Here is a 72,089-nt window from a genome sequence, read left to right on the forward strand (position 1 = left end):
CTGTGGTAGTCAGTGAGCACAATATCCCAGTGCTGTGGTAGTCACTGAGCACAATATCCCAGTGCTGTGGTAGTCACTGTGCACAATATCCCAGTGCTGTGTTAGTCACTGAGCACAATATCCCAGTGCTGTGTTAGTCACTGAGCACAATATCCCAGTGCTGTGGTAGTCACTGAGCACAATATCCGGTGCTGTAGTAGTCACTGAGCACAATATCCTAGTACTGTGGTAGTCACTGAGCACAATATCCTGGTGCTGTGTTAGTCACTGAGCACAATATCCGAATGCTGTGGTAGTCACTGAGCACAATATCCCAGTGCTGTGGTAGTCACTGAGCACAACATCCCAGTGCTGTGGTAGTCACTGAGCACAATATCCTAGTGCTGTGGTAGTCACTGAGCACAATATCCTAGTGCTGTGGTAGTCACTGAGCATAATATCCCAGTGCTGTTGTAGTCACTGAGCACAATATCCTAGTGCTGTGGTAGTCACTGAGCACAATATCCTAGTGCTGTGGTAGTCACTGAGCACAATATCCCAGTGCTGTGGTAGTCACTGAGCACAATATCCTAGTGCTGTGGTAGTCACTGAGCATAATATCCTAGTGCTCTGGTAGTCAGTGAGCACAATATCCCAGTGCTGTGGTAGTCAGTGAGCAGAATATCCCAGTGCTGTGGTAGTCACTGAGCACAATATCCCAGTGCTGTTGTAGTCACTGAGCACAATATCCAGTGCTGTGGTACTCACTGAGCACAATATCCTAGTGCTCTGATAGTCACTGAGCACAATATCCTAGTGTGTGATAGTCACTGAGCACAATATCCCAGTGCTGTGGTAGTCACTGAGCACAATGTCCCAGTGCTGTGGTAGTCACTGAGCACAATATCCCAGTGCTTTGGTAGTCAATGAGAAGAATTTCCCAGTGCTGTGGTAGTCATTGAGCACAATATCCCAGTGCTGTGGTAGTCACTGAGCACAATATCCTAGTGCTGTGGCAGACACTGAGCACAATATCCTAGTGCTGTGGTAGTCACTGAACACAATATCCTAGAGCTGTGGTAGTCACTGAGCACAATATCGTAGTGCTGTGGTAGTTACTGAGCATAATATCCTAGTGCTCTGGTAGTCAGTGAGCACAATATCCCATTGCTGTGGTAGTCAGTGAGCAGAATATCCCAGTGCTGTGGTAGTCACTCAGCACAATATCCCATTGCTGTGGTAGTCACTGACCACAATATCCGAATGCTGTGGTAGCCATTGAGCACAACATTCCAGTGCTGTGGTAGTCACTGAGCACAATATCCCAGTGCTGTGGTAGTCACTGAGCACAATATCCTAGTGCTGTGGTAGTCACTGAGCACAATATCCTAGTGCTGTCGTAGTCACTGAACACAATATCCCAGTGCTCTGGTAGTCACTGATAACAATATCGCAGTGCTGTGGTAGTCACTGAGCACAATACCCAGTGTTGTGGTAGTCACTGACCACAATATCTCAATGCACTGGGAGTCACTGAGCACAATATCCCTGTGCTGTGGTAGTCACTGAGCACAATATCCCAGTGCTGTGGTAGTCACTGAGCACAATATCCCAGTGCTGTGGTAGTCACTGAGCACAATATCCCAGTGCTGTGGTAGTCACTGAGCAGCTTCTCACCAGTTCCATTCATTAGCTGCCGTCCAGCAGAGAGATTGAGATGGGCTTGAGCAGAGATTTAGTGGCAAAAGCACAGGAATTCCATCAGCAAACACACACAAAATGCTGGAGGAACTCAGCAAGTCTGGCAGCATCTATGGAAATGAATAAACTGTCAACGTTTCAGAACGGGTCTCTTCTTAAGGACTGTAAGGATGGGGGACGACACCAGAGTAAAAAAGTGTTGGTGGGGGAAGGAGGACCAGCTAAAAGGAGATAGGTGAAGACAGGTAGTTAGGAAAGGTAAAGGGCTGGAAAAGAAGGAATCTGATAGGAGAGGACTGTGGATCATGGGAGAAAGGGACAAAGGAGGGGATCCAGGGGATGTGATAAGTAGGTGAGGAGAAGAAGTAAGAGGCCAGATTATGGAATAAAAGAAGAGAGAAGGGGAGGGAATTTTCTTACTGGAAGGATAAAGTGATTGGAGGCTACCTTGACGGAATATGAGGAGCTGCTTCCCCACCCTCATCAGTTATAAGGTTATATATGGCAGAAGAGGAGGCCATGGATCAGCAAGTTGGAACGAAAATGGAGATATGAATTAAAATGTTAGGCCACCAGGAAATTCTGCTGTTGGTGGATGAAGGGGAAGTGCTCATCAAAGCGATCCCCTAATTGACGTTGATCTCACCAGTGTAGAGCAGGCCACGTCAGGAGCACCAAATGCAATAGAAGACTCCAATAGATTTGCAGGAGAAGTGTTGCCTCACCTGGAAGGACTATTTAGGGCCCTGAATGGAGGTGAGGAAGGAGGTAAATGGGCAAATGTAGCACATCGGTTGCTTGCAGGGATATGTTCCCGGAAAGAGATTAGTGAGGATGGACAAATGGACAAGGGAATCACAGAGGGAGCGATCCCTGTGGAAAATGAGGTGTTTTGGGTGAGGAGGTAAAGATGTGTTTGCTGGTAGGTTCCTGTTAAAGGTGGTGGAAGATGTGCAGAATATGTGTGAGATGTGGGGTAGTAGGTGAGGACGAGAGGAACTCTATCCCTGTTAAGGTGGTGGGAAGATGGGGAGAGTGTGGATGTCGAGAAATGGAGGAGATATGGGTGAGGACAGCATCAATGATGAAGAAAGAAAAACTCTTGTTCTTAAATGAAGGAAGACATCTCTGTTGTCCTAGAAGGAAAAGCCTCATCCTGGGAATAGTTGCAGTCCAGACAAAGGAACTGTGAAAAAGGAATAGCATTTACACAGGCCACAGTATGGGAAGGGGTATAATCAAGATGCCTGTGGCAATCGGTAGGTTTATGAAAAATGTCAGTAGACAATTTGTCTCCAGACACAGAAACAGTGAGATTGAGAAAGGGCAGGAAGGTGCCTGAAACGGACCGAGTGAATGTAAAGGCAGGGTGGAAGGGGGAGGCAGGGTTGATGAAATCAAAGAGCTCAGCATGGGTGCATGAAGCAGCACCAATGCAGTTATCAGTGTAACACAGGAAGATCTCCGAGCATTTCCAGGGATGGCTTGGAACATGGGCTGCTCTACGTAGGCGACAGAAAGGTAGCCATGCAGGAGCCTCAAGAAAATGGTAGGAGCCAAAGGAGAAATTGTTGTGGTGAGGATGTGTTCTGTCAGACAGAAGAAGGGGAACTGATGGGTCTTTTGTTGAGAAAGAAGCAGAGAGCTTTCAGGTCTTATTAATGGTGGATAGAAAAATAAAAAGACTGGATGTCCAAGGTGAAAATGAGGGGCCAGGGGCATGGAATTGAAAGTTGGCAAGGAGTGTCATGGATGTAGGAGGGAAGGGAGCAAACCAAGGGAGATAGAATGGAGTTGAGGTATGAGGACTCAAGTTCAGTGGGCAGGAGAAGGCAGAGACAATGGGCCTACCCAGACAGTCAGGTTTGTGGATCTTGGGTAGGAGGTAGAAAATGCAGTGCAGGGTAAGGGAGCTATGAGTTTGGTGGCAGTGGATGGGAGATCTCCAGAGTTGATGAGGTAAGTGATGGTGTTGGAAACAATTTTCTGATGGTCCAGAATGGGGTCCTTTTCAAGGTATAGGTAAGAGGAGATGTCTGAGAGTTGCTGGCTGGCCTCAGCTAGGTAGAGGTCAGTCTGCCACACTGCATCAACACCCCCTCTGTCTGAAGGTTTGAAAGTAAGGTTAGGATTAGTGTGCAGAGAGTGTAGGGCAGTGCATTCATAGGGGACAGTGTCTGAGGAGAAGCGAGGAATGCTGAAGTCAAAATGGTTGATGTTTCGTCAGCAATGAGAGACAAAAAGACTCAGAGCAGGCAGTGAACAAGAGTGGGGTGTCCAAGGAGAGGAGGAGGGTTGGAGATGGGAGAAGGGGTCTTCAGTCCCAGAAGGGGAAACGTTGCCAAAGAAATGGGCTCACAGATGGAGGCGATGGAAGAAGAGTTCTGTATTGTGAGGAGTGTGGAACTCACTGAGGTGTGGGCAAAGGGGAACAAAGTAAGGACCTTGCTGAAGACAGAACTTTTGCTTCATAGAGGGGAAGGTCAGAGGAATGGTGAATGTACGACAGGGATTAGAGCTGGGATCAGTTTGGGGAGGAGATTTGTTGGCATCAGAGGAAGGGAGAGGGCTAAGGTGTTCAGGGAAGATAGAATGGGAGGAAGATTGAGGATCTGAGGGCCTAAGAGATGATTGAAGAGCCTAATAGACACAGGGTTAGAGAGTGGTGATGGGGGAAAACCCTACAGATATTTAGATCCTTCCACACTAACCCTGACCCTTCCACACAGCCAAGACTATACACATCTCTATGGAGTCACCCTGCTGAAAGCCAGAAATGTATGTGAACTCATTAAGGGCAGAGAGCAGAAAAGGACACTTTGAAGAATTCCTTAGCCAAGCTTGTGTCCCGAAAGCAAATGCCCTTGTGTTAGTTCCACAACGAACTACCAAGGCCAGCCTCACTATCGCCTCTGAGCAGCAAGAAGCTGAAAAGAAAACATGTCAACTACAGATGAACTGGACCTCAGGAACAGACAGAATCTCTGCTAAATTTCTAAACATTGTTAGAGAGGAATTTTAGCCACAAATTCACAACCTTGTCTTCCCCAATCCCCATGAGGGAAAAGGAGATAATAAAATGGAAGCATTACCATATGAGGAATGTCAGGCAGCTCTTGGGCTGTATTCCCTGTATCAGGGGGGATCTCATAGAATGTTAAAAGGACTGAGTAGATTAGATATGGCAAAGTTATTTCCCATGGTAGGGAACCCTGGGACAAGAGGGCACAGCTTCAGGACTGAGGGACATCCTTTCCGAACTGAGATGCGGAGAAGTTACTTCAGTCAGAGGGTGGTAAATCTGTGGAATTTGTTGCCACAAGTGGCTGTGGAGGCCAAGTCATTGGGTGTATTTAAGACAGAGATAGATAGGTTCTTGATTAGCCAGGGCATCAAAGGGTATGGGGTGAAAGCAGGGGAGTGGGGATGATTGGAAGAATTGGATCAGCCCATGATTGAATGGCAGAGCAGACTTGATGGGCTGAATGGCCTATTTATGCTCCTATTTGTTATGGTCTTATGGTCTTATAATCTAGGGATCCAATCAGATACCACAGTATCTCTTTCAATGAAAGAGACAGGTCTGACTATGATAACAGAGTGGACTCTCTGTTGTTCAATGCAGGGAAGATCATTGCCGGAGTTCTCAGCACCCACCTCCTTCCAGTGCACTGAAACACCATGTGGGATTTGCCCATCCAGAGGTCTAGTGGACAAGATCTTCTCACTGCCTGTCATCTTAAGTTGCACGCTTAATCCAATGCTGTACTGTCTCTACACTCAGGACTGTAAGGCTAAGCACAGCTCAATTTATCAATCTGCAGATGACACCACTGTGTTGGTAAAATCTCATATGGTGACAAGGAGGCATACAGAACTGAGATAGAGCAGATGGTTGAGTGGTTGAATGGTATTGCAGCAACAACCTTGCACTCTGCACTGGCAAGATTGAGGAATTGATAATGGACTTCAGGAAGGGGAGGACAGGTGAATATGCACAGTCAGCATTGAGAAGTCAATGGTGGAGAGGGTGAATAGATTTAAGTTCCCCAGTGACAACATCCATATAAATCTGTCCTGGGCCCAACACATTGATGGAGTCCCAACAAAGACATGCCAGTGTGGTTCTACTTCATTAGGAGTCTGAGCAGGTTCAGTACGTCACCGAACACTGCTGTAAATTTCTATAGATATACATGCGTACCATCCTGACTGGTTGCATCACAGCTGGTATGAAGGCTCCAATGCACAGGATCACAAGAGGCTACGGAGGGTTGTAGAATCAGCCCTCCCCACATCTTCAAGGAGATAGCATTCATCATTGAGGACCTTCACCATCCCAGGCATACCCTCTTCTTGTCAGGGAAGAGGTACAGGAAAGTGAAGATCTACACTTAGTGATACTGAAACAGCAACTTACACTCCATCGTCAGATTTCTGAATGATCCATGAACCCGTGCACTCTACCGCATTATTCAGTTTTTCATTTATTTATTGATATTGTAATTTATATTAATTTTATCTCTTTGCACTGTGCTTCTGTTGCAAAACAACAAATTTTATATCATACAAGACAGTGATATTAAACCTGATTCTGATAAAGAGAAATGCAGTGAGCAGCTTTAATTATAGCACCTGGCCTTTCTGGCCTTTTTAAAGATTTTACTCCATCATTTGAGGAGACTGGGGAGCATTACTCTTGTGTTTGGCTGCCCATGACAATTTATCTCAGACTTAATCATGCTTCATGATACCATGCAAACTGGGATGTTAACAATAAAACCACAACTGAGTCACTCACAGTGCAGCCTCATATCACCAACCAAAGTATCAAACTACATATATGTCACCATATACAACCCTGAGATTCATTTTCTTGTGAGCATACACATAAAACCAAAATAGAATCATAATAATCCATAATAAAAACCATAATAGAATCAATAAAAGACTGTAACCAATGGAACAAACAAACAACTAAACAGCAAATACAAAAGAAAATACAAGAAATAATAATAATAAATAAACAAGCAATGAGAACATGAGGTGAAGCGTCCTTGAAAGTGAGTCCATAGGTTGCGGAAACAGTGCAGTGATGGGTGAGTGAAATTATCCCCACTGGTTCAAGAGTCTGATGGTTTAGGGGAAATAACTGTTCCTGAAACTGGTGGTGTGAGTTCTGAGGCTCCTGTACCTTCTTTCTGAGGGTAGCAGAGAAGGGAGCATAGCCCAGGTGGCCAGGATCCTTGATGATAGATGCTGCTTTTCTGTGACAGTGCTCTGTGTAGATGTGCTCAATGGTGGGGAGGGCTTTACCTGTGATGGACTGGGCCATATCCACTACCTTTCATAGAATATTTTTTGTTCTAGGGCATAAGTGTGTCCATCCCAGGCTGTGATGCAACCAGACAATATACTCCCCACCCCACATCTATAGAAGTTTGTCAAAATTTTAGATGTCATGCCAATCTTCGCAAATTTCTAAAGAAATAGAGATGCTACCATTCTTCCTTTGTAATTGCACTTACATGTTGGGCCCAGAACAGATTATTTGAAATGATAACACCCTGGAATTTAAAGTTGCTGATCTTCTCTGATGTCCCCCAGTGAGGACCAGCTGACGGACCTATGGTTTCCTCCTCCTGAAGTCAATAATCAGCTCCTTAGTCTTGCTGTCATTGAGTGAGAGATTGTTGGTGTGGCACCACTCAGCCAGATTGTCAATCTCTTCCTATGTGCTAAGTCATCACCATTTTTGATTAGGTCTATGCCAATGGTGTCGTCAGCAAACTTAAATATGGCATTGAAGATGTGGTTAGCCTCACAGTCATAAAAGGTTGCAGACCTGAAATGTTACCTGTTTCTCTTTCTACAGATGCTACCTGACCTGTTGAGTTTTTCCAGCATTCTGTGTATTAATTGTCATCGATCTTCAGTTTAAGACCATGACATGGTGAGACATGCTCCAATCTGTCAGTCACTGATGCAGAAGTTTGATCTTCCAGTTTGGGTAATAGTTTTTCAGTAGCTATCCCAGCAAGACCTCAAAGAACATTTTACCTTTTCCCTGATACTTCTAAATGACAGGTAGATCTGGACACTTTCTGTTCAAGTCATGCCCTTCCAGAACTCTTTCCAGTAATGGTACTGAGACATATCATTTCATTTTACATCAGGATAATGACTTGTCCCACAGTAACTTCTGATTCATTAGACCAAGCCTCCTCCAAAATGCCCCATCACTTCGTTTTAGACACAGCAGACATGTATTATGTTGGAAAACTATAAGTGGATTCAAAATGTGTTCTCCTATTTATAATCTGACTTAAGCAGAGAAAGTTCAAACTTTGTTACGATATAAGAGGAAGCTATTCAGACTACCAAGGCCAAAGTGACTTCAGAATAATCCCAGTGTATTTCTCTGTAAATTATTCTGTGTCAGATGGCCATCAACTCTCTCCCACCAGAATTTCCATTTTCCCTTCTGATATACGAGGCTATTTGGTCCATTGATTCTAGCTTACAGGGGAATCACATCCTCCCACTTTAAACTCACCTACACAAGTGGCAATTTACAGTGGCCAATTACCCTATCAAGTCACATATCTTAGGAGCACCAGGAGAAAACCCAGGTAGTCACCGGGAGAGCAGAGAAATTCCACACAGACAGTGTCAGATTATCAGGATCGAACCTAGGTGTTGCAAGCTCTGAGGCAGCATCTCCACCTGTTACCTTCAGTTCACTAAATGTTTTAGATTATAACTGTATTGAATGAAGTTACTTACCAATTTTTCCACTGGAGTTACTTGGTTAAAAAAATTTATGCTGGGAAAACGAAGGAACATATTTATGCGAATAGGAAAATAGTCACAGGGCCAGGAACAAAGGGAGGTTTACTGCCTTAGAATTGAAGTTTTAGGGTTACTTCACCAAATACCTAGGTCCACATTAGGTCTTCCTTCAGCAGTCCATTGCAAAATGTAAGCTTGTACAGACCCATCAAAACTGGCTAATAGACCAAGTGCTGTCTTAGGACTGGCTCTTCCAAACCAAAGGCATTTGGATGTGATGCACTTTGCACAGAGAAGTTTGTTTTCTGTTGGAGATTGGAACACTGGTTTTGAAATGGCAGTGTTCTAGAACCTGGCGAGAACTGAAAAAATTGAGTTCAGGCCTCCCAGATGTTCAGGGAAGTGAATGCATTTTCCTCTGCATTAGATGATGGCATACAGTAACAACTTGGAACACATTGTTCAACACACCATTTGCTGGAAGATCTCAGTCTGTTGAACAGCATCTGAGGGCGGGGGGAGGAATTATCGATGTTTTGGGTTGAAACTCTGCAGCAGAACCACTGGATGTTGTCTCCCAAATTCATGCTTACCCCTACCCCCCACACACACTCAAAACTTCTTGTCTCAAGTCCACAACAGCTGTCTACCTCAGATACAGACATGGGTAACCTATCCATGTCCTTGCCTTATATATGTCCTCGTACAGAAGGGGCCTATTGTGTCCATACTAGTTCACAAGAGAGAAGTCTCATTGCACCCTCCTCATTCCCCTGTAACACTAGACTTATTCTCCCTCACACTTGCCCATCAGCTCCCCTTTTGGTTGGTTTCACTATTAATCTACATTAATGACCAAGTCAATAATTAGCACGGGGCAGGGACCACTGAACTCATCAGCACATGCTATGCGATGTGGAAAGAAGTCCACACAGTGACTGTGGACTCCACATTGTCAGCATCCAAGGTCAGGATTGAACCAGAGTGCCTGGAGGTCTGAGGCACAAGCTTCTACATCACTGTTAACAGACTGTGAACTGGTTATTCAAGATAATGCAATGTGTGACCTTGGGAGGAACAGTCCACACTTGAAGCCACTCAGACGTGTGATCTGTTGCACTTCGGAAAGTTAAATCAGGGCAAGACTTACACAGTGAATGGTGGAGCCCTTGGGAGAATTGTAGAATAGAGAGGCATAGGGGTACAGGTATATAGTCAAGAAAAGCTGGTGAAGAGGCAATTTGGCATGCTTGCCTTCTTTGGTCAAATTACTGAGTACAGGAGTTGAGACGCCATGACATAATTCTATAAGACCATACATGGAATTCTGGTTGCTCACCTATAGGAAGGATGTCAGGGGTTCAAAGTTCAAAGTAAATTTATTATCATAGTTCATATTTGTCACTATATGCTACCCTGAGATTCATTTTCTTGTGGGCATTCACAGTAGAGCAAACAAATACAGTGCAGTAAAGATGGAGAATGTAACGAGGCCTGGATAGTGTGAGTCATAGGGAGAGACTGGAAAGGATATATTATTTTTCCCTGGGGTGTAGGAGGCTGACAAGTGACCTCATAGAGATTTATAAAATCAAGAATGGGGTGGATACAGTAAGATAGATGTTCCCAGGTTAAAGGGAGTCTAAAATTACAGGACATGGATTTAAGGTGAATGGGAAAAATTTAAAAAGAGGGCCAGGGGGGCAAGTTTTTCACACAATGGTGGGTACATGGAACAAGCTGCTAGAGGAAGATATGGAAGTGGGTAAAAGACAGTGATTCTGTGATTAGTGTAGGTTCACGCCTGCCCTCTCCACTTCTACTGCTCTCAGTTTCATAGTTGCTTTGTTCTGCCTCCTCTTTAAGTTATCACACTTAATAACTTCTCCTTTGGCTCTTCCCACTTTCTTCAGACTAAGGGTGTAGCTATGGGAACTCGCATGGGCCCCAGCTTTGCCTGCCTCTTCACTGGTTATGTGGAACAGTCTATGCTCCAAACCTATACTGATACTGCTCCCCAACTTTTCTTTCGGTACATTGATGACTACATTGGTGCTGCTTCCTGCACCCATGCTGAGCTCGTCAATTTCATCGACATTACTTCAAACTTCCACCCAGCCCTCAAATTCACTTGGTCCATCTCGGACACTTCTCTCCCCTTTCTCGATCTCTCAGTCTCCATCTCTGGGGACAGACTGTCCACTGACATCTTCTACAAGCCCACTGACTCTCATAACTACCTCGACTATACCTCTTCCCACCCTGCAACATGCAAAAGTGCCATTCCCTATTCCCAGTTCCTCCGTCTCTGCCGCATCTGCTCCAAGGATGAAGCTTTCTGTTCCAGGACATCTCAAATGTCCTTTTTCTTTAAAGATCGTGGTTTCCCTTCTGCCGTCATCAATGATTCAATGATGCCCTCACCCGCATCTCCTCCATTTCCCGCACTTCGGCCCTCACCTCATCCTCCTGCAACCACAACAGGGACAGAGTTCCCCTTGTCCTCACCTACCACCCCACCAGCCTCCGGATCCAGCACATTATCCTCGGCAACTTCTGCCACCTTCAACAGGACCCCACCACTAGGCACATCTTTCCCTCTCCGCTTTCTGCAGAGATCGTTCCCTCCGCGACTCCCTGGTCCACATGTCCCTCCCCACGGATTGCCCACCCGGAACTTATCCCTGTAAGCGTAAGTGCTACACCTGTCCCTACACCTCCTCTCTTGCCACCATTCAGGGCCCCAAGCAGTCCTTCCAGGTGAGGCAACACTTCATTGTGAGTCTGTTGGGGTCATCTATTGCATCCGGTGCTCCCGGTGTGGCCTCCTCTACATCGGTGAAACCCGACGCAGATTGGGGGACCACTTCATTGAGCACCTCCACTCCGTCCACCACAACAGACAGGATCTCCTGGTTGCCACCCACTTCAACTCTGCTTCACATTCCCATTCGGTTATGTCTATTCATGGCCTCCTCTACTGCCATGATGAGGCTAAACTCAGTTGGAAGAGCAACACCTCATATACCGTCTGGGTAGTCTCCAGCCCCTTGGTATGAACGTTGAATTCTCCAACTTCCAGTAATTCCCTCCCCCTCCCTTCCCCCATCCCAGTTTCACTCTGCCCCCTCCCCCAGCTGCCTATCTCCTCCCTCATCGTTCTACCTCCTTCTACTACCCACCGTGTTTTCCTCTATTCCTTCTTCACCTTTTCCCCTATCACCTCCCTGCTTCCCCTCCCCCACCACTTTGTCTTTCCCCTACTGGTTTTTCACCTGGAACCTACCAGCCTCCTCCTTCCCACCTTCCACCACCTCCTTCATAGGGCCTCTGCCCCTTCCCTCTTCAGTCCTGACAAAGGGTTCCGGCCTGAAACTTTGACTGATCGTTTCCACGGATGCTGCCCGACCTGCTGAGCTCCTCCAGCGTGTTGTGAGTGGGGTTTTCAAGTGGGCACCCTCCTTCCTCAATGTTTCATCGATTAGCCCACTACATCTCCGGAGGGCTGGATGATGACATCTGCCATCCCAGAGTTATTCCCCCATCATGTCCTTCCACTCTCCTGATGCTATCTTGGAGCCCAGGAGAGGTCTTTTCACTTGATCTAAAGCCAATAACAGTAGGAACAAGGCCATCAGCAAGTAGAAAGGTTTCTGTGATGCTTCACCACCTCTAACCCTTCTAACATGGAAAAAGTATTGGCTCTGGGCAGAACCATCCCATAGTCTACACTTCTCCTCTATCAAGTGTACGCCACCTTTTGAAATTCTTCATGGCTACTAAGCCCCATGGCTCCCCACAGAGGAGCCTACGGTGGAGGCCTCATCCAGCACAGCCCTGATTTGCCACTGTCAGGATGCTTGGAAGAGAGTATAGAGTGGCCATCCTAGCTGCCAACTGCACCCACTGCTGCCAGGATAGACATGGTCAGTGCCCAGCCAGATGACTCCAGCCTGTGGACCAAGTCTGGCTGTCCACCCAAGATCTGCTCCTGCTCCGATTCTTGCAAGCTCTCACTCCAGTTCGTTGGTTCACTCATGCTTACCCATCACATCAATCCAACTGTCTCCAACTGCACCATCCACGAGGGTCACACCAACCTTCCTCAATGTCCTGCCTCAAGCCTGTTGTCCAGGGACTACTCAATCCACCTGAGCCTGCAACTCCAGATCCTAGGATGGTGGGAGATGGTCCGACGTCCATGGTTCACCAGCTGATGAGTTCACCTCATTGAGGACATGCTCTGTCGTAGCTGGTTGACTGGGCAGGGTATGGCCTAGAGGAGAGATCTTTGGTGATGTTTAGTTACATTTTGGGTTCATCGCTCATTGAGGAGTTCCACCTGTCCCATTCGCACCATTCTGGGCTGATTATAAGGAGGGGGTGATGCTCCTGCCAAGCCTGCACATGCCGGGTCCCCCATTCTCCAGGCAACTAAAAGGAATCACCAGCCACTCATTGCCAACTCATCATCTGCAGCCCAGCTCTCAATAACAACCTCACATAAATCAGCCATTCTCAACCATTTACTCCTAACCTACAGTTATCTTGTGGCCTTGTCATATAAAATATCTGTTCTCTCTTGTTTTGTGGCTTGTTATTTTACATTTTATTAGATAACTGTCATTTACTGCTAAACTATCTCTGCAGCTCTGCTTTTGGATCAAGCTTCCTCTATATTCCCTGAGATCAAGTTCAACCAATCTAAGGTTGATCAGAAGATCATAAGGCATAGGAGCAGAATTAGGCCATTCAGCCCATCAAGTCTGCTCTGCCATTCCATCATGGCTGATCCCGGATCCCACTCAACCCCATACACCTGCCTTCTCATCATATCCTTTGATGCCCTGACCAATCAGGAAACAATTAACTTCCGCCTTAAATATACCCACGGACTTGGCCTCCACCACAAGCTGTGACAGGACACTCCACTGATTCACTACTCTCTGGCTTAAAAAATTCCTCCTTACCTCTGTACTAACAGGTCGCCCCTCCATTCTGAGGCTGTGCCCTCTAGTTCTGGATACCACTACCACAGGAAACACCCTCACCACATCCATCCTATCTAGTCCTTTCAACATTCGGTTGGTTTCAATGAGATCCCCTGAATTCCTCTAATTCCAGTAAGATAGGTCCATAGGGGTTAATTTTACAAGGCGACTGAACTTATGGCTAAAGTAGACCGAGTAACATGGTGGACAGGAAGCCATGTTGCCAGGACAAATAAAATGGGCTCAAACTAGTAAAAAATTTGGAATAAAAATAGTACCTGCTGGAAACACTCAGCAGGTCAGTTGAGTCTGTGCGAAGAGTCAATTTTCAGGTTGCTCTGCCTGTTATTCGTTTCCTGGTTGACTCTCTGCTCAATGGCTTGCAGCTAGTGGGCATAGATCTGCCCTACCTCCTTTCATGGTGCTTCCTGAGCTACTAACCACGTTCATTTGACAGGCCATATTGAGGGATTTTGTGTTCAGTTTCCATGGCAACAGAAGCAGGGCACCAGGACTCCTGTACTCGTATCTTAACAGACGTAAGGTACCATCCAACAGTCTGAAGATAATGCCAGTGTCGATCAAGCAAAAGTCTCATCCGTGACCAGACAATGTACAGCCTCAGATGGAGATGTCCAGGCCAGGTTCCTTGCAAGCACCTAAACCTGCTCATTTTACATTGCTCCAACACCTTTGACCTGCTTATACCTGAAATTAGACATGGGGGCTACCTGGGCAATCTTTTCAAACCAGGCTGAGAAACCACATCACAGAAAACCAGAGGTGGTGCAATGCGAAGCATAGCAAAACAGGTATATGTCACCAAAGAGACTGGTAAGTTTCTGCCCTACGTTGGACGTTGCCTGCTATGGAGGCTCCAATGCACAGGGCTGAAAGAGGCTGCAATGGATAGTAGACTCAGCCACCTTCATTATGGGCATAAGCATCCCTGACTTAGAGGGCATCTTTCAAAGGCATCATCCAGCATGAAGGAGCCTCTCCATCCAGACATGCCCTCTTCTCATTACTATCATCAGAAATACAAGAGTCTGAAGACACATCAACATCTTAGGAACAGCTTCTTCCCCTCTGCTATCAGAGTTATGAACGGCCCATGAGCACTACCTCATTATTCCTCTTTTACACATTTATCATATATATGGTTTACAGGTGCAGCAGGCTGTCAAGAAGGCAAATGTGATGTTGGCCTTCATTGCTGGAGGGATTGAATTTAAGAGCAGGGAGGTTATGCTGCAACTGTACAGGGTAATAGTGAGGCTTCATCTGGAGTACTGTGTGCACTTCTGGTCTCCTTACTTGAAGAAGGATATACTGGCTTTGGAGGTGGTACAGCGGAGGTTCACCAGGTTGATTCCAGAGATGAGGGGGTTAGACTATGAGCAGAGAGTAGGTCGCTCGGGACTGTACTCGCTGAAAATCAGAAGAATGAGAGGAGATCTTACAGAAACATATGAAATTTAGAATGGAGATGAGGAGAAACTGCTTTTCCCAGAGAGTGGTGAATCTGGTGGAATTCTCTGCCCAATAAAGCAGTGGAGGCTTTCTCAGTAAATATACCTAAGACAAGGTTGGATAGGTTTTTGCATAGTAGGGGAATTAAGGGATATGGGGAAAAGGCAGGTAGGTGGAGTAGCTAGATCAGTATGATCTTATTGAAATGTCGGAGCAGGCTCGATGGGCCAGATGGTCGACTCCTACTCCTATTTCTGATGTTCTTATTTATTTTATGTTATTGGAACTTATATTAATTTTGTTGTCTTTTGCACCATAGTGCTGCCACAAAAGCAACAAATTTCACGACATATTGTCAGTGTAAGAAATCTGATACGTGTCACACCAAGCGCAAGGGCTTTTTGTCAAACTTAGTAACAGACAAAGCTGAAAATACTCTGCAAGTCAGGCAGTGTGTGTGGAAGAAGAAGAAGAAACAGAGTTAGCGTTTGAGGGCAAAGACTCCGTTACAACTGGGAAGGAAGGAAAACTGGTTTGATTTAAGTTGCCGAGCGGGTGGAGGATGAGGTGATGCAAGGGCTGTGGCCACTCACCTCGCAGTTACTGGCCCTCCGCCCTAAGCGAGGCTCTCTCCTCTGTCGCGATGGAGGCCAGCCCATACATTCGGAGTGCAGTGCAGACTTGTTGAGTTGTCTGAGTTGTCTCCAGTGGATCTGTGGAGCGAGTGCTTGCACTCACGGGCTCGACCGCCAGATTCCCCGGTGACCCGAGTCAAATCAGAGATCAGGATGCAATCAGCTCTCGTCACACTTTCACTCCCCTTCTCTTTAGCCTCAGAGAACAAATTCAGATGTGGTACCCTTCCCAACGGTGACCACACACACACACACACTCACATATACACTCACACACACACACCCACACACCCTCATTACAGGTGCACGAAGACAGGTGATGGAGTACGTCCTGACAGAGGAGTCATTGTGGCTGGAAGAGGGGAAGGCACCTATAGGTGCGGATGAACAACCTCCCCATCCTGTTAGACTACCAGTGGCTCAGCTGGAGAGTTGCTGCCTCACAGCACAATAGTTTAATAGTTCCATTTAACATCAGAGAATTGTACGCAATATACAGCCACGAAAACAGAAGAGTGCCCCAAAGAATGAGTGACAGTAAAAACGTTGGAACCACAAAGCCCCACACACAAGCAGCAGCAAAGCAACGACACTCCCCCACCCCCACTTATTTCCGGAAAAAAAGCAACAGCCCCTCCACCCACCAGCAAGCAACAGCAAAGCCCTCAAGAGAGACCATGATCTGCAGGACAACAAAAACTAATCATACATCTGACAATTTGACATTCCACAGTCTCTCTCTCCCCCTAATAAAAGGAAAAAGAAATGCCCCCCCTTTACATGGAGAGGCAAGACATAACAAAACAATTTACTGATTAAAAGGCTGTCACACTGCTTTTTTCCCAGATTCTCTGACCGGAGAATCAGCAACAAACTCTCCTGAGGGGGAAGGAGAGGGGACAGGGAGGGGGAGAGGGAGGGGGAGGGGAAAGAGGTAGGGGGAGAGGGAGGGGGAGGGGGGGGGAGGGGAGAGCGAGAGGGAGAGGGAGGAGTAGAGGGAGAAGGAGGAGAGGAAGAAGGAGAGAGATAGATATTTGCTGAGTACAGAGCTCCGATAGCTGGTCCACTGCTCCCGATGTTCTGTTCTCCCCTGCAACGCTTCAGTCAGCAACACCAGCCTAGAATCAGCCTGTCCATGGGGTCACGAAACCTCCGAACCCCGAAGGCGTGCTCGTCTTCTAGGATGTGTCCTTGGGATACCAAAATCGTCTTGTTGTGAGGCCCTGGGAGTGGGTCCCACCAGCACAAAGAACCGAAGACTGAGTGTAACTCCAGGTCAGGGTCTTCAACAGAACCCCATCCACCTGGAAAAGGAAAAGAAGAGACATTAAGCTGTCTCCGCGGATGAACATGAAGGAGTCGCCCCTGAGTGCCATTGTAATTCCACCTCGCCTATGTCACTGCAGAGTCCTGGGTTTGAACCTGACCTTGGGTGCTCTCCCTTTGGAGTTAGCAAGCTTCGCATGGATTTCCCCGGGTGCTCCTTCCACATCCCAAAGATGTGAGGACTGACAGGTTAAGTGGCTGCTGTAAAATGAAAGGTACTGGGGGCAACTGGTGAAAATATGGGGAGATTATTTTAAAAATTGCATTAGTGTAAATAGATGGATGATAGTTTAACCTCATTGGGCCAAAGCCCCTCCCTGCTGGAAATATAGAGCAAGCGTGTCAAAGACCCCTCTTCAGAACTGAGACTGACAGAGAATAAAATTGAGGTTGCAGATGAGGAGGAGGAAGGGGGAGGATAAGCCTGTGATAGGCTGGTGGTGGGGAAGAAATATTTTCAATCATCAGTCTAGTAAATTAATAAATTGGTTGATCAGATATCGAGGTACAGTGAAAAAAATGGTTTTGCAAACCATTCATACAGATCCATTCAATTCAACAATGCAATGAGGCAGTACAAGGAGAAACAAAATCAGGGTGCAGAATAACATGCTACAGTTACAAGAATGTGCAGTGCAGGTAGACAATAAGGACAGAGGTCAAAATGAGGTAAATTTCCCTGTCAAGAGCCAATTCTTATGCACCAGTGAACCACTTGATAGCCTTTTTACAGTGGGACAGAAACTGTTCTTCAGACCTGTGCTATATTCCTTCAGACTTTTGTATCTTCTGCCAGTTGGAAGGAGGGAAAGGAGAGAATGTATGGGGCGGGTGGGCTTTGGTTAAGTTGGCTGCTTGACCAATGCAGTGAAAAGTGTAGACAGAGTCCATGCAAGGGAGGCTGGTTTGACTGATGTGCTGAGTGTGTCCACAACTCTCTGCAGTTTATTGAGGTCATGGGCAGAGCAATTCTCATGCCAAGCCGTGATGCAATTGAATAGGATCCTTTCAATGGTGTCTTGATAAAAACTGGTGAAGAGACTGCCAAATTTCTGTAGCCTCCTAGGGAAGTAGAGATTCTGGTGAGCTTTCTAGGCCATGGTGGCTATGTGGTCCGACCTGGACAGGCTATTGGTGATGTCCACTGCTATGAACTTGAAGCTCTTCATCCTTTCAGTCTCAGCACCATTGATGTAAACAGGAGCATATGCAGCAGCACAACCACACTACCTTTCCTTCCTGAAGTCAATGACCAACCCTTCAGTTTTGTTCACATTGGAGGAAAGATTATTGTCAGAACACCATGTCACTAGGCTCTCTATCTCCTTCCTCTCAACATTATTTTGAGATTCAGCCATCCACTGTGGCATCATCTACAATCTTGTAGGTGGAGTTAGGGCTGAATCTAGCCACACAGTTGTAAGTGTGCAGGGAGCTGAGAACACAGCCTTGTAGGGCACCAGTGGTGAAAATAATCGTAGCAGAGTGGTTGCTGCCTATTGTTACGGATTGCAGTCTGTTGGTCAGGAAATCAAATATCCTGTTGCAAAGAGAGGAGCTGGTTCCCAGGACTAGGAATCTGGGGATGAGTTTGCTGAAGTATCACAATACTCTGGGAAATAGACTGTGACTATTCACCCTCCCTATACCCCTCATGATTTTATAAACTTCTACATGGTCACTCCTCAGCTTCCTTCACTCCAGGAAAACAGCCTACCCAGAATCTACATAACAACCTAAAAGTGCCCAGCCCTCCAGTTAAGGCAACGCCCTTGTGAACTTTATCCACACCTTTTCAAGTGTAATGACAACACCGCTGTCGCTAGGTGATAAATGTGATCTCAGCAGTGACATAACATGACGTGACAATTCCTATCTCCTTCCCCAGTGACACAGACTCACACTCACCCAATATCCTTGGAGAGGACCACTCCCTGTATGAATGTTCTCCAGCACGGATCCTGCACAGACATCACCCACCTGAAGAAATTCCTTCTCTGTCCTTGAGGACATTCAGTAAGCAACGTTTAAAAATCTATCAATAATCCAAAGCAGTGGTTTCAGACTGCAGACTCAGCTTGCAAGTGCATTTTCCTTCGAATGAAAAGCAAGTTTGGGCACCGCACTGGGTTAAAAGTAACTGAAAATGCAGGAGCCTGAGGCCCCTACTCCAAAGAAGGAGCAACTCGAGGATGTGTGCTCAGCCTGCCGTTCTAACCCATGGCACTTCAACGACCATCTATAAATTCATCGGTGACACAACTGTCATTGGCAGAATGTCAGGTGGTTGGGCGGTGTCACAACGATCACTCATCGTCATTTAGATAAACTATCTGATAGTGAACTTCAGGAAGGGTCAGGCTGGAGAGCACACACGAGTCCTCATTGATTGGGCAGCAGTGGACAGGTGAACTGGCGAAGTTCCTGGGTCTCAGAAGAGCTATTGTGGGATGCAGTTAGATGACAGTAGCTATATTTCATTCAGAATTTGGCGAGATTTGGTATGTCACCAAAGGCTCTACATATGTACCGTCAAGAGCATTCTGAGTGGTTGTATCACCGTCTGTTAGGAACGGACACCACGCAGGATTTATAAGAAGCTGTAGAGGGTTGCCGACTCTGCCAGCTCCTTCATGGGCACTAGCCTCCCACGTGCCTCATAAAGGTGGCATCCATTCATTAAGGACCCCCACAACCCAGGTATACTTGTCTGTGGAATGGAGATTACGGAGTGAGTTGGAGACTCTTCCTTGTGGACTTTACACACTAGTCTTCCTACGTGAATAGGACTTGTCTATGGAGCAGGAGATTGCTTAGGTAATAGCAACTTAACAAGGGTCAATAAAAATAAGTTAGGTTTAAGCAGAGTGGACACATGGGAGCGGCCTTTGTTAGAGTGGACCAGGGTTAGAGTGGGAGGCTTTAGCTCAACAGGCTTCGGCGAGAGCAGGCGGAAGGAAAGGGGGCTGAGTCTTTAGGAAACATTTATTTGATTGTAGAGCTAAAGATTTATAAATTAGAGCCAAACGTATAACAAGTGTAGGCAGAATGGTAGCTAAGGCAGTGGAAAGCTCCTCCTGTAAGATGTGGAATTGCAAGGTACCTAACAGTGATGGCTCATCTCCCTGATGACTCCATCTGTGAGAAGTGCACCAACTTCAACTTCAAACTCACAAGGTCAAGGACCTGGAGCTGGAGCTGGATGTGCTCAGGACCACCTGAGAAATGGAAAACTTCATAGATGAAACTTTTACTGAGGTGGTCACACCCAGAGTGCAGGCTTTAGATAGTAATTGGGTGAAGTAAGGGGAGTAAGCAGTCAGTGGAGGGTTCCCCTGTGCCCATTCCCCTCGGCAACTGGTATCCCCCTCAAAGTCCTGCTGGGAGAGCAAGTGACCCTTCAGGGCACAGTGCAGCTGTCAAGCCAGTGGCACCGAGGCTCAGCGGGGAAGGGTAAAGTCAGGTAGAGTGATCATGTTAGGAAACTCAGTAATGATGGACAGGAGGTTCTGTGGCTGTAAAAGAGACACCAGGATGGTGTGTTGCCTCCCAAGTGCTGGGGTCCAGAATGTCTCAGAACAGCTGTCGAATGTTCTTCAGGGGAAGTGCTAGCAGCCAGAGGTGGTGGTGCACATTGGTGCCAATGGCATAGGTCGAAAGGGTCTGTGCAGAGAGTATAGGGAATTAGGAAAGAGGCTGAGGAGCAGGACCTCCATGGTAGTAATATCTGTATTATTCCCAGTACCTCATGCTAGTCATAGTAGGAACAGGATGATGTACATGATTGAGTGGCTGAAGAACTGGTGCAGGGGGCAAGGATTCAATTCTTGACTCATTGGAACCTTTTCTGGGGCGGGGTGACCCATACAAGACGGATAGCATGCAGCTAAACTGGAAGGGAACCAATATCTTAGTGGGAAGGTTCGCAAATGCTACTCGGGAGGGTTTGAACTAGTATGGCAGGGGAATGGAAATCAGCACACCAGGTCAGAAAGCAGAGGGGCGAAGAGGAAGGTAGATGCCAGAGCCAGCGAAAACAAGCAGGAGCAAGGTACGAGATATGATGGGACGGATAGTTTGAAGCGTGTGTAGAGGTGGGGCTATACTGGACCTGGTGTTGGATAAAAGCCTGGTCAGTTGACTGACCTTTCAGTGGGTGTACAGTAAGGGACTGTGACAACGACTCCTTAAGTTTTAAGACATATAAATAAGGATAAGTATGTATCATGCAAGGGAGTATTAAATCGGAACAGGGCAAGTTACATGTTGCAGCTTTATAAAACTCCAGTTAGGCTGCATCTGGAGTATTGCATCCAGCTCTGGTCACCCCATTATAGGAAGGATATTGAGGTTTTGGAGAGGGTGCAGGGCAGGTTTACCAGGGTCTGGATTAGAGGCCATGTGCTATAATGAGAAGGTGGACAAACTCGAGATGTTTCCTCTGGAGTAACAGAGGCTGAGAGGAGATCTGATAAAGAGATTTATATGAACATGAGAGCCGTAGATAGGATAAAACACAATCTTTTCCTCCGGGGTGAAATGTCTAATAGCAGAGGGCATACATTTAAGGTGGAAGGGTGGTTTCAAAGGAGATGTGAGAAGGATTTTGTTTTACACAGAGTTGCGAGTGTCTAGAATGTGCTACGTGGGTGATGATAGAGGAAGAAATTTTACAGACTTTAAGAGACATTTTGATATTCATATGAATTTGTAAAAATGGAAGGATATGGAGATTGTGTAGGCTGAGAAGATTAGTTTAATTAGCCATTTGATTACTGATTTAATTCCTGTGCAGTACTGTTCTATGTTCAGTATTCCCATTGCCACCATCAGAGAGGAGGTACAGAAGCCTAACGACACACACTCAACACTTTAGGAAGGGTTTCTCCCCCTCCACTATCAGATTTCTGGATGGACAATGAACCCATGAACACTGCTATACAATTCTTTATCTCTTTCTGCACTTCCTATTACTCATATATGTACTCTATATTTCAAATTTCTTATTATAATTTATAGTTTATTTTTGTATTTTACTGTACTGCTGCCATGAAGTAGCACATTTCAAGACATACGTCAGTGATAATAAACCTGATTTTGATTCGGAATGGCTGAGCCATCTTTTTGAGACAGTGAGGTCCTGGTCTAGATCCCGTCCCAGAGGAAATGGTGACTCCACATCCAGAAATGCTGGAAGTATCTGTTCAAATGAAATCCCCTCCTTCTAAAGTCAGTTGAACAGGGATGTTTCCACATCTCAGCTGATAAAGGGGTTTAAATATTGAGACTAGAATGTTACATTCGTGTTAATGGGGGAGCAAACCCACTGTAGTCTGGGTGACAGGTGAACTGGATGATATGGGAGGCCTGCTGTTGGGTTGGGTGAAGGGTGGGCAGGATGGGCAATAGGCAGCTGGTCAGGAGAGAACAGGGAGATTTGGAAGCCTGGAGATCTGATTGTACAATTCCCTTTTGCCTGCATTTGCCTCATATCCCTCTCAACTCTCCTACCCATGTACCTGACCAAATCTCTTTGGAAAGTAATTGTACACACCCATCTCTTCCTCTGGCCATTCATTGCCTATACTCACTACACTCTGGGAATAATTTGTCCCTTAGATCACCATGAAATGTTTCCCCTCTCACCTTAAATTTCCCCCCTACCTTTGAAAAATCAAGTATTGATGGTAATAAAGTCGATATATCCCCAGTCCTGCCCAAGTGCAGTCTCAGATCCTGTTGGAAGAAATTACAGAATTCCTTGCAGAGATATTTGTATTGTCTTTATGTGGCACCTATCGCCAGGCAACCAAAGTGCATGCAGAACATGCAGTGTGATGACAGCAGTGACCTGTACACTTGTAACATGACATCACAATTCTTATCTCCTTCCTTGGCAATACATCCTCACACTCACCCCATAGCCCTGCAGTCGACCATTCCCTGTCTGAATGTTCTCCAGGACTGATCCTGCACAGTCCCAGCTGAAGAGATTCCTTCTCTACTCTGTCCTGAATGACTGAGCTTTCCTTTTGACACAGTGAGCCCTGGATCTAGATCCCCTGTCAGACGAAATATTAACTCAGCACTCTGAAACACAAACATTGTGGTAGTGTGATTTACTGATTCTCTCTTTGTGAGTCTCACCCTGTACACACCATGCCTGGTGCTGCAGGGATAATGTTGTCCAGGAGGTGGAGATGGAGACCACCAAGTGAGAAATTGCTGTGCTGGCCATTGCCGGGCGGACTGGAATCAGCAGTGAAGGTAGATGTTGGAGGAGGTTTTCAATAGGTCAGGCAGCATCTGTGCAGGGAGGAAAAGAATTAATGTTTCAGGTTGATGGCTTTACATCAGGAACTCAGCATCACTGAATCAGAGTACAGAGAAATATTGGAAGGCATCTGAGGAAGAATTCTCCCATATGGTGTGTGGTTGCAATGTAGAACACTCAGCCAATGAGCGTTATTGAGGAAAGATCAATTCTACTGTTGTTCTACGTTCTATGACACATTAACATCTTCCTCCAATAATAAACTACTGCTGTTTTCAGTACACGAGATATGCATGATCAATATTGGCATGTGCATGGGAAAACCACTTCTGAGAAAATGGGAGAAACTTAGATTATGAGGATACTCAGTCCTCGTTTATTGTCATTTAGAAATGCATGCATGCATTAAGAAATGATACAATGTTCCTCTGGAGTGATATCACAAAAAAAAAAACAGGACAAACCAAAGACTAACACTAACAAGACCACATAATTATAATATATAGTTACAGCAGTGCAAAACAATACCATAATTTGATAAAGAGCAGACCATGGGAACGGTAAAAAAAAGTCTCAAAGTTCCGATTGACTCCCGACAGTCCCGATAGCAGGCGGCAGAAGGGAGAAACTCTCTCTGCCATAAATCTCCAAGCACCGACAACTGTCGATGCATTGGAAGCACCGGACCACAGCCGACACCAAGACCATCCGAAAACTTCAAGCCTCTGACCAGCCCTTCAACACCGAGCACCAAGCACCATCTCTGCCGAGCGCTTCGACTCTGTCCTGGCCGCCGAGCAACAAGCAAAGCCAAGGACTCGGGGCCTTCTCCTTCGGAGATTCAGGATCACACAGTAGCAGCAGCAGTGAAAAAGGCATTTCAGAAATTTCACCAAATGTTCCTCCATTCTCTCATGTCTGTCTCCATCAAATTAGGATTGTGCACAGCACCCTTCTTGACAGATAACATTCACTGGAGTGGCCGCGTACGCTGCGTCGCACCACCATCTTCTCCTCCTCCTTTTAAATTAGAAGGCTTTCGGGCCACAAGTTCGGTTTCTGTGCTGTATAACATTATGACTGTAGATATTCACCCCATCTGTGCTCTTCGTTATTTTATGAACCGCTATAATATCATCCCTCAGCTTCATTGTCTCCAGGGGAAACAGTCCCAGCCAGATCACCCTCTCCTTATGACCCAGGTTCTCCAGTCCTGGTACCATACTCGTGAACTTTCTCTGCAGTTTTCCAAAGTAATGACAACATTGTTATCGTTAGGTGAGCACAAGTGCACACAGAGCACCCAGTACAATCTCAGCAGTAACCTGTAATCCTTTAACACATCATCACAATTCTTATCTCCTTCCTCAGGGACATGTCCATATCCCTGTGGTCACTGTGGCTTTCCCAGCTGCTACTGCATCTCAAAGACCTGCAGGTTGGTGGCTAGAGTGACCCTCATATGTAGGTGGGTGATAGACTCTGTGGGGGAGTATTGTGCGATGGAAATGGGTACTAGCTCATTGGCATAGACTCAGAAAGGTGTTTTTATGCTTTGTTGACTTTACATGAGATTAGAAGATTTCTCTGCAATCCAATAAAGGGGTTTAAACATTGAGATTAGAATATTACACACCCATCATTTCCTCTGGCCATACATTGCCTGTACTCACTACACACTGGGAATAATTTGTCCCTCTGATCAAATTTAAATGCACGCAACAAGACGAACAAACAAGCAGTTACAAAAGACAACAAACTGCAATACAAAAGAAAGAAAAAAATAATAAATAAATAAGCAATGGATACCTGAACATCGAGTACAGGAGATGAGATGTTATGTTGAAGTTGTAAAAGACACAGGTAAGGCCTAATTTGGTGTATTGTGTGCAGTTTTGATCACCTACCTACAAGAAAGATGTAAAAAAGGTTGAAACGGTATGGAGAAAATTTACAAGGATGATGTATCATTTGGAGGACCTGAGTTCTATGGAAAGATTGAACAGATTAGGATTTTATTCCTTGGAACATAGAAGATTGAGAGGAGATTTGATAGAGGTATACAAAATTATGGGGGGTATAGATAGGGTAAATGTAAGCAGGTTTTTCACACTGAGGTTGGATAGGACTACAAGCAGATGTCACGGGTTAATGGTAAAATGTGAAAAATTTAAGGGGAACATGAGGGGATATTTCTTCACTCAGAGGGTGGTGAGGGTGTGGAACGAGCTGCCAGTGCAAGTGGTGCATGCAAATTCAATTTCAATGTTTAAGAGAAGTTTGGATGGCTATTCAGGGTTTGGAGGTTCGTGGTCAATGGGAGAAGGCAGTGTAAGTGGCTCAGCACAGTCTGGATGGGCCAAAGGGCCTGATTCTGTGCTGTACTTTACTATGACTCAATGAACATGAGATGAAGAGTCCCTGAAAGTGAGACCATAGTTCGTGGGAACAGTTCAGTGATGAGGCAAGTGAAAATTGATTAAAATGATCCCCTCCGGTTCAAGAGCCTTATGGTTGAGGGGTAATAAGTATGCCATGGACCCAATCTGACAGATCCCTGACCCTCGCATCTGGGAGGCAACATACCATCCGGATGTCTCTATCACGTCCACAGAATCCCATCTCCATTCCTCTGTGGAATCTCCTATTACTACTGCAGTCTCCTTCACCTCTCTTCTCTACTGAGCCACAAGCCAGAGACCTGGTCACTGTGGCTCCCCCCCAGCAGGTTGACACCCTCAACAGTATCCAAAACGGTATACTTATTATTGGGGGGAAATGTCCAGCAGAGCTGGTACTGGCTGCCATTTCTTTTCCTTCTATTGGCAGTCACCCTGTCTTGCCTCCTGCAACCTAGGGGTGACTAACTCCCTGTAGCTCCTGTCTATCACTTCCTCACTCTCCTGTACGAGGCGAAGGTCATCGAGTTGCAGCTCCAGTTCCTCAACATGTCTCTGACGAGCTGCAGCTCGACGCACCTGGCGCAGATGCGGGTATCTGGGAGTCTGTAGGTCCACTGGAATTCCCTAATCCCTAACAAAGAACATAACACTTTGACTGTACCCTAACAGATGAGGAGTGAAGAATGAAGAAATAACTAACCTAATACCAAATACTCAGAAATGGGATTAGTATAGATAGGTACCTGATGGCCAGACTGAGCACAATGGGCTGAAGGGCCTGTTTCTGTGCTGTATCCCTCTGTGTTTCTGGTCAGAGAATCCCAGACAAGTGGCATCGTTACAGGATAACGTTGTTTAATAGTCAGGTGTCATGAAATTTCTTGTTGCCAGAGCTGATAAATTTCTAGAATTTTCTAACAATGAGGCTGGTGGTGGTAAATAACCTAAGCTGATGAGCCAAAGCCAAAGCCTACCCACTCGAACACTGGCCCGCTCCAACAATGGTCACTTCACTTGCCCATGCCTTACTTTTATTCACCCTTGCTAATGAATCCTGTTCACTGCTCTTCCTCAGTTCAAACTCTGAAAACTGTGATGAATTGCTGCTTTTTTAATCTTCAATCATGACCTGTCTGAAATCACCTCTTCTTCTCATGCTCCCGTTCACTGATTGGCTGCAGTTCAACACCGTCCCCCACCCCCCCACCGAGAAAATGATCTCAGTGGCCTGAATTGCCAGTAGTGTCTGTTTCAATGAAACCCCCTCCTTCTAAAGCCAGGACTGTCCAGGCCAGTTGAACAAGGATATTTACACATCTCCTCCGAGGCGCTGCTACTTCCCACAGTCTCACCCTGAGGAACCACACCTGGTGCTGGCAGAATAACCTTGTCCAGAAGATGGCAAAGGAGACCACCAAATGAGGAATCACTGAGCTGGGTGTTGTCAGGTAAGACTGGAATCAGTAGTGATGGTAGATGGTGGAGGAGGAACTCAGTAGGTCAGGCAGCGTCTGTGGATGGAGAAAAACAGTTCATGTTTCAGGTTGATGGCTCAACATCAGGAACTCTGGGTCACTGAATCAGAGTACAGAGGGCATCTGAGGAAGAACTTTGCAACACAGAGTGTGGATGCAATGTGGACCCTTCAGCCCGAGGGGATGGTGGATCCGCACTTTGTCGGAGTGGAGGGGCTTATGCGTTCCTGAGATCCCGGGAGCGATGCAGTCAGGAACGTAGCTTCTGCTGGGGTTTCCCATAGCGGTAAGTTCAGGGGGGAGGTTCCAGGCAAAATGTGTTCCAACCGAAGCCTCAACAGTGGAGCTGGCGGAAGATGACGGCACATCACAGTGGCAGTGATGGCAGAGGAAGCCTGTAGCGACAAAGGGTCAACATTCATCTTGCCACTGGGACCGGACCACGATCTGTCAGGGCCTATGTGGTGGCTGTCCATCTATCCACCTCCCCATGTTAAATAAAGTCACGCACAGGCATTCTCCATTAAGTCAATAGGCACTTTGGAGAACATCATATTTGACATGCATAATTGCACCACTACTATAGAATAAGGCACTCTCACTATTTAAGGAGTACCTAGAGCAGCAGCTGAATTACCCAGGCACAGACAGCTGTGGACCAAGTACTCAGAAGTGGGTTTAGTATAGGTAGGTACCTGATGGCCAGACTGAGCACAATGGGCTGAAGGGCCTGTTTCTGTGCTGTACATTTCTGTGTTGCTGGTCAGCGAATCCCAAACAAGTGGCATCGTTACAGAATAACGTTGTTTAAAACTGAGGTGTCATGAAATTTCTTGTTGCCAGAGCTGATAAATTTCTAGAATTTTCTAACAATGAAGCTGGTGGAGGTGAGATCTCTGGAAGTATTTAAAGAGGTTGTTGAAGTCTTGGTAACTGGCAAGGAAGGGAGTCGAGGCCTGGGTCACATCAGTCAGGAACAGATGGTGGGCAGATTTGACAGATCAAATGACATAAACCTATCCCTGTTTCCTCAGTTTTCCATATAACCATATAACAATTACAGCACGGAAACAGGCCATCTCAGCCCTTCTAGTCCGTGCCGAACGCATTACTCTCACCGACCTGCACTCAACCCATAACCCTCCATTCCTCTCCTGTCCATATACCTGTTCAATTTAACTTTAAATGACAACATAGACCCTGCCTCCACCACTTCTACCGGAAGCTCATTCCACACAGCCACCACTCTCTGAGTAAAGAAGTTCCCCCTCATGTTACCCCTAAACTTTTGCCCCTAACTCTCAACTCATGTCCTCTTGTTTGAATCTCCCCTACTCTCAATGGAAAAAGCCTATTCATGTCAACTCTATCTATTCCCCTAATAATTTTAAACACCTCTACCAAATCCCCCCTTAACCTTCTACACTCCAAAGAATAAAGACCTAACTTGTTCAATCTTTCTCTGTAACTTAGGTGCTGAAACCCAGGTAACATTCTAGTAAATCTTCTCTGTACTCTCTCCATTTTGTTAACATCTTTCCTATAATTCGGTGACCAGAACTGTACACAATATTCCAGATTTTGCCTCACCAATGCCTTGTACAATTTCAACATTACATCCCAACTCCTATACTCAATCCTATGATTTATAAAGGCCAGCATACCAAAAGCTTTCTTCACCACCCTATCCACATGAGATTCCACCTTCAGGGAAATATGCATCATTATTACTAGATCCCTCTGTTCTACTGCATTCTTCAATGCTCTACCATTTACCATGTATGTCCTATTTTGATTAGTCCTACCAAAATGTAGCACCTCACATTTATCAGCATTAAACTTCATCTGCCATCTTTCAGCCCACTCTTCTAACTGGCCTAAATCTCTCTGCAAGCTTTGAAAACCTACTTCATTATCCACAACGCCACCTATCTTAGTATCATCTTAGTATTTTTGAGCCTTAGCTGTCTCCAGTCACAGCTGAAAAGTCTGGAACCCCGCCCTAGTGAATGACTTTCTCAAGCCTCAAGCATGAAATGGAGACAACAAGAAAATAAGTTCCCCTACAGCATGAGGGGAACAAAATAATGGAAGTCTTAAAGGTACAAAAATTCATAAAGTAGCAGAGGTAACAAGCGGAAAAGCATGAAGTGAAGCAAATACTAGAAGTAAGAAACACTCAGCAGGTCAGGCAGCATCTGTGGAGAGAGAAATAGGGCTAATGTCTGAGGTGTATGGGGTGTCAGGGAGGGGTAGCACCTCTGGTGGGGGAACATGTCGCGTCCTTTTCAGGGTGGTTAGTCCACCTTTGGTCCCCACCTGGCACTCAGCTCTCACCTGAGGCTCCTCGTAGCTGTTTGCATGCAACAGCGGCCACACCCCGGGCAACGGCTTCGACAAGCCGGTTGAACCAGGTGAGGGTAGCCGACGGGTCTCAAACCCTGGGTGAGATAGGGAGTTGTCTATCCCAGCATGTGAAGACAGACTCCGGCGGATTGAGTGGACGAGACCAATGGAAGGTCCAACGGTCAAGAAGGTGGTCTCTGCAAGCGTCGTGGAATGTGTAGAGCAGGACAAGACACAGAAGACGTCCCGGTCATCCACTGCGCCTAGTCCCACTTCCAGCCATCTAAACTCTGCCTTGCCACTGGATCCAGATGGGAATTGGGAAGAGAAAGTGAGGCTGACGCTGGGCAACTCTCCCTCACTTAAGTTCAAATCATGCGCTAGTCTCGGCACCATCATAATGGTGTCGAGGTCCTCATTGACGTCAATGATGGACGAACAAGCAGACCATTTCATCAGGACCTTTTGTCTTAAATAGACCAGCTCAAAACCCAGCCATTCTCCAGCCACGCTGCATATCCAGAGGCTTGCTCTTTCAACCATCTGTTCACAGGGTGAGTAGTTTCAATTTTACTTTATTTTATTGCGCCAAACAATTGATACTAGAGCGTAAATCATCATGGCGATATTTGATTCTGCGCTTCGCACTCCCTGGATTACAAATCGAGAGTAAATATAAAAAATTTAAATTATAAATCATAAATAGAAAATAGAAAAGGGAAAGTAAGGTAGTGCAAAAAAAAACGAAAGGCAGGTTCAGATATTTGGAGGGTACGGCCCAGATCCGGGTCAGGATCCATTCAGCAGTCTTATCACAGTTGGAAAGAAGTTGTTCCCAAATCTGACCGTACGAGTCTTCAAGCTCCTGAGCCTTCTCCCAGAGGGAAGAGGGACGAAAAGTGTGTTGGCAGGGTGGGTCATGTCCTTGATTATCCTGGCAGCACTGCTCCGACAGCGTGCGGTGTAAAGTGAGTCCAAGGACGGAAGATTGGTTTGTGTGATGTGCTGTGCTGTGCTCACGATTTTCTGCAGCTTCTTCCGGTCTTGGACGGGGCAACTTCCATACCAGGTTGTGATGCACCCCAGAAGAATGCTTTCTACTGTGCATCTACAAAAAATAGTGAGCATTTTAGGGGACGGGCCAAATTTCTTTAGCTTTCTCAGGAAGTAAAGGGGCTGGTGGGCCTTCTTGGCAGGGGACTCTGCTTGGTTGGATCAAGTCATTTGTGATATTGACTCCGAGGAACTTAAAAGCTTTTGACCTGTTCTACTTGCGCATCAGTGATATAAATTGGGTCATGTGGTCTGCTACTCCTTCTGAAGTCAACAACCAATTCCTTTGTCTTGCTGACGTTGAGGGATAGGTTACTGTCTTCGCACCATGCCACCAGGTTCTTAATTTCCTCTCTATACTCAAACTCATCATTACCCGAGATACGGCCTACAATTGTGGTGTCATCAGCAAACTTATGTATTGAGTTCGATGGAAGCTTGGCTACACAATCATGGGTGTAAAGTGAGTACAGCAGGGGACTGAGTACACAGCCTTGTGGGGCACCGGTGCTCAGAGTGATTGTAGAGGAGAGCTTGTCCCCTATTTTTATAGCCTGGGTCCTGTCTGTGAGGAAGTTGAAGTTCCAGCTGGGTATCAGCATCTCTGAAAATTTATCCTGGGCCCAACATATGATGCAATCACAAATAAGGCACATCAGGGGCTATATTTCATTAGGAGTTTGAGGAGATTTGGTATGACACCACAAATCTATCAAATTTCTACAGATGTACCATGGAGAACATCCTAACTGGGTGCATCACCGTCTGGTGTGGAGGGGTAACTGCACAAGATTGGAAAAAGCTGCCAAGGGTTGCAAACTCAGCCAGCTGCACCACGGGCAATATCTCCCCAGCATCGAGGACATCTTCAACAAGTGATGCCTCAAAAAGGTGGAGGAGGCACGGAGAGGAAGGGAGGGGAGGGAACCTGCAGATATGTTGGTCTCTGTCCTGCTCTTGCTGTCTCCCCCTCATTAGTTGCATTTCTTACAATCTTCTCCCCTCTCTCCTAGGGTGTGGGGTCTCTTTCCCTCTTCAGGGTTGGGGTCCCTGTCCCCTGGATCCGTGCTTCTTTCTCCCACAGGTGGCGATTCCCTCTCTCTCCTCCAGGGTAGCAGCATGCTCTTTGCCTCCGAATCCTCCTAGATCATCTGCAGATCCAGGTCCACTCCATGGCACAGGATAAGATGTGTTCATACTTCTGAAAGCTTCACAGAGGGATCTAAGTGATCTACAGTGTTAACAGAGAAGACAGCTCAGTAACATCCTCACTGACAGATATACTATGGACCTTTTATACCAGTCTGTATGACAGTTAGAATACAGACAGCAGGGCCTTCCAGAACTAGGCGGCAGTAAATGGGAGAGTCTGGATTAGCCCCCGACAGGCAGGAGCTGACAGGTTCCATCCATTCCCTTGACTGGACCAAAACTCCTGGAAGTGATGGCTTACTGGCTTAGCTAAGCTCTGCTTTGTGGGACTGGATGGGCCCAGACCAACTGGAAGTGTATTAACACCCTGCTTCTGGCTAGTGGCATGCCAGTCTCCATGAAGAAGGGCATCTTTAACTCTCAATAAGCAGAAGGGAGAGAAGAAGGACATTAGGAATTGGACATCCATTTCATTGTTGAATGTGGATTATAAGATCCTGTCCAAGGCCAACTAGTTCAAGTCTGCCCAGGGGCAGGCGATCCACCCAGACTGAGCTTATACAGGAAAATCTTTGACACTGTCACCAAGAGAGAAGGGTGGACACCTGCCTGATCATTTTAGAACAGGAAAAGGCCTTCTACTGGATATCCCCCATGCACATAATGGATGTACTAAAACGGGGTTCATTGAAGGAACTGGCAACAGGATCCAACAGCTCTACATAGATATCCATAGTGCTGTCCAAATCAATGTGTGGGAAACATACACTTCCCCGATCAAGACTGTGATGCCTACTCTCCCTTGTCTGGTTTGTATGTTGCATTGCACTGCTTGCTGAATCCATCAGGAAGGATGAGAGCCGAAGAAGGTTGATGTTGCCTGGCAGAGAAGGCGCACAATTCAAAACCGCCCTGTGCACGACGGATGATGTCGCCACCTTCTGCTCTGATCTCGGGTCAGTTTGCAGACGGATCAAGCGTCTGCGACCCGTTCTGAGTTAGCACCAGGGCCAGAGTCAACTAGACGAAGGAGCTGGGGATCTGGCTCAGAGGAGCTGAACTGTGTGCCAAAAATTGGCTGGAGTGGATCATGAAATTAACATGAAAATTTGGGTTTGTGCAAATATCTGGGAAATCTCTGTCAATAACTGGGAAAAACATCGTCATCAGGTGTGATATGCTCCCAGGGCTGCTGTATTTGCTGCAGTGTGGCCTGTTCTTCACATCTCTGCCTCAGTAATCACCTGAGATGTCTTCCAGTTTATCTGGGAATCCAAGTTGGAGAAGGTCCAATGGGCTACGATGCCTAAGTCCCCTGAGAATGGGGGCAAAAGTGTACCAAACATTGCCCTCATCCTGATGACCAACTTCATGTGTGGCTGTATCAGGTGGCGTGTGGACCCAAAGCGCATGGACCCCAAGTGTTGCTACTCTGCTGTTGTAGAAGATAGGCCTGGTCATCCTACCGTTCAATGCCCCAGTTGATCAGAATTTGCCACACTACCTGTCCTTCGTGGAAGGTTCTTCCATGAAAGCACTGCTAACCACAAGTCCATCAGTGGCTAGTGTGGAATGTACTCCAGACCTGGAGGGATTCGGTGGGTTTGTTCCCTAAGCAAACAGTCCAAATCATCTGGTCAAATGCGTCATCACCAGTTCTGACCAACAAGCATTAAGACCTCTCTTGGCTGACAGTGAGAGGTGCTCTCCCTGTCACAGCCTTCCTCGACAGGTGACCTATCACCCTCAGTGTACGCTGCCCTTCGAATAGCTGTGGTTGGGAGAAATGGTCACCCACCTCTTTACTGGTTCTGGATTTGCTAATGGGGTTTGGCGATAGAGGCCAACAAGAGTCACCGTTGCCCCAGTTCATCCCCAGCAGCTGTGAAACAGAGAACTCTCTGATACCAGGAACAGACATCGAGACAGGCATCCAGTGCTGCTGGAAGCCCATCAGCTCGGTGAACGACATTCTCTAGTCTGCCGGAAGCCTGTTGGTCTTACAGCACAACAAGATGCTGTAAGAGACTTCTGCAGACATTCACAGTCCACACAGTGTACGTACTGAGAGATGCAGCCAGTGCTGAGGCTTTGTGTGAAAGGACCACAGTCTAGGGTCCTTCACGGAGGGGCAGAGTTGAATGAGAAAGCCCTCCAACAATGGAAGTGGCATTACCCCAAGGTCACAATTGCTATGTCTGTGATATTTTTCTCTCCCTTTTCAAGTTTACACTATGTCATTGCTATGTTTCTTACTGTGTGTGTATATATATTTATCATGAGTAAAGTCAATAATAAAATTTTTAAAATAATCTTTCTCCTGTGGGTGGGGTTTCTCTTTCTCCCTCTCGGTCTAACCCCCTTCCCTCTTCTGGAGGTGGTGTCTCTCTCCAGGAGAAGAGATCCTTCCTAGAAGTGGGTTCTCTCTTTCTCTCCCAGTTATAGGGGCATCCCCTTTCGCTGGCTGAGGTCTCTCCCAGAATTGGCAACTCTCCCTTCCCCTTCACTCTCATGTAGGTTACTCCTGGAGATGGTCTCTCTCTCCCTTCCCTAATTTTCACCTCTGCGAGTGGAGTCTCCCTCTCCATGGGATCTGTCCCTCTGGCAGGAATGGAGTCTCTCTTCCCAGAGGTGGTGGCTCTCTCTCTTCCTCTCCCAGAAAAGGGTATCTTTCTCATTCTCTCTGTCTCCCAAGGGTGGAATATCTCTCCCTCAGCATTAAGGTCTTTCTCTCTTCCTCATTCCTGTGAATAGGATCACTCTCTCCTTCTCAACCCCAAGAGTGCAGGTCTCATTCTTTCCCATGGGCATTGGGTCTCAATCTCTCTCTCTCTCTCTCTCTCCCCTCCCCCAGCTCACCCCCCCCCACCCCACCAGGGTTGTGAGTCTCTCAACCACCCCCCCCCCCAACCCACGTTTGTTCCCTTTGTCTCTCTCTTCCGGAGGTGGAAAGCGTGAGAAGCCCTATCTCGGGGGGAGAGAGAGAGACACTCTCAGGAGAGAGGGGGAGAGACCCTACCCTGGAATTGAGAGTGAGCCACCCTTCCCTTGGGAGACAAACGTCCCACTGGGAGCGTGGTCTCTCCGGTCCTCTCGTGGGTGGGGTCTTTGAGGGGGTAGAACTGTTACCCGCCGGGAGTGGGGGATGGCACCGTGAGTGAAACACGGGTCACTCAGGAGAAAGGGTGAGATCCGGCCACCTCAGTAGTTGGCGAAGGTGTCTCTTACCCGGAACATACTCTCGCTCTTTTCCTCTATGTCTCAAGAGCGGAGTTCCCCTCTCCCGGAGGGTGAAGTTTGCTCTGTGGCCCCTCCTCTTCCGGAAATCTTTTTTGCGTTTCTCATTCCTCCCAGGGCGGTGTGAGTTTACCGGACTAGTAGCGTACCGTTCATCATGCAGCGTGGAATGACCCTGGCTCGTCGGCTGTTTTCAGTCCAAAACCGGCTCCCAGTCGCGGCCGCTCGCGGCTTCCGCTTTGCCGGTGGGCCGCGCTGGACTCACAGAGACTCCGGGACCCCGGTAAACGGTGAGGCTCAGTGGGTCGGTCTGGGGCCGCTCAGCGCATACATCAGCACGGAGGGTGGGTTGTGCCAGTGGAGATATCCAACAGATCGGGCAACATCTGTGGAGAAGGATTCTGCTACAGTGCTGTGTCCAGCCGATATTCTCAGCAAGCGAGCAGCCTTGGAGGCGTTATTGGTTCAAGTGGTCAGGAAAGTCCAGGTGGTTCACTAATGTCCTGGGGTGGTGTTGGTGTGGACCATGATGTGGGATGGAGCTGGATCTGCCCCCTGCCCTGGGTCTGCGATGCTCACCTGCCGCCTCAGCGCTCTGTCCCTCTCTCCTGTCTGATGGACCACTCTACCAGAGGGGCTGCGGGCCTTATCCACTCATCTCTTGCCTGGCGCGCTGGGTAGCAGCCGATGTAAACCAGTGAACTGTCAGAGGACTGGTGAGTCCCGTTGCAGAGGGAGAGACCAGGTTAGTGGAAGGGACATTCGGAGGGAAGGGCTGTACTTTGAGAGGGACCGGGCAGAGGTAATGGCCAGTCCGAGAGAAAGGCTGGGCTGGTGAAGAGGGAGTAACAGGGTCAAGGGGCAGCCACACTCTGATGAACTATCTCTCAGTTCTGGCACATGCAGAGTGAATAAACTTTTACCTGATTGTGATGGAGTGCAATTTAGGGTAAGAAAAGTAGAGGAGATGTCAGGGGTAAGTTTTTTACCAGAGAGTGGTCAGTGTGTGGAATGGGCGGCCAGCAATGGTGGTGGAGGTGGATACGATAGAGTCCTTTAAGTAATGCTTGGGTAGGTACATGGAGCTTAGAGAGATAGAGGGCTATGGGTAACCCCAGGTATTTTCTAAAATAGGTACATGTTTGGCACAGCTTTGTGGGCCGAAGGGCCTGTATGGTGCTGTAGGTTTTCTATGTTTCTCTGTTTCAATGTTTAAGTTATGTGCGTGCGTTTTAACTGTGTACATTTAAAGAGGTAGAAACTTTTTGTAGATGTTGCTGAGCTAATGGGACAACCTGTGCAAGAGCTGGTCTAATCTGATGGTAATTAGTAGCATTCACTGATACTCTCGCTGCTGTTGTATTTCGTTCTGATGCATTTTGTTTACTCCCCTCCACCTCCTATCCTTGTCTTCTAAATTTCCTTTTCTTCCTCACTATCTGTCTCTAAACACTATCCGCTCCCCCCAACACCCGCACACTCTCCCAAACATTAAAACCCCAACCCATTCTGTCCACTTCTCCAACAACTCAGTTATGAAGAAAACGCAAACAGAATGGTTTCATTCCTCTGAAAAGAAGCCTCAATGACTTGACACCAGAGATCCATTGTTAACACCCGGGAAATCTCTGTTTCAATGTGGCAAGTTAGCTCCTGTGCATTGAGGTAATTTTATTTAAATTTGTTCGTTTTTGTGCTGCAGTTCATTTAATTGTAATGATTGGCCTTTATTTTATGTGTTCCAACAACTTTATTATAAGTCATAAAACGTCCAAAGCTCTTAAGCCTGCAGTAGATCACCAGTTTAAGTGTAACTGAGTAAGTGGGAAGTAATCTATTGGATACCATATAGTTCGTACACCCATTCGTCTACAATTTCTTTCTCTGCCGTAATGTTTTGCTATCCTTAGAAATGAGAAAGATAGTTTCAATATGAATTACAAAGCAATTAACACACAAACAGGATGGATCTTAAATGTCAAACAGCATTTTAAGTGAACTGCAGTTAAGTTTTCTTAATGACATGTTAGTGATTGCAACAGCAGAACTAAACCTAAGGAAGGTCATTGGGAAATATATTCCATTTACTGTAAACTGAAGTGACTGTTTCATTTCTGATGTAGAAGATGTCTGACACATGAAATGACTCACACAGACTTTTGTTTTCCTATTGAATAAGGAAGTTAAATTATTACCTGATTTCCTTATTGCAATTATATTCGCAAGCTGAAAGTTAATGGGCAATGGAGGTGGAGTTGTAGCCAGAGAACACATATTTAAAATGATTTGCAGAAACGCTGGCTAGTTCAGGATTTTTTTTTTTGATTTAGCAAGAGAATTTGATAAGATCTGGATTCCCATTTGAAAGAAAGAGAGAAATTAAGTAGTTACTTGGAAAATAAATTGGAGTTCATGCTTTAAGGGTTGAAAGTGGCTACACAGTTCAAAGTTCAAAGTAAATTTATTATGGAAGTACATATACTATGTCACAATATGCTACCCCGAGATTCATTTTCTTATGGACCTGCACAGTAAAACAAAGAAATACAGTAGAATCAGTGAAAAAAATACAGACAGAGGCTGACAAACAACAAATGTACAAAAGACAAACTGTGGTAACACAATAATAACAATAATCAAGTGGCAAACATCATTCAGCAAAAGCTTTCTTTAAAATACAAACTCATATATGAAATCATACCTTACTATAAATACAACCCTGATCCAGTTTTTAATCAGAATACCACAAATTATGACTGATCAGTTATTACAGAAAGGACAATCCATATCAATAAACCAGATAAAATAAAACAAGCAAAAACAACTTAATAGATATAGCCATTGCAAACACGCATAACTTACAGAAATCAATGTGAAAAACACCAGAAATATGCTGAATTAAAAAAGGAAATTGAAAGACTATGGAACATGAACATTGTCCGGATAGTAATAGCTACAACTGGTATCATCCCAAAGTCACTACACAATATTATTAAACAATTAGGACTACACAGGACATGACCCACCCAGCCAACTCACTTTTTGTCCCTCTTCCCTCCGGGAGAAAGCTCAGGAGCTTGAAGACTCATACAGCCAGATTTGGGAACAGCTTATTCCCAACTGTGACAAGATTTCTGAACGGATCCTGACCCGGATCTGGGCCGTACCCTCCAAATATATGGACCTGCCTCTCGTTTTTTTTTGCACTACCTTACTTTCCCTTTTCTATTTTCTATTTATGATTTATAATTTAAATTTTTAATATTTACTATTGATTTGTACTCCAGGGAGCGCGAAGCGCAGAATCAAATATCGCTGTGATAATTGTACATTCTAGTAACAATTGTTTGGCGACAATAAAGTATAAAGTACAGTCATATCTATGTAAATCTTCAGAAAGCCACAATACTAAACACCACTAGAATAATCTGAAAGTTCCTAGCAATTGAGAAATGAGCATGCTTGGCTATGCCCGGACCTCTTGTTTACCAGCTTGAGCTGAGAAAAAAAAATAAAATAGGTAAGTAAATAATATTGAGAATATGTGTGTAGAGTCCATACATTGTGGAATCACTCTAGTGTTGAGGTGAGTGAAGTTATCCATGAGCCTGATGGTGAAGGGAAGTAACTGCTCCTGAACCTGGTAGTGTGGGACCTGAGACTCCTGTACCTCCTTCCTGATGGCATCAACAATACGAGAGCATGGCCTGGATGGTCAGAATCAGAATCAGGTTTATTATCACTGGCATGCGTCATGAAATTTGTTAACTTAGCAGCAGTTCAATGCAATACATAATATAGAAGAGAAAAAAACAAACTAAAATAATAATAAATAACTAATTCGATTACAGTATACATATATTGAATAGATTAAAAATCATGCAAAAACAGAAATAATATATATTAAAATAGTGAGGTAGTGTCCAAGGGTTCAATGTCCATTTAGGAATCTGTTGGCAGAGGGGAAGAAGCTGTTCATGTATCACTGAGTGTGTGCCTTCAGGCTTCTGTACCACCTACCTGATGGTAACAGTGAGAAAAGGGCATGCCCAGGGTGCTGGAGGTTGGGGTTATTGATGATGGATTCTGCTTTCTTGGTGGACTGGGCTGTATCACTACTTCTTGTAGGCTTTTCCATTCTTGGGCATTGGTGTTCCCATACAATGCAACAAGTCAGGATACTCTCCACTGTTCATCTGTGTAAGTTTGTCAAAGTTTAGGTGACATGTCAAATCTACGCCAACTTCTAAGAAAGTAGAGGTGCTGCTGTGCCTTCTTTTTAATGGCACCTATGCTGTGACCAGGACAAATCCCCTCAAATGATAACACCAGAGAATTTAAGTTACTGGCTCTCTTCATCTCCAATGAGGACTGACTCATGGAATCCTGGCTTCTTCCTCCTGTAGTCAATAATCAGCTCTTTGGTTTTGCTGACATTGAGTGAGAGGTTGTTGTTGTGGCACCATTCAACCAGATTTTCAACCTCCCTCCTATATGCTGATTCGTCACCACATTTGATTCAGCCTATGACAGTGGCCGTCATCAGCAAACTTAAATATGGCATTGGAGCTATGCTTAGCCTTACAGTCATAAGTGTTCAGTGAGTAGAGCAGGGGGCTGAGCACACAGCCTAGTGGTGCGCCTGTGCTAATGGAGATTGTAGAGGAAATGCTGTTGCCAATCTGAATTGACTGGGGTCTGCAAGTGAGGAAATTGAGGATCCAATTGCACAAGGAGGTGTCGAGACCTCGGCCTTGGAGCTTATTGATTAGTTTTGAGGGAATGATGGTGTTAAATGCTGAGCTGTATTCAACAGAAGCATCCTGATATGTGCATTTTGAAAGGGTGGCAAAGAAGGACTATGGCATGATTGCCCTTATGAGTCGAGGAACCGAGTTTCAGAATCAGGAGGTTATGTTAGTTTTGTAAAACTCCAGTTAGGCTACATCAGGAGTATTGAATTTGGTCCTGTTTGCCTCATTACATGAAAACGGTGGAGATTTTGGAGAGGGTACAAGGAGAGGTTGGACGAACTAGGGTCACTTTTTCTGGAGAAACAGAGGCTGAGAGGAGAGAGACCTGGCAACATTTTATAAGATTATGACAAGCATGGATGGACTAGACAGTGCTGGTTTCTTTTCCCAGGGTTGAATACTAAGAGCATTCATTTAAGGTGAGAAATAAGTTGAAAGGAGATGTGCAGGGCAAGTCTTTCACAGAGTGGTGGATGCCTGGAATTCACTGCCAGAGGTGGTAATTGTGGCAAGTATGATAGAGGCATTCAGGAGGCTGATAGGTAGACCTGAGAATGTCATGAAAATGGAAGACTGTGGACATTATGGGTGGGCAGGAGAAACACACACAAAATGCTGGAGGAACTCAGCAGGCCAGGCAACATCTTGGAAAAGAATACAGTCGACATATCACGCCGAAACCCTTCAGCAAGACTGCCAAAGGGTTTTGGGCCGAAACGTTGACCGTACTCTTTTCCTAGATACTGCCTGGCCTGCTGAGTTCCTCTAGCATTTTGTGTGTGTAGCTCAGATCTCCAGAATCTGCAGATTTTCTCTCGTTTGTGATGTAGGCAGGAGAGATTAGTTTAATTGTGCATGATTAGCTTAATTAATTTGGCGTAACATTGTGGGCTGAAGGACTTGTTCTTGTGCTCTGCTGCTTTGTGTTCTCCCTGGAGCGATTACATTACAGAAAATATAATCTGTATTGCTATACACTCAGTCGCCACTTCATTAGATACACCTGCTCATTACTGCAAATATCTAGTCAACCAATCATGTGGCAGCAACTCAGCATAAAAACATGCAGACACGGTCAAGAGGTTCAGTTGTTGTTCAGACCAAACATCAGAATGGGGAAGAAATATGATCTAAGTGACTTTGACCTTGGAATAATGGTTGGTGCCAGACAGGCTGGTTTGAGTATCTCAGAAACTGCTGATCTCCTGGGATTTTCACACATAACAGTCCCCAGAGCTTACAGAAAATGGTGTGAAAAGTGAAAAAAACATCCGGTGAGTGGCAGGTCTCTGGGCAAAAATGCCTCGTTAATGAGAGAGGTCAGAGGGAAATGGCCAGACTGGTTCAAGCTGACAGGAAGGTAACAGTAACTCATATAACCACATGATACAACAGTCTTATGCAGAAGAGCATCTCTGAATGCACAGCATGTTGAATCTTGAAGTGGATGGGCTCCCATGGCAGAAGAGCATGAACATACACTCAGTTTCCCCTTTATTAGGTACAAAAGGACTTTAGATACCTACTGTACCTAATAGAATGGCCACTGAGTTTAAAGATTGTTGTAGGTTGATTATTTGAGTTTGTCACTAAATTCCACGTCCCCGTTCTCTCAGTATATTTGGGCATGGTGCATTGAATGCCTGTTCCTGGACTTAATAATTCATCGTCCACCCCTGTAACTGGAAATGTTTGACCCCTCTGTCTTATCTTTTCTCCTGCATGTGTAGGATGTCTCATGTCAGCTTTGCTGTGACTTCCTTCAATCTTCAGCTGAGAGGTACAGGTTGTGGGTACCAAAACCTTACCTGTCTATGAACCCAGGACATTGGCAGTTTATCCCAGCAGTTGAGTGCAGCCTAAGGCACGGTCAGATCTGGAAGTATCTGCTCTCAAGCCTTTCCTATCTCAGACATTTTCCCCAGATCTGGCAATGGAAGCCATTGGGTCACACTGAGCAGACGTTGCCCAGTAATTACCAGCAATCCCATTCTCACTTAGTTCACTTGATGTTCCTTCTTATACAGTGTGTGGGTGCATTGAGTTATGCATTTATTGTCTGTGCCTGATTTGGATAGCCCTGGTGTTGGCTTGTCAGCAGTTGACCAATAGAGTAGGGGTCAAGAGGAAGTAAGTAAAACTGGCTGCATGTGGATGAACAGCACACACCTCCATCTCACTGTCATTACTACACTCATTTGCTTCATCTGCGCCTTAAGACAGAGGAGCAGAAATTCGCCATTTCGCTCATTCAACATGGCAGATTTATTATTCCTCTCAACCCCATTCTCCTGCCTTCTCCCTGTAACCTTTGATGCCCTCATGAACTACGACCCTTTCTATCCTCAGTTTAAATATACCCGATGAGTTGGCCTCCACAGTTGCCTGTACATAATTAATTCCACAGATTCACCACCCTCTGGCTAACGAAATTCCTCCTTACCTCTATTCTAAAGGGCTGTCCTTCTATTCTGATGCTGTGCTCTTTGATCTTACACTCACCCACTATAAGAAGCATCCTCACTATACCATTCTATCTCGGCCTTTCATTATTTGGTCGGTTTCAATGAGATCCCTCCCCCCTCATTCTTCTAAACCTGTGGAATCGTAAAGGTCAGATGACATTTTTATAGGTGAATGATTAATCTGAGCAGCCATACTGTATCATTTTGGGGTTGGGTATTTACTCATTACTTAATTCATTCATTTATTCATGTACTTATTTATTGACGACCAACACAGAAAACACTCTTCCGTCCCTTCGAGTTGGACCATCCAGCAATCCCCAAGTTTAACCCTAGACTAATAGTGACCAGTTCACCTACCAACTGGTACGTCTTTGGACTGTGGGAGGAAACCAGAGCACCAGGAGGAAACACACACGGTAATGGGGAGAACGTACTAACTCAGTAGCGTGAAATGAACGAAGTGCCACTGGTACTGTAAAGTGCTGTGCTTACCACCACACTCTGTGCTGCCCTTGTGGCTTGGCTGTGCAGGAGGAATATCGAGGAGCATAGGGACAGGACGGATTGGTGGCAGGGAGGTGGGCAAAAAACAGAGGCATGGGTCTGAATGCCACTTTGTACCTGAGGCCTGCACTCTCAGTAGAGGGGCGCAATGGGTAGAGCTGCTACCTCACAGCACCAGAGACCCACTTTCACCCCATCCTCCTGTGCAGTCTGCCAGGAGCCTGCATATTCTCCCTGTAACTTCCTGTATTCATTCTGGGCATTCTATGTTCCAACCACTTCACAACACAGGGTGATCGGTAGGTTAATTGGCCATTATAAGTTACTCTGAGGGTGGGTGATTGGTAGAATTTGGAAGGAATTGATGCGAATGTGAGGAGAGTAAAATGGGATCACTGTAGGATCAGTGTACAAGGGTCTGAGGAGCCTCAATGGGCCGAAGGACCTCTTTCTGAACTGTATCTCTCTGTTACACAACTAACAAAGAAAAAACGTCCTCAGAGAATTGGGACAAATGATGTGTTTTGTTCTGTTCAACTCTGATTTTAAATGTATTGACATCTCTTCAAGAATATTCTCCGTATAAACTTCAAGGCCGGATACCCTCAGTGTTCGACAGAAAGTGTCTGCTGTGGACTGGACGCTTCAAAAGGGAGGAGGACATCCCAGAAATGGTTTCGTAAGTGATTTCATAATCAATTCTGCGCAGCTGATTCCTTTATCACCTCCTCTCTGCTTATCGATCTGCTTGCATCAACGTAGTGGTATACACAAAGATTGTAAGCTTGAACTGGGGAATTCTAACAAGTTTTAATAAATGCTCAGTCACATTTTTTTTCTTTTTGGTGATTTCAGGCCCTCAGTGCATTTCATTGTGGTTACTACAATGCTACTTGTGTAATTCTATCAGACAGAAATATCTATCTGATAATTCATTTTTCATCTATCAGATAAGGTGTATTGTAAAAAAACAAATACAAGTGATTATTGCGCAATTTTGGCAAAACATTTTTTCCGCCATTAAAATACAGATTATTTCTGAGTGAGAATTAAATGGTTGAAGCCATTTGAAATCCATCTTTGATGAGGAATGTACTAAACGTTTGGAAAGTGAAAACTACAGGTGTAGAGTACCTGAAATAAAAACAAACAGAAAATGGCAGAAGCATTCAGCAGGTCAGGCAGCATCTATGGAGAGAGGGAGTTGATGTTTTAGCTTGATGACTTTACATAAGACTGCAGCGCTGTGACTTGTGAATCTTCCGGCTGTTGGTTCAGTGGGCATCACTGAAAATGGGAGGTTGATCTTTTGCCAGCAGCCTTTGACCTGAAATGGTGACTTTGCTACTCCCCCCACAGATGCCACCTGACCTGCTCAGTGATTGTAGCATTTTCTGTTTTTAATGGGTGATGAATTCCATATATGGGCACTGGTCCATCTCTGACACAATGCGGGTTGTTTAACAGTCTGCTAGTGGTGGTGAGCTGTGCTCAGTGGCACTACATAGGCGTATAGAAAGAACTATAATTTTGAAACAATTTGCGTGGGGATAGCGAAATCTGGGATCAGTATTAATACATTCAAGGTTCAAGGTACATTTATTATGAAAGGACAGTATGTGTGCAGTATTCAACTCCCTGAGATTTGTCTTCACCAGACAACCACGAAACAAAGAAAACCATGAAAGCTTTTCGGCAGAGAGTAGGCCTATGGCAACTTTTATATCTTTATGCATTCTCACCACAACTGAGATACATAGTCATTTTACCACGGAAGCTGTTTACTCAGCAGGTGCTGGTTTGGAGAAGCACCAGTTGTCCTGCCTCCTGCCGCTACCCCTCTGAGCATTGAGCTGCTTACCAGTCTGTGACCATTTGTCACCTGCTGGTTTGGTGTCCGCAGTGTCTTTGGGTGGAAGGCACCAGCAATGCTCGGGAGGCTGGTTATAATTTTGTCTTCAGTGTGTGAGCTCGGCTCTGCTCTATATCATTGTCTAGATCAGCACCTGGTTTATTGCAGAAATAGCCCACTGTACAAGCTGCAGTTAGCTGAACATTTCCAAAGCTGAGCTGGATTTTATTGTGCCAGTTTTAAAAGTGTTTGGAGCAATTGATCAGGCTGTCCTGTTAGAGAGACCAGGAGGGAAAACATTTTTGATATAGAAGTATTATTTTTCCTGCAGTCAATTCCAGTCCTCTGAAGAACTGGGCTAGTGTTGCTATGAATGTGGTGATGTATTTCTAGTTCCGGGTGATCTGAGTGTGAATAACACAACTGAGTTTATTCAATAAAAGATGTGATTGATAAAGTTTCCATCTTAATAAAAGTTTGGAATAGCTGAGGACTGTTAAAAGAAAAAGCCTGGTGTAATATTGTTCATGGTAGACCATAGTCAAAGGAACATAGTGTCATGGAGCACTGAACAACCACAATACACTAACTTACGCCGTGTATATAAGATACAATATTACTACATCAGGACAGGCACAAATAAGCAGCTCCCAGGCAGGAAGCAAAGCAAGAGGGTGAGAGAAAGAGATGTATACACAAGAGACTCTCTAGATGATGGAAATCTTGAGCAACACACTCAAATGCTGGAGATACTCAGTAAGTCAGGCAGCATCTGCGGAGAGGAATAAGCATTCAATGTTTCAGTTTGAGACCCTTCATCAGAACTGGAAGGAAAGGGAGTACAAGATGGCAGTTGATACGTGAAACCAGATGAGGGAGAAGGTGGCTGGGTGGGTGCTTGAGGTGGAGGGTGGAATGAAGTAAGACGCTGGGAGATGGTAGGTGGAAGTGGTGCTGGACCTGAAGAAGGAATCCGATAGGAGAGGACAGTGGACAGCGGAAGAAATGGAAGGAGAAGGGGCACTAGAAAGGGAGGTGACGGGCAGATGAGGAGAGGAAGAGGGGTGAGAGCGGAACCAGAATGGGAATGGAAAGAGAGAATGGGAGGGGGGAAATGACCAGGCACTGGAGAAATCAATATCCATGCTGTCAGGTTGGAGGCTATGCAGATGGAATATGAGGTGTTGTTCCTCTAAGCTGAGAGTGGTTCCATCATGATGAGAACCTGGACTGACAGAGCAGAATGAGAATGGGCAATGGCCACCAGGAAGTCCTGCCTTTTGCATATGAAGCAAATTTCCTTGATAAACTGGTGTAGAGGAGGCTGCACCAGGAACACTGGATGCAATAGATGACCACAACTGACTCGCAGGTGAAATGTTGCCTCACTTGAAAGGATATTTTGGCCCATTGAGACGTGGTGAGGGAAGAGGTGTAGAGGCGGGTTTAGCATTTGTCCTACTTGCAGGGATGAATTCCAGGAGGGAGATCAGTGGGGAGGGATGAGTGGACATAGTGAATGATCCCTGTGGAGAGCCAGGAAAAGATCACATCGGAGATGGCAGAAGTTACGGAGAATAGCGTGCTGGATGTGGAGGCTCGTGGGTGGTTGGTAAGGACAACGGGAACCCTATCCCTGTTATGGCTGTGGGAGGATGGGGTGAGGACAAATGTGTGGGAAATGGAGGAGACGTGGGTGAGGGCAACGGGAAACCCTGTCCTTTGAGAAAGGAGGGTATTTCATATGTTTTAGAATTCAGGTGCCTCATCCGGAGAACAGATGCATCAGAGAGGGAGGATCTGGGAAAAAGGAATAATATTTCTTGCAAGTGACATTGTGGGAAGAGCTATAGTCAAGATGACATTGATCTGTTAGATTTGGCTGCAAACATTTGGCCATAAAAATTAAATCTGATTCTTAGATGTACCAGACCCCAGTTCCCCTCCCAAAGAGAATCCAGGAGATTCAAATGGACATAGGCCTGACAAAAGTGGGTGGGAGAGAAATTGTGTGTTTAGGGTAACTCTCAAATACTAAGATTGTAACTGAGGTGGAAGTAATTGATTACAAACTTTGCCAGAGTTGGTAAGCTGCAGAAACATGAGCTGAAGTTATCTCAGAGAACATCCACACACTCTGAGCTGTTCTTGCTACATTTGGATGAAGGGAACTGCAAATAGTGTGGTAAATTTGGTCATCAGTTACTTTCAAAGCAATTTGAAATTCGTAAGTCCTCTGTTCCCCGGATCTGGATACGAACCGATTTTTCCAATCCTGACTATACACTCAGCTTGCACTCCAGACCTCGAACAGTGAGTGAGCTGGATGTTCAGTCATTGGGATTACTAGCCATTCAGATTGCTGCAATTGTCCGTGACGTACTTTGTGACATTTGGGATTTGACAGCATTGTGGTTTAAGTGTTACTGTGCTTAATACTACTATACATTGACATCTATCCATGCATTGATTAAATGGGGGAGCATAAACTCTGGTTTTCTGGAATACTGTTACAAGAAATAAGGATTCAATTTGTAGATGGAATCAATGATCTGCTCAGTAGTGATAGTCAGACATTCGATGCTTGAAATGGTCAACTCACATGGAAATCTTTCCAACAGCATCGAAATGCTTCTAGCGACGAGGAACAAGATCAGGGTGCAGGTTTGCTACCTGATGATCGCCATGAGCATTGTGGCCTGTGTGGTGATGGTGGCCTCAGGAAAGAAGGTAGGTTCACTGCTAACCGATTTTTGCATCTGCCAAACATCTGTAGTGAGGTTTAGAAAATAATTTGTTGTCATCTCAGCCACTAAATTCAAGCCCAGTATACTTGAGTGTGCACCCTCCACAACTCGGCAACTTTTTCACTGGTGGCCCCGCAAACCCACAACTCTACCACCCTGAGAGATATAGGGTAGACCACTCCTTTCAAATGCAGGTCTGATTCTCCTTTTAGAACTTATTCATTATCATTGGATCTCTGCTCAGAGACACTTGACCCAGATATGAGGGTGTGTCAAGAGCCCTACAGGAGTTACAGTCATTGACGTGGAATCGTATAGCACAGAAACAGGCCCTTTGGTTCACTTCCACACTGACCATCAAATACCCATCTGTACTAATCCCATCTGCAGCCTTCTGTACCTTGCTGATTCAAGTGCTCTTCCAAATACTTCTTAAATGTTGTGAAAGTCTCTCTCTCACCACTTCCTCAGGCAGTACATTCGTGATTCAAAATTCAAAGTAAATTTTTTATCAACGTATATGTATACCACCTTATAGAACCCTGAGATTCATTTTCCTGCGGGCATACTCAACAAATCCAATGGCTGTAATAGATTCAATGAAAGATCCCATAAACAGGATGGGCAACCAGTGTGCAAAAGACAATAAACTGTGCAAATCCATCTAACCCTCTCAGGGGCTGGTGGACAAACTTGGCTCGTTAGTAACTCTGCTGACAGTCATGAGACTCAGTCGTGAGGCGGCCACCTTTCATCAGCAATATACGTCTAGGGGTCGCTACGATGGGGGTTCAAACAAACAGGACAGTTGGGACGTTCTGATTGAGGAACATTGATTGTAGCGAATATTGTATAAATACAGCTCACACAATTATTGGTTGCCAAGAAATGACAGATTATACACCAGCATAAAATTATAAGTAAAGTATATTTACCAATTTTCAACTTTATCAAAATAATTAATAGGAAAATAAAAGAAAGCTAAAAGGGCCAATTGGAGTTAAACCAATCTAAATATGAACATAAACGTTGGAGCTCATTTCTGTGGAAGTCAGGTGTATTGCTGTACTCATGCGCTAAGCTCACATTCTGCATGAAAGACACCACCCACAGTTCAAACTTCCCTGGAACACCATCTCAATAGAACTGGCTAACTCAGGAGTACTGGCACTTCCCCCTTGGAACCTTCCATCTGTACACAACACTTACAACGGGGTCTCTCCTTTGAGCGGCATTCAGCAGTTTCCCTTGTGCCCCGTTCCATAGCTCCTGCCAAAAGACCCCAAACCAGCCCATTATCCTTAAAACCTCATCCTGCCCAGCTCTCTCGAATGTTCCATGGCATCCCACTGGGCAGAAAGTTACAACACGTACCAAGACCATCCTGACAGGTTGACACAACCTTCCTAAGTTGAGCAACATGGCTCCTTATCTTTAGCCGAAGCCTAACACTCTTAATGGCAGGACACACTGCTTTTACAGAAAACTGCTGATATAAAAAATACTTCACAGCGTGGCAGTAGAAATCTAACCTGGGCATTACGTACAAAAAGGAAAAAAATAATAAATAAGCAATAAATATTGAGAACATGAGATGAAGAGTCCTTGAAAGTGAGATGGTAAAGGAAACTTCCCTAGATCCTGTCTAGCCCTCTAACTCTCCACCCTAAATCCATGCTCTCTCATCATAGGCCCCTCTGCCGTGGGGGAAAAGTTTCTCGTATCTAAACTAATTGGCAGCTTTCCAGCACCTTCAACAGTAATTAGGGATGGGCAATAAATGTTAGTCTACATCTAGGATGAAAGATTTTTTTAAAAATCCTTCTCCTCCCAAAAGTTCTGAGACTTAAAACATGTCCCAAAATGGTTTCAGGCTATAGTATTACCACACCTGCTACTGAGACTAATAGATACTTGCCCACTTGTGTTCTCCTACAGTGATTGAGTGTATCTCTTCTCGAGTTAACAAGTTTGTTCCATTGTTGTTGGGCCAGTGAGCCTCCAAAATCAATCCTGTAACTGCCCTGTTAATTGGCCATTGGAGGGTGAACTGATATGAATTAAACTTCAAGCAAGGACAGTCAAAGTAGAAAGTTTGCCTGCGACATGGATTGGGCAGCAATTACTGTGCCGGGATTTTTCTGTGACAAGTAAAAGCACTCTGACAGTGGAAATCACATGAATGGGATCGATTTCAAATCACTTTAATGTTGCCATGCTTTAATTTGATTTTGAGAAGCAAAATAGAAAACAATTTCAGCTGGAATTTCTGTATCTTCAACATCTGGCAATAGCTGATATGGCTCATTTCAACAAATTGAATTTAATCCTTGTGAGACTTGAGTGGGAGGGAACCACACCTACAGTTGTTAGGTCTGATCAGTCTGCAAATCATCTTAAATATACTATTTTGAATTATTTTTCTCTGTCTAATGAAGAGAAAATGAAACAGCCCAGCAGTTCATTGTGGCACTAATGTTGCTTGGCTATCTCCTGTCAGCCCACTCATAAATCGGAGATTCTGATTAATGTCAAGATAAGCATAAGTGAGGATAGTGGTACAAAATTAGATGTCCCAGAGCAACTGAAACAATAAGGCAGATGCAAAATACCAGGACAATAAATAGGTGTTACCATTTGCTAACAAACAGACTTAAATATTCATTATCTGACATTGAAAATGTAACCAGTGAAGTAAAAGTAGGCAGTGCTGATGCAGGCAGGTCCGGGTAGGCCTCAGAAGCAGATCTGGCCCCTTTCCATAGGTTCTTGCCACTTCAAAGAAGGGGGTTTGTGATGTGGCTTTGAACTCCATATTCAAGAGTGTAGCATAACTAATTAGAAACCACAGACAACCCCAGCACCAGATTGTTCTTGCAGAGCGCAGTGTAACAACCCCAGCACCAGATTGTTCTTGCAGAGCGCAGTGTAACAACCCCAGCACCAGATTGTTCTTGTAGAGCGCAGTGTAACAACCCCAGCACCAGATTGTTCTTGCAGAGCGCAGTGTAACAACCCCAGCACCAGATTGTTCTTGCAGAGCGCAGTGTAACAACCCCAGCACCAGATTGTTCTTGTAGAGCGCAGTGTAACAACCCCAGCACCAGATTGTTCTTGCAGAGCGCAGTGTAACAACCCCAGCACCAGATTGTTCTTGCAGAGCGCAATGTAACAACCCCAGCACCAGATTGTTCTTGTAGAGCGCAGTGTAACAACCCCAGCACCAGATTGTTCTTGCAGAGCGCAGTGTAACAACCCCAGCACCAGATTGTTCTTGTAGAGCGCAGTGTAACAACCCCAGCACCAGATTGTTCTTGTAGAGCGCAGTGTAACAACCCCAGCACCAGATTGTTCTTGCAGAGTGCAGTGTAACAACCCCAGCACCAGATTGTTCTTGTAGAGCGCAGTGTAACAACCCCAGCACCAGATTGTTCTTGCAGAGCGCAGTGTAACAACCCCAGCACCAGATTGTTCTTGTAGAGCGCAGTGTAACAACCCCAGCACCGCCCATCAGATCCCATTCTGTGATCTCCCCTCACTTCACCACATGTCCACCAACAGGGTATCTCCATCCCGTGTAATCATTTAGTGGTTTCAAAAGCCATCTTGTCAGTGAGAATATAAGAAATAGAAACAAGAGAGAGTCCTAGGGCTCTCACCTGTTTCTCTTTCAGTAAGATCATTACTCATATGCATAAACCCCATATCCCCCCACTTTCTTAATGTATAAAAAAATGCTGTTCTTTATCCTGAGCAGGCTCAGTGATTAAGCTTCCACAACCAACTTGGGTAGAGAATTCCAAAGCACAGTGGGCAACGATGAAGACTTTTCTTTTCATCTCAGTCCTGATCAGTTCACACTTTATTTTGGGATTGTGAACCTTGGTTCAGATGCCCATCGGTATACCTACTTTGTAAAATTATTGCCTGTTTCAAAATGATTGCTGCTCATTACTCCAACCTCAAGAGGATGTAAACTCAGTCTCCTCTGTAAAGGAAACCCACCAAATGCAGGAATCAAACTGGTGGGCCCTCACTGCTCTTCCTCTATCAGGTATATCCTTGGGTAGGGAGACCAGATCTCTGAGGCCCCGCTGATCATGTGGGCTGTTGGAGTGGATGTCTCTGTCCCTCTTGCAATAAAAGCTGGTGTGCTGTTTGCTGTTTTAATTTCTTCCTGTAATTAAGTGTGTGTTAGATTTTGGTGGCTCTTTCCCCTCTGAATACCAATACCTTTGCACACATCACCATTTAAAAGTACTCAACCTTTCTATTTTTTCTACTGCAGTGGATAACCTCACATTTTCCACATTATAATCCATCTTTCAAGTTCCAATAGCAATAGTACCACAAATACACTGACACACGTAACTCTTTTCAAAACTTTATCCTCTACTCATAGCATGCTATGGGGGAAGTCACAGACTGATCTCCCAAAGGAGCCAGTCCGGAGACTGTCCCTGAATTACACAGTTCTCCACAATTTATAACATTGATCAGGTACAGTAGCAGGAAATCTTACGATTACAAGTTTAGCTAATATTAGAATCATTTCAATCACATGCTAAGATACAATTAGATGTAAGATAATCATTGGACAGTTAGTTATAATTATTTTAAGCCAAAGCTAGCCCATCAGTTCCTCATTCGGACCCTTCCCCTTTTCTCGAACATTCTAGCCCCTACACTATTCTTCCCATACTTAGCTATACCTTGAGCTGCTTCTGCAAGATCAGATAGTTCCTTATTTGAGCCCTTGCCTATCTTTAGACAATAATGACTAGTACGTCACCGGCTGCTGGGTAAAGCTTCTTTCTAACTTGTCCAAAGCAGTTCGCTAAGGTGCTTACAAGGTGATTGATCATTAATTAATCATTGTTCACTGTTTTTCCCCCATTTACCTATCCCTTCATTCTATCATTACCTCCCTGATGTCTCTTGGTACCTTGTTCAGTGCCCACGCTGCGACCTAGCTTTGTATCATCTCCAACCTTGGATATATTAAACCCTCATCCAAATCATTGACATAGACTGAAAAGATGGAACCCAACATAAATCCTTGTCACATCCACTGATCGTAGCCTGTTTACCTAAATATTTTGTTTGTTCCCACTGTATTCTGGCCATCCTGGTTTTTGAATCAAGGGAACACTACCTCAGTCTGGAGTGGTGGTAAGGAAAGACAACTTGGAAATAGAGTGAATATGTGTGAGGGCTGATCGTGGCCTGCCTGTCCCTTAGTCGACATGGATCCCGGTCATTTTGTGCTGTCAGTAACATTTAAAGCTCTGGGAAGGTTTCTGAGCTTTAAGTTTGCCTTACAATGTAATGTGAATATTGATTAATATAAAACTCCCAAAAGGAAGTTCAGTCAAGACTCTGAGCAACTCCTGTGTTTTTCTTTTCTCTATTTATAGGCTTTCAGGGAGCATAACAGCCTCACCAAGTGGAACTTGGAAAAAAAAGCCAAGCAGAAAGAGCAGTATCTGCAAGAGCGTGGGATAGTCACTGAAAAGGCCCAGTAGCTGGACAAAGATTCAACAGCTCCACTTTGATTGAAGATAGCTGATATATATTTTCAACAATGGCTGCATAACTCATGAGCATAAAGACTGGTATATGCATACCCCACATCAATCTTTTTAATAGTTGCTCTTTAAATTAATCTATGGTTGGTAGTGTTTTAATCAGATCCTTTCCCACTTTGTTCTGATATAACCATTCTATATTTTCCCGGTAATGTCATGACCCTCAAATCAGATCCAGTTGTTGCAAACTGTCATGTTTTTGCCCAGATGAGGTACCCAGGTGCACTTTTAAAATAGAACTATTAACTTATTGATGCTTTTCCATGTCTCTGTGGAGTCTGAGGACTATTTTTAAAGACTCCTGTTCCCAGGAATGGTACACCAGTCCATTTCTCTCAGCCCTCATGAACTATCACCTCTATCATTTCTAGCTTTTCTGTTTGCATTCATTCATGGTACTTCGCATGTGTTTTATTGTAACTCATTTGAACCCCGTTTGGCTCCATCAGTAGAGCTCAATTTTAACCTGTAGGAACACAGCTACTGTTGTTTTGGTTTTTCTCAACATAGAATATAAAAAGAAATGCTGGTGCGCCAGGTCAGTAAAACACACTGCACTTCACCACAGCTCGCATGACCCACAAGAGAAATTATTCTGCAACCTTCACCATTCATCATTAGTACTCAAAGCACTTAGAAATGCTTTAACTATAGAACTGCAGTGACATGAAAACAGTTTGTCAATTGTATGAGATTCTACATTGATATTTTTGTAAGACTCTGAGTAAAGTATTACCTGTCTAATGTATTGCCTAAATGAATATTTATTTGGAATCAAAGTTACTCGGTGTGTTTTTATTTATTCTGTGTGACATTTGCAGAGATGGTGACAGTGAATTTGATTGTTTTGATCACTGGCACACATACTGTCAGGATGCAAAACAGCTTTAACACAAGGACAGTACAGGTGGCGCTTTGTCAAGGTTCTTGATGACACACTGGAGTGGGAGAGGTGTAAAAAGAGACCAGCTGGCAGAGAGACAAACAGGGCAGTCATTTTCATCAAGGAGAGGGCCATGCCAGTCATATCAAAAAATTCCTAAATCTAATCTGCTGCAAATTGCCAAATCGTGGGAGGTAAGGATTGATGTGGAGAGGAAGCTACAGTTCCCAGAGGTGGTACAAACCACACTTCGACCAGACCAGTCCACTGAAGACAAGAAAATCATCCTGATGGAGCTCACAGTACCATGGGAGGAAAGACACCAGGAGACTTACTTTATACTTTATACTTTATTGTCACCAAACAATTGATACTAGAACATACAATCATCACAGCGATATTTGATTCTGCGCTTCCCGCTCCCTGGATTACAAATCGATAGTAAATATTAACACATTTAAATTATAAATCATAAATAGAAAATAGAAAAATGGGCAGTAAGGTAGTGCAAAAAAACTGAGAGGCAGGTCTGGATATTTGGAGGGTACGGCCCAGATCCGGGTCAGGATCTGTTCAGCAGTCTTATCACAGTTGGAAACAAGCTGTCCCAAATCTGGCTGTATGAGTCTTCAAGCTCCTGAGCCTTCTCCCGGAGGGAAGAGGGACGAAAAGAGTATTGGCTGGGTGGGCCATGTCCTTGATTATCTTGGCAGCACTTCTCCGACAGCGTGCGGTGTAAAATGAGTCTTATGAGTCAAAGGCCCTGAAGTACCAGTCCTTAGTCCAGGAGCGCAGGGACAAAGGATGGCAGACGTGGCTATTCCCCATGGAGATCGGCTGTAGGGGGTTCCCGGCAAGGTTGGCTTGGAGGTTGCTGTCTGCGCTGGGCCTTGATGGAAAGAGCAAAAACCAAGCAGCTCGCAGGATGGGGGAGGAATCTGAGAGAGCCTCTTGCTGGATATGGAGCAGGCGAGAGGAGCTGAGCTTGAAATCAGGAGCAGATGGGCAGTGACTTGGACACCACTGCTGACCCACCGGCTGGAGAGCATAGGCTAAGGGTTGAAACACTCTATGACAGTGAATTTGATTATTTTAAATTAAATTTAATTTAAAGGTTTTATTGATAATCTAATTAGATGGGAGAACAGATTCGAGATGACATGGACTATTTCCTCTCCCATGTGTTACATCTATGAGTAATGCAAGCTCCCTGTGAATAAGTGTGAAGATCTGATCACATTTTAGGTCATATTTATGCAGAAATACAGAAAATATTACAGGCTTCACAGACTTTCTAGAATCATTGTAGTTTGTACATAGAAGACAGGGCAGTTGTTGAAGGGACTTACTTGAGCTGAAGGTCTGTAATTAGTGGTGTTGGGCAGGGATCTGTTCTGGGACCTCTGCTGTTTATGATGTACATAAATGACCTGGATGAAAATGTAGATGGATGGGTTAATAATTTTCCAGATGATACCAAGATTGGTGGAATTGTGGATAATGTAGAAGACTGGCAAAGAATAGAGCATGATATAGATTAGTTGCAAATATGGGCAAAGAAATGGCAGATGGAGTTTAACTCAGATAAATGTGAAGCATAACAATTACCACTCCTGCCCCTGCACCTCCTCCCTCACTACTGTTCAGAGCTCCAAACAGTCCTTCCAGGTGAGGCAACACTTCACATACGAGAATGCAGGGGTCATCTACCATATCTGGTGCTCCTGTAGACTGGTGAGGCCTGATGTAGACTTGGAGACTGCTTCGCTGAGCACCTTAGTTCCATCTGCCACAGAAGGTAGGATCTTCCAGAGGCCTCCATTTCAATTCTACTCCCCACTCCCATTCCAACATGTCAGTCCATGCCTCCTCTACTGCTGCAATGAGGCTACATCCATACTACGCCGGATAATTTTGAAAACAAAGCTTTTTCTCTTCGTTTTGACCCTCTGTCCACACCGAAACAGTGTTTTCATCCCCCGAAAACGGAGATTTTGGAAAACACTCTCCAGATTGTGTAAATTTGAAAACGATTGTTTCGCATTGTAGTGTAGACGGGGTAAACAGAGAGATTTAAAAACATTGTCATGACAACACCACAACAACAATGCTTTTTCTGCTTCTGCTTGGTACTGCACAAGCCCTGCCAGACGGCGGTTATAACGCGCGGTCGGTGTGAACAGCGTGAGAGTTAAATTGTAAAGTGAGCTTTTTTGACTAGATCCCCAAAATTGATTTGATTGAGTCCAACTTTAAGAATATTAATGTCAGAAATACTGCGCAGTTCTGGCTGCAGAAGATTTCACTCTCTTGTTGATCTTGGGTAGAGGACGGCTTCAGGCGTGTATCGTTTACTTTATTGTCTACGTCTAGTAGTTTGTTTGGAATTAAGCATCTCCTCTGCTTTGCTGACTTTGTAGTCATTTGTAACCTGCAGAAACAGTTCGACTTCATTGTCTGTCTAAACGTAGAAGTCCGGTCTGATTTTTCCAGTGGGGGTTTTCTTTGTATTCCTCAAAGACATTGTTGAAAACTTTCTTTCGCTGTTGTTGGTACTCTAGTTTTATTCTATGGAAATAACACAACGCCACCGCGGAAATGTAAATATTATACTGTTTCTTCTTCGCTTGTTTTCTGTAGATGTGTCTGCGTATGCCCAGTAGGAGTAGATTTGCCCAAATATCCATTTTGGTGTGGACAGAGATATTTTGAAAAACACATAGTGTGGACGCCTGTCGTTTTTACTCAAAACTGGTGTTTTCAAAATTATCCAGTCTAGTGTGGACGTAGCCTCAGGCTGGAGGAGAAAATTTTTGATTCCATCTGAGTAGCCTCCAACCTGATGGCATGAGCATCGATTTCTTGAACTTCCAGTAATTACCACCACCCTCCTTCTACCTTTCCCTATTCCTGTTTCCATCCCTCACCCTTCCCTTTTCTCCATGGTCTTCTGTCCTCTCCTATCCGATCCCCCTACTCCAGCCCTGTATCTCTTTCACCAATCAAATTCCCAACCCTTTACTTCACCCCTCTCCTCCTCTCCTGGTTTATAAAGCCTTGTACTTGTTCCTCCCCTCCCCCTATCTTCTTACTCTGACTTTTCCCCTTCCTTTCCAGACCCAATGAAGTGTCTCATCCCAAAATGTTGACTGTTTACTCTTTCCTATAGATGCCGCCTGGCCTTCTGAGTTCCTCCAGCATTTTGTGTGTGTTGCTTTGGATTTCCAGCATTTGCAGATTTTTTTCATGTTTGTGAGTACCTTGGTACCTTGTCACCTCGGTAGTCTCCCATGAGGGACTTTGTCAAAGGCCTTACTAAAATCCATTAACAAAATTGCAATTAACAAATTTCACGTCACATTCCGGTGATAATAAACCTGATTCTGATTCTGATGTAGACAACATCCACTGCCCTACCCTCATCAATCCCTCATGTCACCTAGTCAAAAAATTCAATCAAGTTGATAAGACATGACTTACTATACAGAAAGGCATGGTGGCTCTCCCTAATTAGGCCATGGTTTCCAAATGCTCATATACCCTATCTCTAAGAAATTTCTCCTGCAATTTCCCTACAACTGACGTCAGACTCACCGATCTGTAGTTTCCAGGACTCTTCTTGTTCTCTTCTTAAATAGAGGTACAATATTAGCCACTCGCTGGTCCTCTGAGACTTTGCCTGTGGCTAGAAGGACCAAGATAATAAGAGGAAAAGATAATAAGATAATAAGAGGAATAGATAAGAGTGGATAGCCAGCGCCTCTTCCCCAGGGCACCACTGCTCAATACAAGAGGACATGGCTTTAAGGTAAGGGGTGGGAAGTTGAAGGGGGTTATTAGAGGAAGGTTTTTTACTCAGAGAGTGGTTGGTGCGTGGAATGCACTGCCTGAGTCAGTGGTGGAGGCAGATACACTAGTGAAGTTTAAGAGACTACTAGACAGGTATATGGAGGAATCTAAGGTGGGGGCTTATATGGGAGGCAGGGTTTGAGGGTCGGCACAACATTGTGGGCCGAAGGGCCTGTACTGTGCTGTACTATTCTATGTTCTATGTTCTAAGATACTGGTCAAGGCCCCAGCAAACTCTTTCCTTGTCTCCTTCAATAACCTGGGGTAAATTCTATCAGGCCCTGGGGACTTACTTACCTTACATAACATAAGCACATAAGAAATAAGAGCAGGAGTTGGCCACCTGGCCCATTGAGCCTGCTCTGCCATTCAATAAGATCATGGCTGATCTGGCCATGGACTCACCTCCACCTCTCTGCCTTTTCCACTTAACTCTTAATTCCTCTACTATGCAAAGATCTATTCAACCTTGTCTTAAATATATTTACTGAGGTCCGCTGCTTCACTGGGCAGAGAATTCAACAGATACCTTAATACTCATTAGGAGGCCCAATATTTCCTTCTCCTTGTCCTCTAAATGCCTTAATGTATTTGTACACTCAGCACTGATCTCCTGGTCCTCCATTTCCTTTTCTTTGGTAAATAAGCAAAGTACTCATTATCCCTCACTCACATTCTCTGCATCCAGAATCAGAATCTGGTTTATTGTCACCAGCATGTGATGTGAAATTTGTTAACTTAGCAGCAGCAGTTCAATGCAATACAGAATTTAGCAGGGAGAGAGAGTAAAAATAAATAAAATAAGACATAATAAATAAACAACTAAATCAATAACGCATATTGAATAGATCTTTTTAAAATGTGCAAAGACAGAAATACTTTTTATTAAGAAAAGTGAGGTAGTGTCCAAAGCTTCGATGTCCATTTGGGAATTGGATAGCAGAGGGGAAGAAGCTGTTCCTGAATCGCTGAGTGTGTGCCTTCAGGCTTCTGTACCTCCTACCTGATGGTAACAGTGAGAAAAGGGTATGCCCTGGGTGCTGGAGGTCCTTAAAAATGAACGCTGCCTTTCTGAGACACCGCTCCCTGAAGATGTCCTGGGAAGATGTCCTGGCTAGTGCCCAAGATGGAGCTGACTAGATTTACAACCTTCTGCAGCTTCTTTCGGTCCTGTGCAGTAGCCCCTCCATACCAGACAGTGATGCAGCCTGTCAGAATGCTCTCCAAGGTACAACTATAGAAGTTTTTGAGTGTATTTGTTGACATGCAAAATCTCTTCAAACTCCTAATAAAGTATAGCCGCTGTCTTGCCTTCTTTAAACTACATCAACATGTTGAGAACAGGTTAAATCCTCAGAGATCTTGACACCCAGGAACTTGAAGCTGCTCACTCTCTCCACTTCCGATCCCTCTAGGAGGATTGGTAGGTGTTTCTTCGTCTTACCCTTCCTCAAGTCCACAATCAGCTCTTTTGTCTTACTGACATTGAGTGCCAGGTTGTTGCTGTGACACCATTCCACTAGTTGGCGTATCTCTCTCCTGTACGCCCTCTCGTCACCACCTGAGATTCACCCTCCCTAGTTATGCTCTTGCTCTTGATGTATGTATAGAATGCCTGGCTATTCACCTTAATCCTACTTGCCAATGACATCTTATAGCCCCTCCTGGCTTTCCAAATTCCCTCTTTGGTTCCATTCTGGCTTCTTTATACTCTTCATGTGCTCCACTTGATCCTAACTTCCAAAGCTTCCTTTTCGTTCTTGACAAAATTCTTTACCTCTCTGGACATCGAAGTTTCTCTTATCTTTCCATCCCTGTCCTTCTTTCTAACAGGAATATATCTTTCCGGATGTCTGTGCAGTTGAGCTTTAAACACTCTCCATATGAATGATGCAGACGTGCCATAGAAAAGGTGCTCCCAATTAACTCTTCTTAGTTCCTGCTAAATCCCCTTGTAAGTTGCCCTACACCAACATAAAACTCTCCTGCAAGGACCATGTCTATCCTTATCTATAGTTATCCTGAAAGTTAAGGAATTGTGGTCTTTGTTCCTGTATTGCAAACCCACTGAGGTGTCAGTAGCCTGGCTAGGCTTGCTACCCAACACTAAGTCCTGTATGGTCTCTCATCTCATTGGACCATCCACATATTTATTTAAACCCTTATGATATCATCATCATCATATGCCATGCCCAGTTTGAGCTTTGACTGCCATGGCCCACACACTCCTGTTTCGGGTCAAGTGGATCAATTCATTGGTATTCATTTCCAGTTCTCTGGCTGCTGATTCCATCATCATTTGTCTTCATCTTCCTCTTGCTTTCTTCCCTTCAATCTTTCCCATAATTACCGTGCATTCTAACTCATCTTTCCTAATCACATGTCCAATGAAGTTATGTTGCCTTTTCACAATCTCCTACATTATCTCTCTTTTCGTGTTGGCTCTGTTCATGACATCCTCATTAGATAGTCATTTCATCCATGATATTCTTTGCATCCTCCTCAAAAACCACATCTTTGCTGCTACAATTCGTTTCGTAATGTTACTAGATATTGTCCAACATTCTGAGCCATATAACATAACTGGATAAATGTAACATTTCAGTACTCTGAGGTGGGTTGTCATGCCTAGTTTAGTATTGGTCAGTATACTCTTCATTCTCATAAAGGTGTCTTTTGCCATCCCTATTCTTCTTTTAATGTCCAAGTCACACCTGCCATCTGATGTCACCCAGCTTCCTAAGTAGCAAAAGTTCTGTACTTGTTTTATGTCTTCCCCATTTATTCTCAGCCTGCAGATAGGATTCTCCTTCTTTTTGGATATCACCACATTCTGTCTTTTTGCAATTGATAGATAGACCCATTTTTGCACTTTCTTCAACAATTATATCAATTAAATTTTGTAGTTCTTCCTCCGTACTTGCAATTAACACAGTGTCATCTGCATATCTGAAATTATTGATGATTTCACTGCCAACTTTGATTCCCAAGATGTCTCTTATTTTTTGTAATATTGTTTCACTGTAAATATTGAATAAATCAAGGGAGAACACACACCCTTGTCTAATGCCTCTCTTGATTTTTGTAAATTGACTCTCTTCTCCATCGATTCTTACAGCGGCAGTTTGTTCCCAGTACAGATTTCTGATTAGGCGGAGGTCTTTCGAATCTAGATCTAGAGTTTCCTGTAATATTTCAAATAACTTATTGTGCTTCACTTTATCAAATGCTTTTGTGTAGTTGATAAAATGAACAAATCTTTTTGCACTTAAATAGCTCGTTCTGATAGTATCCTTAACATCAATATTGCGTTTCTTGTACCTCTGTCATTCACAAAACCACATTGTTCTTTGCCTATTTCAGCTTGTATCTTACTTTTAGCTCTTGACATCAAAATTCTTAGAAGTATCTTGGTGATATGACTCACTAAAGTTACAGTCCTATGTAATTCACATTCTATTGCTCCAGGTTTCTTAGGAAGAGTGATAAATACTGATTTTTTTTTATCTCTACTGGTATTATTCCAGTCTCATAAATGTCATTGATTAAATCAGGAAGTTTTTGAATTCCATAATCTTCAAAGGTGATAATTTCTTCTATTACTAATTCATCAGGACCTGCTGCCTTTCCTTTCTTTATCTTATTTATTGCATTACGAACTTCAGATTTTAAAATACTTGGACCTTCAATGTTTTTCTTAATTTCTGGTTTTACAGCTCGATTGTCTTCAAACAATTCCTGAATATACTCAGTCCATCTGTTCATAATCTCATCTTTTTCCATGATAATGGTACCATCCTTTGCTTTCAAACATCCACCTGAAGAACAGAGGAGCTTTTTACCAGTGATATTCTTGATTTGTTGATGTAACCTTTTTGGATCAGTAATAGGGATTCTTCCTATTTGCTCACATTCCTAGTTTAACCATCCTTCTTTGGCTTTTTGACATAAGCTTTTAACTTTTTTATGAAAGGAGTTATATTCTATAGGATTTGCTTTCTTCCGTCTCCTTTCTTCCATTAGATTTTTGATTTCCTCTGTCATCCATTTATTCTTTGTGCTTTTTTCTTTTTTAGGAATCACTGACTTTGCTGATTCTACCAAGGCATCCTTTAGAGAGTTAAATTTAATTTCTACATGATTGCTATCATCTTCAACAGATTCTATTTCTAGACTTTGAAATCTATTCCTTACTTCAATTGTAAATTTTTGTTAAGTTTTCTTCTTTAATTAATTGCAAGTAGTCAAGGGATTGTTCAGGTTTTTGCTTCTTCAGTTTTTTAAGTTTTACTTTTACATGACATACTACTGAGTTGTGGTCACTTTTACAGTCTGCACCTGGATATATTTTGCATTCAGTCACTGAGTTTCTAAATCTTTGGTTTATAGTAATAAAGTCAATTTGATTTCTAGTGTTATCACCTGGACTTTTCCAGGACTACAAGCATCTTGGATGGTTTTTAAAGTAGGTATTCATAATGACCCGATTATTCATCTTGCACCATTCTACCCATTTCTCACCTCTTTCATTCCTTTCCCCTAGTCCAAATTTTCCTATGGTATTTCCATCAACACCTTGTCCTACTTTAGCATTTAGATCTCCCATGACAATAACAATATCTTGAGATTTGAATCCATCCTTTGCTTGTTCAAGCTCTTCACAGAATTTATCTTTATCTTCATTTGTTCCATCTGTTGTTGGTGAATATACCTGTATAATTGCTAAATTAAATGGTTGTCCTCTGAATCTAACAAGGAGCACTCTTTCTGATATTGCCCAATGTCCTAAAACACTTTCTGCCATGTTTTCATCCATAAGAATTCCTACTCCATTAGTATGGGATGTTCCACAAGAATAAACCAGTGCTTTATTTCTAATCTGACATGTTCCAGCACCTATCCAACGAACTTCGCTAATTCCCATGATGTTAATCTTTAGCCTTTCCATTTCATTTATCACATTGTTCAATCTTCCTGCTTGATATAGGGTTCTCACATTCCAAATGGCAATAATTTTCTTTTGTGTTATTTGAATTTTATGAGCAGTAGCTTGATGACAGTCAGGGATCCCCTGCCGACCAGAATCATCCTACTGAGTGAAGCATCTTCAGAATTGTCTTGAAGATCCTCTTGTCGCTGTTGTTGTGTGATACATTTTGTGAGTTTGACCATGGTTTTCTTAGCAAATAGCAACGGTGGTTTGCTATTGCCTACCATTGGGTGAACTAAAGAAATCGCCATTTCTCTTCCCAAATGTTTATCCACCTGTACTATAGCCATTGACATTTGAGATCATAGCTCATCCGCCTTCTCCGTCATAAATTCAGTTACTGAACCTGCCGGATCTGCTGTTGGCCTTCGCTCATATCCTGAGCAGGAACCCTTGCAGATGCTACCATTCCAGGTCAGAGCGGCCCTCGGAGAATTAATGACTAAAGGGTAACTCCACTTTCCCCAAATCTCTGAAAGTCCCCAATCAGAGCCTCATCACCGGTTGCAGTTTAGAGTCATACCCAGGATTTATGATACAGGAGCAAAATTAGGACATTTGGTCTATCAAGTCTGCTCTATCATTTTACCATAGCTCATCTGTGTTTCTTGTCAGCCCCAATCATCTGCCTTCCTCCTGTCTCCCTTCATGCCCTGACCAATCAAGAATCTATCAACTTCTGCCTTAAATATACATAAAGACTTGGCCTCCACAGCTGGCAACACATTCCGCAGATTCACCACTCTCTGGCTAAAGAAATCTCCATTCTAAAAGGATGCCCCTGTAATCTGAGGATGTGTCCTCTGGTCTTAGACACTCCCACTATAGAAAACATCCTCCCCACATCCTTTATTCCATCTGCCACTTCTTTGCCCATTCTTCTAATCTGCCTAAGTCTTTTGTCACCTCTAATTCCAAAGACACAACATCAACCAATACTCCTTTGTCCATATTGCTTGTTATTTCTTCAAAGAATTCCAACAGATTTGCCAGGCAAGATTTTCCCTTGCTGACTACAGCTATTTTATTATATGCCCCCAAGTACCCTCATTCCTGAACAATCAACTCCAACATCTTCCCAACCACTGACGTCAGACAAACTGGCCTATAGTTCCCTTTCCTCCGCCTCTAAACATTCTTGAAGAGTGGAATGACGTTTGCAATTTTCCAATCTTCTGGAACCATTCCAGAATCTAGTGATTCTTGAAAGATCATTACTAGTGCCTCCACAATCTCTCAGCCACCTCTTTCAGAACCCTGGTCTTGTCCAGGTGATTTATCTACCTTCAGACCTTTCAGTTTCCCCAGAACCTTCTCCATAGTAATGGTAACATCACACACTTCATGCTGTCTGACACCTGGAACTTCCACCTAATACTTATTCAATTGGTCTGCTATTTTGTTGTTCCCCCATTTTACTACCACTCCAGCATCATTTTCCAATGGTCCAATATCCTCTCTTGCCTCTCTTTTACACTTTATGTATCTGAAGATACTTTTGGTATCCTCTTTAATATTATTGGCTAGCTTACTTTCTTACTCTTTTTTACCTTACTGACTTTTTAGTTGCCTTCTGTTGGTTTTAAAAACTTCCCATACTTCTAACTTCCTACTAATTTTTGGTCTATTATAGGCCCTCTCTTTGGCTTTTATGTTGGTTTTGACTTCTCTTGTTAACCAAGGTTGTGTCATCCTGCCTTTAGAATACTTCTTTAGAATGTATATATCCTGTTCCCTCTCTCACCTTATCTCCTTATCTGCCCACCACCTCCCTCTGGTGCTCCACACTTTTCTTGTTCTTCCATGATCTGCTACCCTCTCCTATCAGATTCCCCCTTGTCCAGCCCTTTATCTCTTTCACCTATCAACTTCCCTTTATCATTCCTGATGAAGGGTCTCAGCCTAAAATGCCTGCAGATTTTCTCGTCTTTGTGCTACTGTCGAGATCTGTCACCATGAATGCGATACTGAAAGGAGGTCAATACCCTTTGCCCAGGATTGAGGACATCTCTCCAAACCTTTCTGGAGGGAAACACTTCAGCAAAGTGGACTTAGATGTGGTCTATCTACAGATGGAGATGGAAGAAGAGTCCAAAGTGTTTCTCACCATAAACACAAACAGTGGGCTTTATCACTATAACAGGATTATTTTTGGAGTAGCATCTGCATCTGCAATCTGGCAAAAGGCTATGGACCAGGTGTTACACGGCTGCCCAGGCACTGTTTTACCTGGATGACATCATTGTTACTGGTATGAATTACAAGGAACATCTTTGAAATCTCAAAAGTGTTAAAAAGATTATCTTTAAACCAAGCACGACTTACTGTGCTCACACCATTGACGCACAAGGGTTACTTAAGTGTGCTGAGAAAATTCAAGCAGAGATCGATGTCCCAAATCGAAAGAACATGTCACAGTTGCTGTCCTTTTTAGGATTTATCAAAAACTATAACAGGTTTTTGCCAAAGCTGGCTACTGTGCTCCACCCCTTGAACTCATTACTACAGATTACTACAGAAGAAATAGCAATGGACAAAGCAGTGTGAGGTGGCTTTCTGAAAGGCTAAGGAAATGGTGACACTGTACTCACACATTATGATCTACATGATCCAGTGAAGCTTGCCTATGACGTCCTGCCTTATAGAACAGGTGCAGTCAGGTCACATGCTATGTGTGATGGAAGTGAATGTCCCTTAGCCTTTGCATCATGTTCCCTTACTGCTACAGAAAAAAATATGCACAGATTGACAGAGAGGCCTTGAGTCTGGTTTGGGGTGTAAAATGTTTCACTCAGCACCTGTATGGGAGAATGTTTACTCTCATTACTGATTATTAACCACTGGTGTCCATTTTCAGTCCCCAGAAGGGTGTTCTACTAACAGCAGCAGCACAAATGCGGAGATGGGCTCTGCTTCTTGGAGGACACAACTACCAGTTCAAATACAACTAAAGATGGAAATGCTGATGGATTGTCCTATTTACCCTTGTGAAAGGAAAAACATGAACAATTTACAAAAGGGGATATTCCTCTTGATGTATTCTCCCCAATGCAATTCAAAAGTCTCCCTATTACGACAGAGATGATTGAAAGGGAAACCAGAAAAGACCCCTACATAGTCTCAGGTCTACATGGCATCCCAAAATGACTGGAATCTGCAGCAGAAATCCCAGTTCTCCCATTTTTATCAGTGATGGGATGAACTTGCCCTTGACCTAGCTTGCCTTAAGTGGGGATTGAGAGTTGTTGCACCATCGAAGCTGAGAGTTGAAGTATTGGAGGAGCTACATACTGGTCATCTAGGCATGGTCAAAATGAAAGCGTTGTCTTGATCCTTTGTCTGGTGGCCTGGGATAGATCAGCAGATCGAGCAGCTTGCCAACCATTGTTTGGGATGGCAACATGTCCAGACGATGCCAAGAGCAGTGTGTCTCCATCCCTGGGAATGGTCTGCATTGCTCTGGCAGAGGATTCTTGTGGATTTTGCTGGACCATTGATGGGGACATATCTCTTGCAAATAGTGGATGCAGTTACAAAGTGGCCATAAGCCTCCACTACAGCCTCACACATTGTTGATGTGCTGAGAAACCAGAACACTTAATCGGTGACCAGTTTGTGCAGAACAGTTTCAATCATTCCTGAAAATGAATGGAATAAGACATATTACATCTGCACCATATCACCTAGTCACAAATGGTTTGTTGGAAAGCTTTATCCAGAGTTTAAAGAATGCACTGTGAGCACTGTCAGCAGAACACACACTATCACAGAATCAGAATGACACCAATTTCCTCCTTGTGTATCGCGATGCAGCACAACTACCAACTCACCAGCCAGGCCGTTCCTCGGTCAAATCTTGCACTCATGCTTGGATCTCCTCAAACCCATTCTCTGAAGGAGTGCACAGAACAAACAGCTGAGACAAATTGAAGGCTCCTTAAACAAGAAGGTTCGATGTTTCACTTCTGGATAAACAGTGCGATTGCATCTGATGTCACATCAGATGACACATCGATTAGTTGAGGAGAGGAGACTCAATTGTAAGAGAAGAAAAGTGTCCAGGGTTGTCAGAATCACCTCCTGCAGTCCCAGGGTCAACTCCTATGACCACCATGGAGGAGGACCCAGAACCTGAGATTGTTTCACAACCACAAGCCTCACCTGCGAAGTAGAATGACCCCACCCCTTGTCGGGAAAAGCATGATCCTACAAGAGGTCTGAATAGTGCAATTTCAAATTTATTATGTTGTGGATGTCCATTTAATAGTTTGTAGGCGCGCGATCATGGCCAGGCCAATGGAGGCTGCTCCACGTTGCTTGCTCTGCCAAAGGGCGTCTGCTTTAGCCGTGACCCTGCATGGGTCGCTGAAATCCTCACTCATGAGGAGAAGGTGAATGGCCGTCCATGAGCGCCAGCATATCATTCATGAGCTCAGATGGCGTGCGGTCGCCCAGGCCGTCCATATGTAAGAGCCGCGTGGCCCGTTTGTGGCGGGAGGGTCTGAAGTTACGGATCAGGAGCGCCTTAAGCTTACTGTACCTGTCCTCCGTTGGTGGCTGGTGTAGGAAGTCGATGATCCGGCCTGCCATCTCCTGGTCGAGCGTGCTGACCACGTAGTAGTACCGCGTGGCGTTGGCTGTAACGTCTCTGATACTGAACTGGGCCTCAGCCTGCTCGAACCAAACGTGGGGCTGAGTGGCCCAGAAAGTCGGGAGCTTCAGAGAGACGCCGCTGTGTGAGTTGCTCGAACTCATGGCTGGTCGCTGAGTTGCCGGCTCCAGATGCCCTCTGGATGTCAGGATCACCAATGTAGTCGCGCGCAAATGCGCTACTAAAGAAACAAATGGAGTCAGAGAGAGCTGAACTCAGAATGACTTTACTGATTCAAAATTGCGCACTTAAATCTCCCCTCCCATGGGGCCCTGTGACCCGTGGGGCGGACGTGATGCCAGACTGTCCCCGGAAGGTCCACCCCGAGTGGGTAGTTCCAAACGTGCTACCGCGTGTCTGCCCGCAGCTCCCGAGGGCGGTTCGAGTCCTGCGTGTGCGGGCCACCACAAGTTGTATTATATAGTTATAGTATACTATATATTTTTTTAAGTTGAGATGCATTCCATATTGAGCTAGAGTTTAAATCTAAGCAGGGAAAATTGTTTTGTATTTCCATTTCACTAGTATTTGAGTAATAGTATAAATACATTGTTTAAGCATTCTTTGTTGTTTACATAATTCATTACAGGTTATATGTAAAAGTACGTGAATGGCGTACGTCATCATGCCACCACATCTTAAATGTGTGCCTTGCTAAAGTAGAATGAATTATGTACAGGAGTTATCTCCGGCTCCATGAGTTTCTTTTGATTAGTTTTATGTTTTGGAGTTACAGTGCCCTTGTATTCTTGTTGCTGGACCTATGATCATGCAGTAAAAAATGGAAAAAATGATTTATAAATTCGCAGCTGAATAAAATACCCTGCAGTGGATAGTGAGGTCAGCTGAGAAGATCATCGGGGCCTCTCTTCCCGCTATTACAGACATTTACACTACACGCTGCATCCGCAAAGCAAACAGCATTATGAAGGACCCCACTCACCCCTTATACAAACTCTTCTCCCTCCTGTAATCTGGCAAAAGGCACCCCGAAACATTCAAGCTCTCACGACCAGACTATGTAACAGTTTCCAAAAGTTAGTCTCAGTTCTTTCTCGTGCCTTAAAATGACAGTTCACAGGAAATATGAACCTTAGGGGTTTATAACACCACCTCAAAACAGTCTTCGTCTCTCTCTCGTTTTCTTTCTCTCTCTCTTAAAAACAAGATGTTAAATAACTCTTTCTCTTTTCAAAAGCACAGTTGATAGGAGTAATTGAGCATAGTTCATAGGGGTAATTCAGGACCCCATCACAACACGTGCAAATATTGGCCTCATACTACAGCTCTGTCACTTTTTTTTCTTGGAAATGATCACTGCAATCAATAGCCTGTAACTCCCCTTTCAGATGTGAGCTTCTGGACCACCTATATGACCTGACATCTTTGAAGTGTGAAGTCTCGAAGGTGCAGGATGGTTGTGGTGTAGTGGGTATAGGCCGGAGAGTGGGGAATGAGGCAACGTCTGCCCATATCTGGGACGGGCTTGGAGGCAATTCAAAGCGGCAGTGCCGAAGTGAGGTGAGCCAGGCGAAGCAGAGTTGAAGTGGCAGGGCCTGTGCCCGAGAGCAAGGGATAACCCGCTGTTTGGTGGCAGGGCCTGGGTCCGGGAGTGTATCGAGGCAGCAGGCCACAGGTCTGAGAGTGAGGAATGACCTGAGGTTTGGCCAATTAAAGTGACAGGCCTGATAGTCATAGTCATAGTCATACTTTATTGATCCCAGGGGAAACTGGTTTTCATTACAGTTGCACCATACATAATTAAATAGTAATAAAACCATAAATAGTTAAGTAGTAATATGTATATTATGCCAGGAAATAAGTCCAGGACCAGCCTATTGGCTCAGGGTGTCTGATCCTCCAAGGGAGGAGTTGTAAAGTTTGAGGGCCACAGGCAGGAATGACTTCCTATGATGCTCTGTGTTGCATCTCGGTGGAATGAGTCTCTGGCTGAATGTACTCCTGTGCCCAACCAGTACATTATGTAGTGGATGGGAGACATTGTCCAAGATGGCATGCAACTTGGACAGCATCCTCTTTTCAGACACCACCGTCAGAGAGCCCAGTTCCATTCCCACAACATCACTGGTCTTACGAATGAGTTTGTTGATTCTGTTGGTGTCTGCTCCCCTCAGCCTGCTGCCCCAGCACACAATAGCAAACATGATCGCACTGGCCACCACAGACTCGTAGAACATCCTCAGCATCATCCGGCAGATGTTAAAGGACCTAAGTCTCCTCAGGAAATAGAGACGGCTCTGACCCTTCTTGTAGACAGCCTCAGTGTTCTTTGACCAGTCCAGTTTATTGTTAATTTGTATCCCCAGGTATTTGTAATCCTCCACCATGTCCACACTGACCCCCTGGATGGAAACAGGGGTCACTGGTACCTTGGCTCTCCTCAGGTCCATCACCAGCTCCTTAGTCTTTTTCACATTAAGCTGCAGATAATTCTGCTCACACCATGTGACAAAGTTTCCTAGCATAGCCCTGTACTCAGCCTCATCTCCCTTGCTGATGCATCCAACTATGGCAGAGTCATCAGAAAACTTCTGAAGATGCTCTGCATTGTTTACTTGCCTCTACGCTGAATTGAGGCTGTGGCCTGCAACTAACAGGCTTCTGGACCGGCTGCAATGATGAATGGCTTTGTGCCCATAGAGTCACATTAGTGAACTTCAGTTCTGAATGTTATTTGTTTACTTTTATTGTTGTCATGATTTGTTTTTTTTTCTGCACTTTGCATGCTTGATAGTCTTCTTTTTAAAAGGTTCTGTTGGGTTTCTTTTTTTCTGGCTGCCTGTAAGTAGATGAATCTCAAGGTTGTATATAGGATACACACTTCAATACTAAAAATACTTTGAACTTTGAACTTTGAGGTTCCAGTGACCTTGTTTCTGAATCATTATCACCTTGCATTGAATGGTTTCCCATTGGCAGGAGAGATTTGCTCCACTGCTGTGAGACATTTCTTGTAGGTGAGGTGAAACAGTGCAGCTAGAAGCACTGAGGAAACTACTGGGGGCAATGAAATGGCCTTGTCTTCACTGAGAATGTCATAGGGTAGACCAAAAGGCTAGTATCAAGGCTTGCTTGTTGTTATGGAGCAAATGCAAGATGGAGGCCGATTTCAGTGGATGGCCAAGTCTGAGAAAATTGTTGTCTAATGAAAGAAATGTGGGCTTCAGTGAGGTCAAGAAAGGTCATATGCAGCAGCAGATGTTGCTCTGTGCATTGGTAATTGATGGATGGAGCTCACAATGAGATTCAGGGAGCCACTATTGAGTCACAAGGAGGAGAAGAGTGAAGGAGGCCCTACAGTTACTTTCCCAGCGCCATGTACCAAAGAGACATCTCTGTAGTTACCACAGGTCGACCTCAGCATTCTGAGGTGTCTGATCCTGTATCTGGTAGCTGTATTAGCTGGAAAATGGATCTTGTGATGGGAACTGGAACTCTGGTCAGAATCATACAGTACAATATCGACCCTTCACCCATCGAGAGTGTGCTAATTCCTCTTCATTACACTAATGTCCCTAATCCTATTTTTACTGCAGAACAAGCCAGACCACATAAACAGATTGTCCAACCTGAACAAAACAAAAAGCATAGCTGCTTTCAAGAAAATAGTCCAAGGTTGAAACAGCAATGCAGGGATGTCAGAGTGATGCAGCAGGTAGTGCAGCTAACATAGAACCCCAGCATCACAAGCTTGATCCTAATCTACTGCGCTGTTTGTGTGGAGTCTGTATGTTCTCACAGTGACTGAGAGTACTTCTCTGGGTGCTCCAGTTTCCTCCCACATTGCAAAGGCATGTGGATCAGTAGGTTAACTGGCCACTGTAAATTAGCCTCAGTGTGTTGGTGGGTGATGGGGGAATCGGGAAAAGAAGGGTTTGATTGCTAGGTATGGAGAAAGAATAGATCATTGAGATATAAATGGGGGAATGGGATTACTGGAAGTGATGGAATTGCAGCACAGACTCGATGGGATGAATAGCCTTCTCATATTCCAATGATAAAATGATGTTTGAAAAATATATTTCATTCACGTTAATAGTGAGGTGGGAAATGAGATCATCCCTGCCATTTAAATGTTCTGTTGCATGGTGTGAGGACAGAACAAAGACCAAGGTGAGAAGAAGGATACTAACAAACTGGTGCTAAGATAGCCTTGTTAAAATACATCAAACCTCAGCTATTTTGCTTGTCGTTGGCTATTACTGGGTGATCTCACAGAATACTCTTCTGAGAATTTTCCAGAGGATTTATATAAATGATTTGGTTGTAATTGCACAACGCTTGATCAATAAGTTTACAGCTGACACAAAATTTAAAGGTGTTGTTGATAATGAAGGAGTCTATGGTAGATTACTGGCTAATCTTGATCGTTTAGGGAAGTGGGTTAAGGAGTGGCAAATGGATTTCAATACAGATAAATTTGAACAGATACTTTTTGGAAGGTCCAACCAGCATAGGACTTATACTAGGAATGTTAGGGCACAAGGGAGCATAAAGGAACAGAGGGTCCTAGGAGTAGAAGTGCATCGTTCATTGGTGGACAGGAATGAGAAAACAGTGTTTAGTACTCTGGCCTTCATCAGTCAGGGCACTGAGGTTCAAAGGTTCAAAGGTTCATTTTGTTGTCCAAGTATGCATGTACATCTCTCATATCCATCTGCTCCAGTTAACCGTGAGATATAGAAAACTCATGAGAATCGTTGAAAGAAAAGACATCAACTCCACTCCCCCCGCACAAAACTCACAAACCCTAACACCGCGCCCCCCCACCCCACCCCTGCACAATAAACTAACAGATTGCCCAGACAGAAAACAGCAGCTGGAACATCAAAAGCCCCAAACCCCCAGCCCCACCTCACAGGAAAAAACATAAACAATAACATCAAATCTCCATTTCCCTCTCTCACATGCAAAATCTAACAGGTTGCCCTCACAGAAAAGCACCA

General features: G+C 44.6%; 1 protein-coding gene and 1 long non-coding RNA gene across 3 annotated transcripts; one reads left to right on the forward strand and one right to left on the reverse strand.

Moving 5' to 3' along the window:
• Positions 1-16,088: 16,088 nt before the first annotated feature.
• On the reverse strand, positions 16,089-35,402 carry LOC140192798 (uncharacterized). Of its 2 annotated transcripts, XR_011884456.1 has the most exons (4): positions 34,828-35,402; positions 26,941-27,084; positions 23,045-23,203; positions 16,089-16,875 (listed from the first exon to the last, which is right to left on the reverse strand). It is a non-coding gene; the product is annotated as an uncharacterized lncRNA (long non-coding RNA). The 2 variants fall into 2 exon arrangements; XR_011884457.1 differs by lacking the exon at positions 16,089-16,875 and having other exon boundaries at positions 22,950-23,203.
• On the forward strand, positions 34,926-53,532 carry LOC140192797 (protein FAM162B-like). Its single transcript, XM_072250275.1, has 4 exons — positions 34,926-35,126; positions 43,133-43,241; positions 47,036-47,144; positions 52,579-53,532. Exons 1-4 carry the CDS (start codon positions 34,994-34,996, stop codon positions 52,684-52,686), a joined length of 459 nt encoding a protein of 152 aa, XP_072106376.1. The 5' UTR covers positions 34,926-34,993; the 3' UTR covers positions 52,687-53,532.
• Positions 53,533-72,089: the final 18,557 nt, after the last annotated feature.

This window comes from Mobula birostris, unplaced genomic scaffold (assembly GCF_030028105.1).
Source record: "Mobula birostris isolate sMobBir1 unplaced genomic scaffold, sMobBir1.hap1 scaffold_267, whole genome shotgun sequence".
NCBI lineage: Eukaryota > Metazoa > Chordata > Chondrichthyes > Myliobatiformes > Myliobatidae > Mobula > Mobula birostris.

Bases quoted from the DNA above. Each gene is read 5' to 3' on its own strand.
- LOC140192797 (XM_072250275.1), top strand. From the start codon at position 34,994: ATGCAGCGTGGAATGACCCTGGCTCGTCGGCTGTTTTCAGTCCAAAAC. The intron at 35,127-43,132 runs GTGAGGCTCAGT...CATCTCTTCAAG, and splicing joins CTCCGGGACCCCGGTAAACG to AATATTCTCCGTATAAACTT. The intron at 43,242-47,035 runs GTAAGTGATTTC...TCTTTCCAACAG, and splicing joins GACATCCCAGAAATGGTTTC to CATCGAAATGCTTCTAGCGA.